General features: G+C 39.5%; 1 protein-coding gene across 1 annotated transcript; it reads right to left on the bottom strand.

Moving 5' to 3' along the window:
* Nucleotides 1–13,347: 13,347 nt before the first annotated feature.
* Nucleotides 13,348–60,730, bottom strand: LOC139726664 (transcription factor SUM-1). Its single transcript, XM_071637649.1, has 3 exons — nt 60,161–60,730; nt 18,884–18,965; nt 13,348–13,475 (listed from the first exon to the last, which is right to left on the bottom strand). The coding sequence occupies exons 1-3, from the start codon at nt 60,728–60,730 to the stop codon at nt 13,348–13,350; spliced, it is 780 nt and encodes a 259-aa protein (XP_071493750.1).
* Between the last annotated feature and the right edge of the window lie 11,359 nt (nt 60,731–72,089).

The following is a 72,089-nucleotide window of genomic DNA, read 5'->3' as shown; positions in this document are numbered from 1 at the left end:
TTGCTTATATCTTTTAAAAGGACAATGAACTTTGTATGTGTGATTAAGATCTGCAGTTAACAAGTTGGACGACCATATTGGTACACCTCCACATCTCTGGCCTTTTCAGCATCTATCCTTCCACATGAGACAGGGCTTAGTGTATGTGAGTCTAATGTCAACAGAATTACATTTTGTTATGATCTATCTGATACATATAAACCTTTGACTTCAAATTAGGAACTTATTCTTTGTTTCGAGTCATTCTTAAAGAGTCTTTCAGTCACATTAAGCGCCTTTACGTGTTGATTAACATAGGTAATCATATATTGCAATATAGGAGGCAGCATTTTCTTGAAAAGAAAAGAAATGAAAAGAGAAATGATAATCTGGACTGACAACCTTCCCCTTGTCATCGAGGACCTTAAAGGAGTAAGTCCAGCCATTTGGACTTGTCCCTGTGGACTCATTTCCGGAAATCAGCCGCGACCTTTGTAACTGGTGACTTTCTTTCTGCAAATATTCCACGGTCACAAACTGTTGATGTTCGTGTAAGACCATTGAGGTAGTAGGGGAGGTTCGCCTGGGGCCAAAGTTTCAAAGTTTCCACTTAAACTGAACTCAAATTCATGCTAAAGTTTACGTTAATAGGAATCAATAAAACAGGCAATCTTATCAAAACTTAAAACAAAAGAATAACATCCGGGTAATGGAATTTCAAAAGTTTCGCATATCTTTATGAAACCGTGTTATCATTTGTAGTCTACTCTTCAAATCGCGAGAAACGATGGTATCACATTCATATTCAAATTTTCCATCAGATTGTTCGTTAATCAGTCTTTGTAGAGAATTATTGATTCATTTATTATTATAAGCATCAATTATCATAATTACCTAAGTGTTATAATATCCTTAACACTCTGAATTAATGATTCGATGCAAAAGATACAAATTCATACCATTGATCATTTCTTTGCATAATTGAACTTTGAATGATTTCTGCTTTTGAAATCATACTTTTTTAAAGAAATTCAGTGAAAATTTGTGTCCAGGCCAATAGATTATGTCAGAAGCAACGGAATTCTAACGTAATATGTAGAGTATATGTTTGTTTTGTGAAAACATAAGATTATGTAAACCTGCAAAAAATTTCTTTCGTTAGTCCGAATATTAATGAAATTCCATGGCATGTTACTATGTTTATTTTGGCAAGGTCAACTCGAATAGAAAAGAAAGTTTGAGCAAGGAAATTATAACTATCTGGTCAGAGCAATGAGCACAGGGGATCTCTTGAAAGAAGAACGAGAGATGTTTTTGTTTCTCTTTGATTGTTAGATTTCAAACATATACATAAGAATTACATTCAAGTCGTAATGAAAAAAAAATAGTTGGCGTTATCCTTTCTGTTTCTCTTATTTCTAATCTAGCAAGAACACAAGAAACTAAGTAACGTATGAATTTAACATAGATATGTATGGTTGCATGAGTTTCATTGCTGCAAACCTGTTGGCTGTTGAGTTCTATATATCAACTTAATAGAACTTAACTGACAATTTGAAATTTCAATAATAAGCACACTTTTTTCATTAACTAAGAAAGCATACGCCTAAAGAACATGATCATCATGATTACAAAAAAAAGGCAACCAAACTCTCGACAAGCAAACCCAGTTAGCATATTTCTGTAGCGCCACGCAGCGAGGCATTTCAATTCGTCCTCACTTCTGGAATCGTTCATAAATTGGAATGCGGAAATATTACTTCCTCTCGTAAGCGAAGTGAGCAGCACAAGATCGATTTGACCCTGCGAAATCGGTTTCGAAAGTTCAGCTCGAAGTGCGCGCCAGGCAGTAAACACACGTCCCTCGGGTGTCGTAACGTCGCCAACCAACGACTCTTTCATGACCAAGTGGAGGTTGAAAGCACTCACGTTAGCGCCAATTTCGCAGGTACACGAGACCCTATTAACATCTATTAGAAACGTTCGGTACATTCAGGGTCGGCGAAAAGTTCTAATTCTGCAGGGAAAAAATACGAAAAATTAAAAGAAAGTTGTTTTATTCGTTATGTCTTCATTTAGATTTGAAGAAGGTATTTGGGTCGAGGAAAAGAGAAACGATTGTAAACGATGTTGAGGCAGTTTGATTATTGGAGGCGACAGACATACGACAAAGAGTATTAATGAAACAAGTTTCAGAGAAGAAAAAACTATTCAGGATTTTGATTCCTCACACTTCATGCAAGGCGTTGTCACTTACATATTCTAGGAAGAGTAATCTGCAATGGATGGGGCAAAATGCGTCTTTGTGTTGTCAGGTCAGTTATGTCTAGAGGACGTTCGTCAAAGTGAAAGAAACATGCAACTATTCAAAGCAAAACATAGAGAAAAAATAGTAAACATAATTGACCAAAATAAAAAAAAAGAAAAAGAAAAATCAGCTCCACTTTCCGATGGATGGATTCAAAAATTTCCAAAGGTAATAGTTTGTTTTTCTCCAGAATTCAATTAAACTTTATAACCGCATAGCTACTTCTCTAATCAAAGTCACCCGGAACTGTGGAAGTAGGAAGTTGTACTTTTATAGTTGCACTGTACACGTGTATCTAGAGACCAATGTACTAGTAAGTGATACAAAAATAAAAATAAAACGACTTAAGATTGACCTAAATGATTAAAAATACACAATTTGTAGATTCACAGATAAAGAGCTTACTTTGTCTTAGGTTACAATTTGCTAGTTCTATTTCGGTTTTGAGCCCAAACGTCCAAAAACAACAGTACACAAATGAAATAAAGCATGAACATGATGAAGAGATAAAAAGGTCTGCATCTGAAGACTACCGATTGTGCAACGTTATTGTATTTTACAAGTTTCGTGGGTTCCACGTCGTCGCATGAATCGTATTGGCACAAATCATTACCAGGCCCTTTCCTCATCTAAAAATTAATTGCATAATCATCTTTCTGTTATGATGCAGATAACCTTATCTGCTTATTGATTTCTATAGTTATGCTGACTTCGTTCTGCATTTCTTCATGAAATGTTTACTTTGAGGCGAATAACATGCATAAAAGGAAAAAAAGACTACGATGTGATACGATGTGAAAAAAATAAGACATTTGATTGTACTTCATGTCATTGAAGAAAGAAAAAAGATATATCCCTGGAGTAACAAAGTATATTAGATGCTACCTTTTTACATAATATACCGACAGAACAATATGAAAAAGCTGTGTTATCACATTGTCAACTCATCAGGTTAGCTTCCCCTTGTGTCTGCCATGCGTGTTTGAGTGAAAATGATGACAATGTGTGCTAAATGAACGACGAATTCAGCCATTTCAATGTCAAGCTTGGCAGATGTAGTGTTTCGAGACCTCAACGATCTTTTACTATCCAAGGTGCGAATACATGTACATTGTACTATGGTGGAAAGAAAAAGAGCGGTCTCAACTTGATATGATATTTCATAACAATGACCATTGACATTCGTCATCAGAGTAGATCATAAATAGATATTACTCTCTTATGACTTCTGTGACATCTTCAAGGCAGTCTCGTCGTTACATCACAGTTCACGTGGTCAAGCTACTGTAAGATGGTGCGAATGTTTGACGCAAAGCATGGTGTAGTATCGCAAGTCATACAGCTATTATCTATAACTTGTCAGGTAGAAACTAAATGGTACGTTGGCACGGTAGTTTTTTAATGAAGGAAATCACAAAGAGACACACACAAACACACTCACACACTCACTCACGCACACACACACACACACACCACCTCAAAGTAGGGTGAAACAACAAGAAAAAAAAAGGAACAACAGCAAAAGTTTCAGAGGCCAGCGTAATTCGGCTTTTATTTCCATTCAGTAATGGAACCGCTCAATAAAGTAAAGAGAAAAAAAAAAAGAATAGTGCAGATGATGATAACAATGCTTTACCTTTCTAAGCAATCGAAGTATTGAATACAAGTGAATAAAGTAATAGAACCAATAAACGTGATTACTACGGTTAAAATAAAAAGGAGTAAAGCATTATGGATACACAGCGGAACGTGAGGTCTGGTGCTACTGGTTTATCATCGTGCTTTTTACGACAGGCCGCAATGGTCGAATGGATGTCTTTCGGAAACACATCTGATTACTTTTCGAATGTAGTTTGCTTAGAGGTGGAAATGGCCGAAGCCTTGGAAGTTGCGCCTGTCCCATTTCTGACTAAATCCCTGAGATGATTGCTTGAGACTTGGCTCTAAAATATACGACTCTGTTTACAAGAGGGCGAGCGCGTTTTCCCGACACTTTACTGCGGCTTGTTAACGGTCTACGACCATGTGCTGCATGGTACTGAAACATAACCCCCTACTTCTTCTTCTTCTTCTTCTTCTTCTTCTTCTTTTAATTCGACATAGATAAAAATTGATCGTTTTCACAATATCATTCTAGGTTTACAGCATTAAAACCTGTGTGTTGATCTAAAAATGACAAAAGTAGAATTGAAAAATGGATATGTTGTCATTTCATTTCATTTCATTTCATTTCATTTCATTTCATTTCATGTCATTTTATTTTATTTCATTTCCGACAAAATATTGTATGATATATACATGTATTGTATGTTGTACACAATACAATATGACATTTGCATGTACAAAAAAAAAGTACAATGTGTCTATTGCATATTCAAGCGAAATTAATGCAGATCACTTTTTTTACAATAAAATAAAACATAGCTTAAGGAAATGCGTAGTCAAACTGTAACTTAATCGTATCAAGGTAAAGATGTCGGAAATGGAGGGAACTACTAAAAAGCCTAGCTTGTAGAATGCAGTCCCATATGTACATGCATAGATATTAAGGACTTACCTAATAATTTGGGATGACCAAGCTGTTATCAACTATTTGGAAGAGGCGAACTTTGAATGATGAATGCCGATCAGAATAAAGATTTACCACGCTAAGTTTGGTATTCATTGTTCTTTCAAGAGACCGCGTAAATAAAATCGTTTTGTAAGATTCGTAATTTGAATACATCAAGGGGGAGACAGAAAACGAATTAGCAGAGGAACAAGGAAGAACACAAACAACAACAACAACAACAACAACAACAACAACAACAACAAGTACACTTATTCGTGTAATCTCATGAGTTTCTCTCAGAGTTCTGACGTGTGGTTTGCCTCCGTCCCTCCCTCCCTTCCCTCTTCCCCCCTCCTTGCCACGAGAGAGAGAGAGAGAGATGTCTCAATCTCCTCGCATGGGGCTGACATCTGAGAGGTTTAGAGAGAGGGGGAGGTGTGTCTCCAGCCCGACTCTCACCCTTCACCATGAAGACGGTGAAAAAAAAAAGAGGACACAGTAAACACCGGATCAGGAGAGCAAGCACCGAACGATGGAACAGGGCATATAGGTTGCGCAAAACTTGGCTAGTCAAGCGACAATGGATATTTTTTCTCTGTGTGTGTCTCTCCCTCTCTTCTTCCTCTTAAAAAAAGAAGAAGAAAGGAAAACCAGAAAAAGATAGTCCTAACAGATTGGTAAGCGACGAAAGAAATGTCCATCTCGATAGAACTCTGTTTTATATGATTAAAATTATGGTTACATCTCGTACTGTATAGCTACGGTTTATAATGAGGAAATACGAGAAATGCGTTTGCTATAAAGGCTCGTTTGTTGTTGCTTTGTTTTGTTTTTGTTTTGTTTTTTGTTTTGGCTTTGGTTTTTCTCTTCCATTTTATACTTCCAGATCACTGTACATTTAAAGTGGTGAGTTTTCACTATTTTCCTTCTTTTGGTATGTACAGTGTATAGGCCTACAAGATAAGTAGTGTCGCTACGTGCAAATTGGTGTAGCTGAACTACATGCGGTTTGCTTTTTATCTTATGTGTGTGTGTGTTTGTGTGTGTTTGTGTAAGTGTATGTATGTGAGTGTGAGTGTATGTGTGTGTGTTTTTTCTATACTGACCTGTTGTGAAGAGAATGCATGCGCTCACACACAATTATTTATCATATTGATATAAAATGCAGATCATATATAATCACATTCACATTGAAGGCCTATATGTATTACAAGTATACATGTTTGTAAATATATGAAATGTAACATATAATTAACATAATATAAATATATATATATATATATATGTGTGTGTGTGTGTGTGTGTGTGTGTGTGTGTGTGTGTGTGTGTGTGTGTGTGTGTGCTCTTTCATCTGTACGTATCACAAAGGTAAAGTACTTTTTATCAGCATGAGAGTGAGCAAGACAGAGACAGAGGGGGAGAAAGAGAAAGAGAGAAAGAGAAAGACTCGTCGGCCGACTGTCGGTCTTTCGGAGATTACATTTTACGAAAACATCGTCATTCGTGGTCTCCAAAAACGAGTATGATATATGACGAGCTTAGTCACCGGGACGTTATGGATTTAGATTTAGAAGTAATCCGAGCTAGCCTTTCGCCGGTACGCCACGGTTATGATGAGCTTACCAGCCGCCCGACAGTAATCAAGCAACATCATATAGATTTCTCGTCATTAAGGCTGCAGTATGAACTTTTCACGTCATACAGCAGAAAGCGGGCACTACAAAAGTTAATATGCACTTTTTTGATCTTCGATTTTCATAGATTAATATTTTTCTTTATTTTTTTGTTTCTTTCTGTCTATCTTTCATATTCGACGAACGGAAATTAGAGAAAAGTGAAAAATATGAGAAACAAAAGAACAAATGAAAATCAAACTATTGCACTTTTCTTTGATTTATTTTGTATATTAAAGATTTGTTTGAAAATCCCATACGACCACTCATTCTGTTACTTCGAGATCCTACGCTAATCAAATTGCTGTAAGTCGTTATCCAGATTACCTGATTATTTGTTGAATGCATTTCATTTTTGTGTTGCTTCGCCACTCCTCTGTTGCTTGAATGTCAAATGCACCCTTTAAGTATTAAATTTCTTCATTCCTTTACAAATTGTTTTTTTTCAGCGGTACCGTAATTACCCTTCAGCAATATCTCTTTTTAATCGATTTTTCGTATTTTTCGAGTAAAGCAGGTATGTAGGCATCTAATCAGTGAATCCCCACACACGCGCGAGCACACACACACACATACACACACACACACACATTATATGTATATATATATATATATATATATATATGCATTATTTAATAAATATGTATGTATATACATATATGTATTATATCAAAATATTACTTATATACATTTACAAACGTCTAAACGTAATGTACATAATCATAATATTGATACAGCCATTACACTTCGCTGCTGACATCTTATGTTTATGTGTGGAAGTACTAACACCTGTACGTATACACGCATGTATCAAATTGATATTTCTTTTGTTTTCCATCTGAATTACCATCCGTTTTCAGCTCTTCTTTTCATTCATTATCATTGTTCTCATCTTTTTCAAGAAATAAGAAAAACCTCTTGCTGAAAATAATGCGCAATTCTGAGACAATTACGTATTCATTTTGAAACGAAACATGTTTTTAATAGTCGTGTTTTAAAGAACAATATACAATGGCATACGAAATAAATACACATTTCCATTCTAGAGAAAGGCATTGTTATCCTTATGTTCTATATACAGTTGGATATGTTAAATGTAGAATATTTACACATACTAATAAAAATCTCTTCTTTTTTCCTGCTCAGTCTCATAGATACATAAACACGAACATTATAATATCTGTACATGTATAGTATTGTACTCGAATCTCAATCACTTCGCATAGACAACAGTATAATTCAAACATAATTCTTAAAAATCATTCCAAGAGACAAATACCACAAAAATACAGTATAAATGACTTATAATCAAGATATGCGAAGGTATATGGACGGTTTTAATCTCTATACAGCGAAGGATTACCTTTATCCTGTGTCCTCGATTTCTCGACGAATAAATTCCACTGTCTGTTACCTATGACCATGCATACGCAGATGCAGGAGTTCATCTATCTGCATGTTTAGTACAGGTGTACTTGTAAATATTTTTTGTTGAGATATATTATAAAGTTCGATTACATCATCAAAATTTTGTCGTTGTTTGAATAAAAATCTTCAGCTAAAGGTGTCTGCATTTGTTAAAATCTTTCAAATTGAATTGGAACTGATACAACTGCCATATGACTTCCTAAACTACAAGAAACTACATCTGCGGGGGAAATAAAAGAGATGTATATTTTACATGTACAATTGTTGAAACACAGGAAATACCCTGAACTCGCTACAACGACTATTACAACAACCAGGGAGGGGGCCACCTCCCTGCAACAACAGATATTGTACAATGACAACATTACACATTCATCCAATACACACTTCACGCAAAATATGTAAAAAGGTAAGCCTTGCCTTCCTACAAGCGATTGACAGTCGTCTACAACTCAGTATTGCATGCATGGGACAAAACATTGGCACTGTATGAAGGCACGCAAATGAAGCAGTTTTTCCCCTTCCTCATCACAATTTCTTCTTTTTTTTTGTGCATAGAAGTAAATAATCTATTAACATTAATGAAGAGATATGCTTTAGTCTTTGAGTAAGTGATATCATTAGCACTGAGGAAGAACTGATGTCATAAAAGAATACAATATAATATCAAACTTTTCACCTGGAACTGAGACGCCGAGGGAAACTGAACGTTATGACGATCGAACAAACCACGTGATGAACGGTAAATCGGAGAGGCCTTTACTTGGTATATTTTTTTGCCGAGTAGTTATGACAATAAACGACAAACATATAATCTACGTCTTCTTCCCGAGCAAAACAAGTAAGGTCTTCCTCAGCCACACCATGTGCATCTGATTCTAAAACAAACAAAAACATTCCCTGAATTCATACCGAGAGATTTTTTTTTTAAAGGATGGAGTCGATGTAGTTCATTTGTTTTCTTTGTTGTTCTTCTGATATGCAATTCTGTCTGTGTGCTTGAATGCAACACGAACCAAAGACGAGTAAAAACCCTTCAGAGATATTAAAACAATTAAAATGTTTACACCAGACTGACATGAGTGTGTTATAGTGTGTCAGTATAGCCTTCTTCTAAAATGGTTCAGAATTCGGCAGTTTTCATTTACTTTTTTTCCCCTTCAGTATGAAGATGTAAAAGGCAAAACATTTTGTTTAGACGACCGCAGAAATGTTACTTGAAAATCTATAAAGATGAAAGCCGCTATTCAAGACAAAAAAGCAAAATAACACGAAGCAAAACCAAAAGGTTAGAAAGTTAATATTACGTGATCTGTTATTAGATTCACAGAGACAATATACAACTGTTCTGTGTATCAAATAAGATTGATCGGAAATATTTTTTTTAGTGTATCAGTTATTCACATCCTGTTTAAATAAAAAAAAAAACACACACATCTGATTTTGACGAGTATAAAGAAGGGTCATCTTGGATACTTATCACATCAACTTAGTATGTAAAAGAACTTTCTGACCAATAAAAAGACAATGAGGAACAGCTTTATATTGCCAATACTTTCAAAACATTTTCAAAATGTGAACCACTATGTTTCTCGATATGTAATCGCCCAAACATGAGACAATTTCATGTGACCAGATGAATAAAGAAGATTCGTATCTGGTTACTGAATGGATAAACCAAATCATAGCGTGTTGTCTGTTCGGGGGGGGGGGGGGGGGAGGAAGAGCATATCTTCGTTGAGAGCAGTTTATCTGTTTATCGTGTTTTGTAATGAGAGATAAGTTACAGATGCCTATGACTAAGATATTTCTCACGAAAAACGATCTGCTAGGGTAAACAGTTAGAGCAACAAAAAACCCAACTTTTTCTTCGTCACGTCGGTGAAGTAGAGATTGCTCCCGTAAAGCTCTGAATATGGGTGTTATATGGTTTGTGTGGGATGCCTGTAGATTACGGGGAGGGATGAAACTTGATGATAGTCGTCACTGCCACGAAAACGGGTCTTAATTCTCATGAATCAGGCAAATTGTGGATTAGGAGATGAACTGGGCTGGAAGGGGAGGGGGGTTACTCTCGTGCAGAACTCTTTTTGTTTGCTGATCACGTGGTAAGTGTAAGAAGGAAAAGGCGCCTCCAAAGGGTTAAGGGCTCTCACTGGTTTTGCTTTGTGCATATCTTTGTTTGTCTGTTGTACGCAAGGCGAAGGTTGATTCTGCAGATTCGTCACACAATTCGATCAAGATCTTGCCTTTGATTAGTTCAATGTGAGAATCAACGAGAGATCAGAATTAACGCGCAGATTAAAAATCTTGTCTTGAGTCCCCTTCATGTTTTATTTTTCCTTTCTTTCCCTTCAGCTTTCCTCTTATTACGTTCCTTCTACTAAAGCCCTTTCTACCCCCTGTGTCCCCACGAGTAATCCAAAGATCCGCATTGGGTAGGCGACAAGGGCTCAAACGAGTTGCGAGATGTAAAGGAGAAATCCCCACCTCCTCCATGTCAATGCTCTCTGGGCCCCTCCAAAAACTTCATACGCTCTATCTGACGCAATGCCCGGCGTATTAATATCTAGTTTATGCCAAAATCACGCATTGATGTAATTTCCACAAAACCCCAAACGACACAGACAAAAACAAACAATCCACAACATGTCTATTATTTCAATCAAAACTATTTTGCTGACAGGTGCAAACATAGTGAACTGATTTTATCTCTTGCTTCAAGAAGACATAAACAGAGCAAGCAATGTTGGATTAGCGGCATACTTTGAGCGACATTGACTGGTCTGGTATCCAAGCTTTTATACTTAGCCTCGTTTCAAGACTGCTGGCAATAATCCACCAAATATCCCGTCCACAGCATACTGCATCTCTAGGATCTAACATCATTTCGGATTTGAGATATATGAAAGGGAGTAGTGGTAATCACTCTCTTTGAAGAAAGTATTTATTTTCGGACAGGGTGGAGGAGCAGGGGTAAGCAGCAGCTTGCAGCCTGGAAATAAGGCTATAATATACACCTACTATGACTCAAGTAGAACGTCAACAGGAGAGAAACGACAGAAAGAGAGGGAGAGAGAAAGAAAGAGACAGTGGGAGAGAAGAAAAAGAGTCTGTCTGATTCAGTATGCGACGACTCGACGTCGGATATAGCACGAAAGCTACTTTCATCCGCTGCGGTGCCGCGCCGACGGGCTGCGCCGAGATCTGGGGGGATCGCCCCTCACTTGACTCACTCGCTATATTCCCCCATTTCTCTATTTTAGCTCTCTTGTTGATAACATTATAGAGAGAGGCTTTCCCGACTTATTTCCCCCTGCCTTTGTGCTGTCAGAAGTGAGGGAGGAAATGCTTATATCCACACAAGGTTTTGACGAGTCAAAATAAAGGAAGGATAAAGGTAAACTGATCAAAATGATAAAAAATAGACGAAACTGATCCTCAAGGAAGGGGAAAGATACGAGACGGGGGATATCATCACGCTCGCTGATTCTCCGGTAATACCGGATTAGGCGGGAGCAACGAAATACGCATCTAAAAGCATCTAGAACGGTGATAAATTAACCTTAGTAGCAGAATCAGACGGTTATCTACAAATTGTCTTAAAGAAGTGCGCGCGCAAGTTCATCGATCCCGGCTTACTGACTGCCTCTTGCATCTTTCGTTAACATTCTGTCATGCGATATCTTAATATATCTCCGTCACACTTCGGCCATGCTGCTAAGGATTAAGAGCGAAGCACATGACCACATTACACATGACCCTCGAAAAGTGTGTTAAGAAAATCTAGCAGAAAGCATACAACAAGGCGATCGAATGTGAGCAATATAACTTACAAACACTGCAAATCATCAAAAGAAGAAGGGGAGGAAATAGAAGAAGGAGAAAGAAGAGGAAGAAAAAGATGATGATGATGAAGATGAAGAAGAAGAAGAAGAAGAAGAAGAAGAAAGATGTGCCTTGCTTTTGCATGAATGCATTTATCGTGTGTGTCCCGAGTCATTGTACTGCGCATGCTTCACTTTCTCTGGCGTGACTTTCAAAAAAAAAAAAAAAACCCTCAATATTTCATGGGAAACGATTTTCCGAATGTGTTTTGGTACCATGTTTAATCATTACACGGTTCTGTCTGAGCTAGACTAGACTAGATTTACAGGATTACATACAAACAGAACAAACAAGTTTGCATCAGAATACAGTATCTCACAAATACACAAATCTTGAAACATCACTTATATTGCTGAGTAGAAAGTCAAGGCATATGTATGTAACATAGAAAATTTACATTCTCAACTTAGGCCTATATGAACCATTTACAATCGTTTCATCATCTATGTTATGGTTTAGAGCACCTTTATCAATATCTTTATCAGTAGTTGATATATATCTATCAAACCATGCATATTCACAGTAATATGCTTATACATTTTTTTTTGCAATATTCTACAGAAAAAAAAATATGCGAAAAGTAATGGTAAGAAGATTTACCCAAACAAAGAAAAATTAACATTGAACACTTTAATAAAGCTCTTACAACTATTTACTGACATTTCATATTGAATACACAGTAGGCGCTATACATATGCGCATACCTACGTTATTTAGTGTATAAGGCAAATTTACAGTTGATCCTTTTATATGCTCTAAAACTTCGACAGCGCTGTACACACGTCTAACGATCGATCGATGCCCTGAATCATAATACAACCTGATGCCTTTTCGGTCTCCGAGAAAGTGGAAGAGGGAAAATTCAAATATTATTATCTTCCCAATTAGTCCAATTAAAATCACTTGGCACTTTGTCAAAGAGGCCGCTTTGCTGATTGCCTGGAAAAGTGTCTTGTACGACTAATCACCGACTTTGTCTTGAGTACAAACTCGCAAAAAACATGGTATACATGCACATTTTATTTTTCTCTGAACCGCATCACAAACCACCCGCATAAACACCCTTCATTCTTCCTTCAGCCGTCACACGTATAATCCCCCCCCCTTAATTCATAACAATTTGAAACTTTAACTGAAAAGGGGGAAGATAAAGAAAACTGTAAGAAGGTCGAACATTTCTACTCTCATTGACCTGCGGTTCAATGATGGAACCAATTGCGCAATTTGGCAAGAATGAGCAATTAATTCCGTCGACTTCAAACTACGTAGGCCCTACGTCATCAGGTTTTACGGAGCTGTAAATTGCGTCAGTTTGTTTCGGCGACAGTATAGCCGTGCGTCGACTACGCTACCGTGAAAATCCAGGTTGCCCAGTGGCCATTACGTAGCACAAGTAGTCAGTCATTTCACAAGTGGTGCGTGTGAGGCAGACGATGAAGCGCGAAAGAGATATATATATATATATGTATATATTATATATTCGTATATCGCGTATAGTCATCCAGCGTTTGTTTCTTCTTTCACACCATGCACAGTCCGTCTGACGTCGCCTTCTTCGGGGACGTGATGGCCTTTCCCTTGTTGGGTGTTATGCTCTCAACGATCAGCGATAAGCAGTCCAGACTGGAGGCGTTCGTGCAGCTGTAACCTACAAGAAACATGCAAAAAACACAGAAACAAACGAAAAAAGGATCATTACATTTCATTTTCCCAAAACATTCAGCGATGACAAGATAATGATAAACTTCTACGTCCTCAAAGCAGAAGCCGTTCTTATCAACGAGATCGTATTGCTCATTTCGTGCGTTGGGCTTTTCTCCGCGATTCTTCCTATTGGGAAGTCAGGTTTGAAGGCTCTTTTCCGTGAATGGGAAGTTGATAGACCGTATCTGAACAAAACACACTCTCTGAATGTTATTTCCTTGACTTGTTCATGTAAAACCACTGCATAACATCAACTTCACCATATTGATGAATTAATGTTCAGATATGTCCAAAATTAACCTGTTTGATGCTTTTCTCTTTTCATGGAAAGACCATGGGTGATGGTTTAGAATTGCTTATATATATGTTTCAGTAACTTGTCAGGAAATTGTTTGCATAAAATGTGAGGACAATACAAACAAAAACAATACCCACACATGCATGACAAGAAAAGAAGCTTTCTGCTTGATGGAGGCATAAGCAGACAGACTTATACCGTGACACTACACGAGCACATAGGGATAGCATTATATCACTTACAACAACGCTGGAAGTAAATCTCAGTATATAGAACTGACAGTGTACTGGCGTGTTATGATGTGCGATTATTTGCTATCGCCGTTTCCTTGTTCATAAGAAAGCGATTCACTCTTTTCATTGTCGCCACAAAGGCACTAGAATAGACCCATTGTGAGCTACATCATTTCATACGGATGTCTTAAAATAACCCTCACGAAGATGGAAATGTTAAGAACCAGCAAGTAAATGTGCTTGTTGTTTTTTTCTTCTATTATTCTCATTTTTTTTTTGGTAGAGGCAGCAAATTCAGAAGATTTATAATTCGTTTACATATCGTGGGAGAAGGTATCTGAATTCTCGAGGGGGAGATTCCACAGCGCGCGGGGACGAAGGTTGATGCACTGTCTGGCGACGGAACCAAATCACTTTCATACACGAGTGTGCCATTAAACTCGTGTTAACCCTGCTGCCGCCGAACACCAGACAAATAGCGGGTCGTGCTCGAGATACAGGCTGTCCTCTGGGATCCGTAGGGTTAAACGAGCGGGTGTCTCACTTGTGTCATAAAAATTGGCGGGAAAGCTATCAACCGCAGACGATCAAACTGTTTTCGTTATAAGGTGGGTAACCAGTGCGTTGTTTTCTAGTAAACATGACCCCTTTACAGATTATTCCTTCACCCTTTCTCTTATCATGAACCCTGCTAAAAATGACCTTCCTACATTTTGCTACCAATCTCTTGCCTCCACGATATCGTTCATATCGATTCGTATACCCCTTTAGAAAATCATTGGAATTCTATTTGTGCCCTATTCCACAGAGTAACATCGAGAGAGAGAGAGAGAGAGAGAGAGGGGGGGGGGGGGATCCCTGCCTGATGATGAGATGAAAAAAAACACCGATTTTAAACTTCTGTTCACGTTTCAAATGAAAGCCCGCTCCATCAGTGTCCATGGCCAAGGCAATCACAGCAAGAGGGCAAAACCTTACAATAAAACCATTAAGAGATTCATCATAATTGGACTATAATGTATTAACGAACTAAGATTAAACATTTATTTTTGCAAAACACTGATTACCCTAAAATTAGACATAACGATGACGTCACTGCCTCACAATTCTCTTTAATTTTGATGAAATATTCGCTGTTTATTTCATGTTGTCCTATAATCAAATTCACCTTGATCACAGAGTAATTCTAACAGGTTGCGTATATCCATCAACAAGTTGCGCACTGACCTACGACAAAACTGTGATCAAACTGATCGAATTATGTCCCTAATTCATCGCAGGCGAAATGTACTACATTCTCATCGTGAATGGTACAAAGAACTGGGACGAACAGACAAAAGTGCATCGACTTTTCTTCTTTGTGGAATAACCATTCTATCAGCGAAACCATATAATTAGTTCGGGCGTTTACCCGTGCTATTGTAATCACAACATTCACAACCCTTTGAGCGTTAGACGTGATGTGTCTTCCAGACATTTCGTGAAGCTGGAGAAATGAATAACAACATGTAGATGCCGGAGACTGGCTCTGAGATTAAAAACAGAGCTTACTAATTGCTGGCTTCGGCTGCTCCCATGATCTTTTTTTTTTCTTAAGCACGTGAAACAAGAGGCGTAGTCACATCATAAAGAGTGGCAAGTTCATGGACTAGAAAAAAAAATCATTTTGTACAGGGCTGATTGCAGAGAGAGAATACGTCGCACGCTCTGACGCTATATTTTTGTTACAGGAACACTAACGATTCATCGCGTTGGTAGTTTGTATGTGTATTTGTTCATTGTTGTTTGTTTCTTTGTCCTTTACCAAACTTATGTGATATTATGGTTTCATACCAAAGTCTTTCAAACAACAACATAATTATTTGAATAGATTATAACGAGAGTGAGAACATACAAAATATTTCGGCACAGGGTTTGAAGTGTTTTAGCTAGGTTTGTATGTCCCGAGATGAAGTCAAGTGATATAATCTCCTTGACATATCCTGAGATAAAGACACTTTGGATATTTCCCGCAGCATCAGTCAGCATTATTCTGTTATAACATGAGGTTGTCAAAGTTCTTTGAATGTAATGAAATTCATTTAACTTTTACAATCAAACTGGCAACCATTTTCCAGCATCACCAACAGCTATGAAAAACACAGCTCCAGTGGTTCTCTTGTGTCCTTGCTTTACACGTTCCCAGCTCTATTAATTCAAGTCAATTCAATTCATTTTGATTCGATTCAAATTACCAGGTGCTTCCCTAAAATCATATCTCTAAATGCTTCTCATTGTCACTTCATCGGATGATAAGTATCTGATACAGGATACGAGATTTTATTCTGTCGATTGTCTGAAAATTGACATCGTTCTATTGTTCGGTACATTTCGTAATTAGTTTTTTCCCAACGGGAGAACATCCTAGGGTGTTCTGCCACTGGCAAAACAATGTAAAGCCATCCACTATCACGTGATCCTAAATACTCAATCGTTCTTGGTCTCTGACTGCCCAAAAATGTATTTTGATAAACTGTGATTAAGTTTTGAGAGCTATAAAGCTAAAGTTTGGAACCATGTCTTGATGTATTAATATACCAGGAGAACATAAGTATAGTCACGTGTTTTACCTTCAGTTGACCCTTGTGACTGCAATCCTGTCTGCCACTTTATTGCCTTGCACAAAGAATAATGTCTTTAACACGATGAGGTTACCAAAGAAATGTGAGGGTATGTTATCGATTCCAAGAATACGCCTCGGGACCTACATTATTTGCCCCTCCCAAACAGTCAAAAAACTTTGTGTTGTCGCTATCTTAATGAAAGCGAAAATTGATAGAGAGATTCACTAATCATTTAGTAACTAAATTTGAATATCAGTTGTACCATTATTGGCTCGACATTAGTGATTTAGAGAATGTATTTTGGATTTGAAAATCAATTTCCGATTTTAAAATGGCCTCTATGTGGATTTGACCAGGTCTGAAAAGTCAGCCCACCTCTCAAGTTGTAGGTTAATAGGCAATGACTGATATCAAGCGCGTCATGCGTTTATAAAGGCTAGAATTATTAATTTAAAAGCCACTTCACTTCTAATTTTTATTTCTATTTTCAAGTGGTTACTTGGTTTGTTTGTTTGTTTGTTTATATGTTCGTTTATTCATTTTTGTTTTTTCAGCACGTATCGGTGTGCCTAAGAACGTGCAATTAAGCTGGCTAAAGTAGTGAGTGTATGTGTGATTGTTAAAAACCTTCTGACTTTTTGAAACAACATTATTAAGGTACTAAAGAAGCAATTGAGCTCTTTGTTTACTTTTCTATGCAATCTGTGTCCCCCAACCTTCACGGATTGACAAATATGAGTTTCTTTTTTCTAAATGAATAGTTGGATATCTAAATTCGTGAATGAAACCACGTTACCGTGAAACAAGGTTGCAAAATATAGGATTAGGAGTGGGGAAATTATACGAGAGAGATGTTCGCGTGAAAGCAACAATATCCAGATGCTATTTCAATAAAGATACGCATGCACTCGTCTATCTTCATCATCTTCTTCGTCTCTCGTTGTTGCTGTTGTTGTTTTTAATTGAGAGTCTTCTATGCGCTATTAAAGAATTAATGTTCGACATCCCGCCTGTTTCCGGGCGTCACCTCCCGCTTTGCCCCTCGCCTGGCCGCCAGTGCCATGGTCCTCAGAGTCCCTTGATGGCACCCGCGAAGATGTGCGGAAAGCATCATCGAATTATTCACTCGATTTGGAGAAGACATTTTCATTACCGGCCGACAGTAAAACGGCGAGCCACTCTCCCTCCTTGCTCCTGCTGCCGATGTTGTTGATTGTTCTGTTGTGTTTACTTTTGCTTTACTAATTGTAATTCTGTTGCAGCTCTATGGTGTGAGAGGTCTCTTGATGTAGTATGTTTGCACGCGACAACGTGTGTGCGATGTGCTGCATCGTATCCCAAGTAAGAACACCACAAATGTGATAATTAGACGTTTGTGCAAGCCTATGTCTGTACACCTCACATTTTGGATTGTTTTTATCGATGCTTTCCAGATCGCGTGTGTTCCTTGGCGTGATTCAATAAGCGCCGGTTTAGGAAAAGAGAAATCATGGAACGCAACCAAGAATATTGTAAAATTGTTAACACCAAGAGCTCCTAAAATAATATTTTACCGTTGTTTCGCATTTCTGAGGAGATAATCAGAGTCAAATTTTGCTATCAAGCTTGTGTATTTTTCGTTTATTTTATCGCGTGATTAATTAAAGAAAAGTTAGTTCGCCATTGTAAGTAGCAGTTCGCCGGATTCACCGTACTCGTCGTTTGAAATATACAGGAGAATGCTATTGTCTTATTAGATAGACAAAGCAAAGAAGTCATGCCTGTGGTCAACTGAGTAGAAAGAGAATACTAGTATGTTTTCATATTACGACGCATTTCGTTATTGAAATTATTACATTACGTCATGTACAAGAAATTGTATCAAATCACATTTTGTTACACATATTACATTATGCAATGTTACGAAATTATCATATTATACTATGTTATATCATATTATGTAATATGATATCATATCGCAAAATTCCACATTCTTTTCAATCTATGGCATCGAATACTATAATAGGAATCATACTGTCCTGTCTGCTCGATGCAAGCAAAAACCCCAAACTTTTGTTTGATTTATTTGTTTGTTTTTGTGAATCTATCTTTCTGTCTTTTATACCTACCATTGCTTCGCATTACATTGATTTCATGAAGGGGCAAATGAATGTACATACATGTAGGCCTATGTGTCCTATCAAAAGATTGAGATAATGAATAATAAAATGAAACTCACCGTAGGGTGATGACACATCGTAACCATCCCCATACTGCTGCACTTTGTCTGATGAGTATGATCCTGGACTGCTGCCGTCCGTCTACATCAAAAACAAAAAGTTTAAAGAGAAAAAACAGACAGATAAGATAACTACGCCATCGAAACATAACTTTCTGCTCGCATCAAGTGATATCTTTTAATCTTTTCATCACACTCTTTTTTACGTCGTTAACCAGGCCATGGAATAAGTCATTCATGATATTACGATATTAGGAACAATTGTCCATCCGATAGTAACTTTTGAACAGCTAGAAACACACGAGGCGAAGCCGAGAGTGTTTTGGACTGTTCAAAAGTTACGGGGGGACGGTAATCTTATCAAAGCCGACCAAATAATGTGCATTATTTGTTTTATAAAAATGGTGACATGTTTCAAATTCGGCGGCAGCCATTTTCTCAAGATTCCCAGGCCAGCACCAGCTCCAAGCTAAGCGAATTGCACACAGAAACAATGGAAAGGCATTTGTAATACACAAGCGATGCAACTGTGGTCGTACTAACGGTCGTTAGTTGCCGGTCATAACAATACCAACGCCCGATGGAAATTAAAGTTGGGCCTTCATAGGCAAAACAAAGGAATGGTCAAGCAAATACATTTCAATAGACACAGCATAAAGGATTCTAAAACAATAGTCGATCGTTGATTCGAACTTTTGACATTGCATCCCAAGTTATCATTGTTCTCGCCTTTCTCTTCTTCTTCTTTGTTGGGGGGGGGGGGGGGGGGTGTGTTTTGTTTTCCAAACTGGCAGGATCATAGTCTGATATAAATAGGATGGCAGTCTTCCGCATGGCGTGACCAAATGTGAAATACATAAAGTAACAGAAGAACACAAAGAGTCTTTCTCATCTTCTTTACTTGGTGGAGAAGAAAATACCAACAACAAAGGGGCGCTCCTACACCCATCCATCCCTCCTCCCGCCATACACACTTAGCGGAGACTCCATTCAAGTTCTCCCGCCTCTCGGGGGAGACATTCATAAAATGGGGTAATTTTTACAGCTTGTTTACGAAACCTTGTGTCGTCAGTGGGCAAATCTCAGATGGGAAGGTCACGCAACACAACCATCGAGTCCATCTCCTAGGCCCAGTTCATCTCCCAGTAAACGGTTGCTGCATAGTTTTGTCTTTTGATGTGTCTTCGGTCTACACTTTTCCCTCCGACTGGAGGACTAGGAAACTCGACGCTTCATCGCATCATTGTTATTACATCCGCCTGCAACAATGAAAGCATTTTCTCGTCACGAAAAAAAAGCGAAATGTTTCAAAAGAGTCGCCTGCCATCACGTTTTTAAAGATCAGACCCAAGACATCATTTAGGAAACACATGTGTTCATTTTCGGGAAAAGAAAAATACATCTTAACATGGATCTACTTACTTATAGTAGCTCCATGATCTAAATCATAAAGATGAAAAATGTGAAATTTCCGTGCTGGAAGCGCTAAATGCCTTCTATCTATTTATACACTTTTTACGTCTCTATTTTTCGAGTGAAAGCCAAACCTACTTGCGATTGTGTCGTCTTCCGAAGAGGAGTACGCACGGAAAATGCCGAAATGTAACTAATAGTAGTCAGCTCAATCTTCGATAATCATTAATAAGGACTCTCGCCAATTAAAAGATAATGTTAACACAATGCAAGGGGCGTGAGGTATCTGATTGCGTCATCTTGGCACGTGCGTACCAGATAGGCCTAAGTGACTGGATTGCTTGGCTTTTCTCGCTACCTCGCTCGCAATTACCGGTCTTATCTAGAAGTGTGTCGGGTCATCTTCTTCATTCAGTTCCTCCTGAGAGGTACGTACGACGTGTCTCGGGCGCCCGCATTTTCTACACAAACCATTGATGAGTTAGTTTGACGTGAAAGAACGCAAGTCCGAGAGTGAAATATGACATGAAAGAAACTACCATGCCACTTTTTAAAAGAGAATCCTGATGGTTTCTTGCTTTTGAAAGTTATGAATTTATCGGGTGTCTAACAGCAGTAGAATGCAGCGTTAGTGAGGATTATGGAATAGTTCTTCCTTTTCATGAGGCGGTTCTTGTCGCCACCTCAACACCTGCAAATAAACATGGCCCAATCTGTGAACTTCAAAGAATCTTTTGCGTTCTCAACACATGCTGGGCATGCAGTTTGTCTTTTTTGTTCTTTTCTTCGAGGGGGTCTCTTCTTCCTTTCCTTTTTTCGTCTACAGATAAAGGGATATCACAGGGGTTGGATGGGCTTGCGAGAGAATACCGCCAATTTTTTAAACGATTCATCGTCAGTATATGAAAACAGTCGGGTGTACCTCTGTCAGGCATAATTCAAACAAAAACTTGTTCATCGACGCTGTTTATCTGTACGCAAGTGCCCCTTCTCCTTCTTAGTGTGTTCGATTTGTCTAGGAGTCTTGTGGATGCAGTCATGGCATTTAAGCGTAGAGTGATGTAATGATTTGCCCTTTTTTCCTCTTCTACTTGGGGACCCTCTCTCTCTCTACCCTTATGCTCGCGCCGGAAACTGAAAACAACAGTGACACCATTACCAGCTTTAAATCTCTAAATCCAAACTACATCTAGTTCCGCTAAGCCCGAGATGCTATCTGAGACGTTGGACAGTGGTGCAAACCCAAGCAGACACGGGGAAAGGTTTGCCAGCCGAAACTGGGGCGAGATATACACAGGGCGTTTTTCGGCTGAAAAGTGGGCTAAAAAATGCGAACGGGATTGGCAAAATTTGAGAGAGAAAAGTTTTGGTGGGAGGTATTGACGGAGAATTGTGGGATGTTTAATTATCCTTCCTCAAGAAGAACAAATACATGACCGAGATGCAAAAATAACAAAGGTTATCTGAAGACACGCTGCTCTCCAATGAAGAGGGCTTTACCACTTGGGTCACATAAATATCACTTGTTCGTAGTAGTATAGGCAGAACTAGTTTGCACTTGACAACTTTGGGAACCCGTCACAGCCCATCATTTAAGATGTTTGTAAGTAGTTTTAAGTTGTGATACTCAAAGTCACCACAGCAATAGCTCAAATGGTATCCGCTGATCTCTTGACAGGACTGCCTCAATGACAGCAAGAATCACAACTTCCCATAAAAGACTGCAAAACTCTGGATGAAACGGGCTGAGAGTATCTTTCATTTATTACATGCCCCGTGAAATGACCAAAATAACCCATTTAATCAACGTTCTATCAATGAATGCATGTATGTATGTATGCATGTTTGTGTGTTTGTGCGTGCGTGCGTGCGTGTGTGTGTGTGTGTGTAAAATAAATATAAATCAAAGATAATGATAATACTTACTGAGTGTCAGACAAGCAGGTAGTTGATGCTGAGGTTATTGAGTATGTTAAAGTCGTTCGACTAATCATAATTTGAAAAAAAAAAAAAACTTCTTGCCCTTGAAAAGCAGTTCACATCTCCACGTCCGACGGTTATCACATCATAAAATCTTATAGTTAGTTGTAATGACACGATTAAGGTCAATTTTCCGCCTAATGGTATTTAATAGGGCAAATAATTAATCTGCCATCAGGGGAAGATGTTGACTTGGAGGAGGGAAGAGAGTATCTCTTGATGTTTGTAAGTATTTTCCCTCTTGGCGGAAGAAATCGACTGGTTCACAATTTCCCGCGTTTCCCCGATGTGTGACCACACATTCTCGAGTACAAATTGAAGCAAACTAACCGAATTTCCGACCGCGCCAAAAGAACTCGTCACCGCTTTTTCCCCCAACTCCAAGCGCTAAGGCGTAGTCTGCAGCAAAGGCGCACGAGCCACGGTTACAGGTCGGTGGCAAATCAGCTGCCAATACTAGTATGTGAATTAATGCAATGCACAAGGATTACCATGCATTGTTTGCTGGCAATACTCCGTCATGTAAGGGTCTTGTAGAGTAGCGTCTGTCTCATCTCCGAGAGCCTGATCGCACTCAAGGTTGAAGAGGGTGTGAATTCGGAGACTATGACGAATTGCGTCCTCACTTTGAGTAAAGTGGGAATTTACTCACCGCGAATTTCCTATTGGAAGACGCCAAGCTGTGACTACATCATGACATAAATGTGATTTTTAGACTATTTTCGAACTATCTTCTTTTTCTTTTTTGTTTGCAACAAAATCGTAGAAAAAAAAGATAATGAAGGAAGAAGATAATGGTATAATTCGTAATCAAGAAGATATCTTTGTTCAATATCATTGATGGTTTGAAATTTTATCTTGTTATTTGAGCAACTGAAAATATTCACGCGTTCTGTTCAAGATGAAATAAAAACAAAATCTTCTTTGAATGATTGTATACCAGCGGTCAAGGGTTTGAGTTGTAGCATGCTCTGGGAATTCGGGTCAAAGTTTAACGAACTTTCAGAAAAAGAACTTCCATCTTAACATCTCGCAGCGTTTAATGTCTGTAAATTATTCGCAACTATAATACGTTAATAGGCGTTATACCACGCGAGGAGAATATCCAATGAAGATACAATAGCGTGAAGATCATAACTTCAAATACCAGCACTTTTACGAAAAGAACAATCAGCGATCTAGTTTTGCTGCGCCCAGACATCGCCAAGGTTTTATTGTTCCTGGAGCTTAAAAAAAAGTACGAAGAAGAGAAGAAGAAAAAAAGTAAAATAGAAAAGAGAAAAGGAGGAGGATGTGGGAATGTGGAAACCGGAAAAGAAGCCTCCCGAAACAATTCTCTTGACCTAGCCTAGCATCATCTTTAGTCACTCTGGAAAATTAGAAACCGAAGTTTTCTTCCAGTCCATTGGGTCAATGGTGGGGTAAATGGGTATGGGTATAAGCAAGGTGGTGGTATCCACCTCCCTGGTATAAGCAAAGTCATGTACCCCAGCGGTAGAACCAACGCACACGTTGCCTGATCTGCGCGGTTCACGTGCACTTTTGTTCGGAGTTCAATCGACTGCAAGTCTTCTGACTCGGTGAAAACATCCAAACTCCAACAACACTGCCTCAGGGCGCTTCAAACTCTATTACGGCCCAGGAGCACTGCACTTTTGTCTCCTACCAGTACACCTCTCAACCGCTCCTCCTCCTCCTTCGCCCCGTTACCACCACTATCATCTTCGAAGATGGAAACCAGTTTTCAAACAAAACTCTTGTGGTATTCTTTCCGTGCGAGACGTCTTTATAACCTTGTTATTGCTCACAAATGAAAGAAAATACTCGTCACGCCTGCCCTATATGTTTGCGTGAAAAACAATTGGTCCTGCATCCCCCATCAGCTGAAGATGTGGACCGGTGTTTCAGCAGGGAGATTAGTTCAAGGACCATGCGAAATGGTAGAAAAACGAAAACTTAAGTCCATCCAAATTGCCATTGTTCTACTCGTTTTGACTTCTATTCTCACCATCTTTTCAAATCGGAGGAAAGGCAAGATCCTTTCTGTCTCAAGTTCTCATGGGGGAAAAAGGGAGTCTGCGGGAGCTAAGATCAAGCATTTCTCTAGAATGTGAAGTATACCAGCAACAAAGTTAATTATACCAAGAAATGCATGTGTTCAAACGAGGCACAGTGAGTTATTATAGTTTATATTTAATGATAACCACTATGAGGTGTATTTTCAATCAAGCAACAAAGATTATGCGTCTTTAAAAAAGCCGATGTCTGAAAAATGTAGTAATAAAACAATCTTTAAAAAGTTTGATAAAGAGATAAAATGTTTAAACTTATACGGAGTTCTTGGACGCTCTAATCATCTACAATAAGAATGGCAGGATGGGAATGATCACACCGATATTTATTACTTTAACTCGCCCTATAAAACACTGTCTCTTTCGATTAGTTTTCAAGGTGTACGTAATGTTGTTAAAGTTACTTGTATTAAACTATGGCACAGCGATCATCAAAGGTGTTTGTACAATATAATTATGTCATAACGTGCGCACATTATTGAGTGTACAATCGCTGAACTAGTCTGTTTCTTGTAAAATCTATTTTGAACAACATACTATCAGCTTTGAGTGTGTTTGTGTGTGGGGGTGGGTGTGTGCTTTGTTGTGTTGTTGGGCATATTTTAGTACAGGTAATTAATTTTGGAGAATAATTCACAACGAACAACACTGCTAAACGACACTACCAAAGGTATTCCCGTAAATGAGCTATATTTGCCATGACATCTTTAAACTCAATTAAAAGGTGACACCAAACACACCCAATCTATAATGAGCCACTTCCATCTAACCTGTTCAGTCGGACTTGAGACCAGATATCAGATGGTGGTACATGAACTCTAGGGCTGGTCCACCAGGTTAGAAGGGGGTAGTGCACCCCTTAATCCGCGATGGTGATCCAGGAATGCCCATCTAACACTGACCTGCCGGAGAGGGATTACTCGAAGTGGACTCGACGAGTGGTGGCGACAAACAGCGCCATGACAATCCCTCACGCGACCCTGCGCGCGGAGCGGAAAAGCAGCGGCCCCTCTACGCCCAATTTCAACTCCCCTCTCCTACCCCCCCCCCCGTCTTCATTCTCTTATCCCTTTAGCTGTTCTTTTCCCTACTCTTTATCATTCTTTCTCTCTCTTTCTGTCTGTCTGCCTCTCTCTCTCTGCTCCCCCCCCCCCGCCCGATCATATACACACTCACACTGTCTAACTCGCTAACACCCAACTAAAGCTCCCCCAGAATAATACGACACATAAACGAATTAATTGTGCACAGGATATTGCTGAATACATATCAATTTCCGATCGGCGAGATCTCCAACAATCCCTCACACCAGGGTACAGACTAACGCTAGTAGAGAGAAAGTGAACATGCGTAGCTGACGTGTCGCCGCACTTGCACATCCACAAGCGCGCATCTCGGCAGGCGCTTCGTCAACTTTTGACGTACGACGCTCTTCGATTAGCACCGGCGACTCCCACTCTCTCTAACACCTTTTCACTCCGTGCTCCAATAGATCTCGCAATTCCTAACCTAATTTCCACCAGTTAATTAAGTTTTCCGACTAATTAACGCGGCTCCACCTTCGAAATCCCCCCAACGTGACACTATGTTTATAGATGACTCTCCTTATAAAACCTGATCTCTGATTGCTAATCCAAGTGCGCGCCACACATGGAGAGAAGATGAGAGCGGGAAGAGCATTTTCTTCGTTTACTCTCGAGAAATGGAAGGAGTGTTGTTATTCGCATACACCCCTGGTCGTACAATCTCCCTCTCTCTCATCAGGAGTTTCACTAGGCTCTGAAGCCATCGCCAAATTGGAATGATCCGACGAGGCGGGGTAGACGGTGCTGCAAGATCCAATGAATAACCTTAATTTTGGTAACTGTTTATGGATGAATTAGCTGTCTCGAAAGAAAGGGGAAAAAGAAGTCCTGTGATAACTTCGAGGGGATTAATGATCCGCGTGATCTTTTTAGAAGGGGGACTTATTTCTTTCCCCCACTGGATCCTCAGGTTTTCTCCTCTTTGCTTACTGGATTAGATGTTTACAGCCAATATTTCTATAATACAAAAACCCACTGCTGCTATGAAGCTGCAGTGCTAATCTGCCAAAAATTGTAAGGCTTGTACCTTTAGTCGCGTGATTAATAATCATTGCTTTTATTTCTAACAATGAGAATATTTTGTAGTGTTAAATAAGTGTAGTGGTGGTGTTGGTTACAGAGAAGCAGTAAGGATAGGGGGAGCAGTAGGGGTGGCATTCGGTGGTGTCAAGAAGGTTGGTGGTGATTGGTGGTCGCCGTGGTGGTATAGTGGTAGGCCCCTTTGGTAGAAGCGGTAAACCATTGATTTTGCGCGTCAGCACCACTGCTCATCACCATCGAAATATTGGAAACATCCAGCGCATTTGCAAAATGTGGATCGATTTTGACGTGAATTGATAGTTTGGAATGGCTTTACTTCTCTCTCTTTTTCGCCATCATGCGATCCTAATTGGATATTTATCCGGAAGAAAGACAACGAGCATGCGCATACATCATGTCACTCTCACACACTCTACTCGCGATGACGCAACACATTTATAATCGATGACAAATATCACAGATGACACGCAAATACACGCACAGATATCCGACTGGGGGGAAATATATATTGCGGCCTATCAAACTGACGGGAAACGCAGAATTATATCCTTCTGGTACAAATTCTGCAATGAAACAAACTTAATTTGGTTGATTTGATTTCGAGGCATGTAGCATTAATAAGCACCCCTCGACTCGGGCCAAACCGTCGGTACTTTTTTGCGCTTTTATTAAACGTAGAGTGACTCTTGCTATCCTCAGCACGCAACGGACCCTCGCCCAGAAAGAAAACAGATGAGAGAGAGAGGGGGGGGGGGGGGGGGTGGGGGAGGGGGAGGGATAGACGGGAGAAAGAGAGGGAGATATGGAGATATATGGAGAGAGGATAGTTGGAGAGAAATGGGACATATGAATGAAATGCAATAATAGGAGCACTTGGAAAGGTCGGAAATAGGTAATTTGCCACACTCTGTGAGAGGGGAATGGTTGGGACCAGTACCAGCTATGAGAGAAACAACGACTACTAGAGTACTACAACCCAACTACCTCTAAAAAGTAAACTTTTTTGATCTCTGTTTCTTCATAGTATATACTTTTCCTTGTCTTATCTGTTGTTTCATTTCTCTTCTGTTTGAATCTTTTTTTCCAGCTAAACAGGATTGACCAATACAGGAAACTTGAAGTGACTCTTTTGTTTGTTTATTTGTTTGTTTGTTTGTTTGTTTGTCTGCTTGTTTGTTTGTTTGTTTGTTTGTTTGTTTGCACTACCTTGCTATATTTGCTTCGTCTTTCAGATGACGACACAATTTATTACAAAGCTTCACTCTTCTTTGGTATTTTGCTTAAGTTTTCTAGAAATGCGCGAGAAAAAAAAATAACAAAAACGACCATCGCTCTTCCAACGACGGACTATAGTACGGACAGACATTGTGCTGAGGAGACAAACTTATTTTTGAAGGACAAGTTAACTTTCCTATACGTGTGGTTTAAGGGAATATAGCAATATTAGTGGAATACATGAGTGATTTTTTTTTGGAAAAAGTACACATTCCCTCCAGTTGTTACTGGTGTATGTTAAGGGTAATTATTATCATCCCCTGCCTTTTGAAAGAGGCAAATCAATTCAATTTCTTTTATTATGCGAGAAGAGTGAAAACATGTTGAATTTTCTTTGTATTTTTTGTACATCGTTCTACACATAACATTAACACATAACATTACAAGCCGTAGCAGTCTTCTCATCCAACGATGGCGCCATTAAAACTTCAAATAAAATTCATAACCTTTGAACGGATTGTCCAATTTCCTAAAACTTTCACTCATGTGTTCTATTGATATTGCTGCATTCTCTCAATCCACATGTATAATATGAAGGTGAACTTGACCTTTAAAGCACCAACCGTCACATTCAGACGCTCTAACAAACATAGGCCTACACATATGCATGACTAGAAAACGATAAATTACCAGATACCTACGAATATAATTTCCTAAAGTGATAAAGCGTTTGTTAATAGTGACTCTGTCGTGGAAGCGATCAGCTTCCGTGGGACAAAATCGCTTGGTATATTACAATACAAGCCTAGACGGAGCTGATTTCTTGTATGTATATTCAGAAGGTACGTTCTCCTCGACTTTAATCATAATGTCCAATTTCATTGTGTTAAGCGTGCATCGGCAATAAACGTGTCATCTCCACTGTTTCCGTTGATGAAACTTTCTACTAGCTATAGTTACCAGTGAAACAAAATTACGAGTATCAATTTCGCCAACCACGTACACACAATGGAATATCATTATCATTTTAATTTAGCAAGGGATGGAAAAGGCTCCCTCGAAAAGAGAGATTGTATCTTCCTTCATTGTATCATTAAACGAAGCAAAACTTTCTATTGTGCCAACTGAAATGTGGCATTTGTTCTCACTCAAAATATTCAGCCTACATCAAGTAGGATCGAACACTTTGAATTATTGCTTTGGACTTTCACCCTGCATGTAGGACTCTAGGAGGCACATCACTTTGTGTAGAAACTTCAAGGGAATAATTAACTCGTTGCGTTGCGGCTATCGGCCACCAGATGCCTCCAGTACTAATCAACATCAATACGAGTCGTGTTATAAGGAATAGCGGGTGGAAACAATGGAGCATTCACGGGGAGAAATTTAAATCGGCGAAATCGGCAGACGTCAGGGCGAAACATTTTAATGTTCGTGGTAGGCGCCAACCCAATACGGAAGGGCTAAAGCGTGTCCCTAAACGTCCGCGTTTCTGAGTCGGTGATTTATGCTCCTCTATCGGAGTTTGAGACAGTGGCGTCGCAGCCGCGCCCCGGGGAAATCTTGGAGGTTACCGCTCTAATCGAGCGACCACTGTATCACAATATTTCGTCATTCGCTGGACGAGGCTGGAAAAAAACACTCATTTCAATGCGGAAAATATTGATGAAAAGTTATCCGGCAAAAGAAAGGCATCCTTCACGAACGAAAAGGGAGAATATGACAGAGAAGAAAAAAAATGAAAGACCGCCTTCTTCTCCACCCATAAAATTCAGTGAAAATCTCGCGTTTTGTTGTAATATTATGTCGCCCTTTTCAAGGAAAGAGGAACGACTGGGTAAGATCTGTATCACAGAAAAAGAAATTACCGGAAACTGATATCACATCATTGTGCCAAGAGAGTCAAATCGAGAAGACATTATTGACTCTCCATCGTGAACAGTGTACATATAACACGTAATCAGAAAAAAAAGTCTTCTATAGCATCTCCTTCACGTCCGAGGCTGTATGAACTTCAAAGCAGTGTCCAGCCCAGCGGCAGGGGGTTAAGAGAGAGATGTCTTGGCGATTTAGTTGGATCGTGGTATCGTGGTATCGTGGTATTATCGTGACATCGCAAACATTGCTGCAAACATGACATGGAAAACAGGGATTAGGAAATAAAGAATATAATTTATATGGCACTTCGTAGTAAAAATTATATCTCATGGTACTTCCTATATACGGCATTTCGTATAAAGAATGTATTTTATATGGTACTTCGTAATAAAGGATGTATTCTATATGGTACTTTGTATTATCGTGTCAGCATTACCTGACTCATTGGTTCATGAAAATTTGGACTAGAATGAAATGACGATGGTTGTGGTTATACTAGTATGTTATATGTTCTTCCGAGTATACATGATTAGTTTCCATATAGGCCCTACACCTATGAAAACACGCAAAGTCAAAACAAAGTAGAGTCAAATAATTAAATCCACGCCCGGATTTGAACTAATATCAATTTATATCGCATGATGCAGAGCCATATCACAGCCTTGAAAAAAAAGTATCGTACCCTTAAACAAACATCAAATTACATCGGAACACATAAACATGCTTCTGTCCCCTCTCCACTGGATCAGGGCTTTCGATAATCCCACGGCGGTTTTCGAGATACACGTTTTTGCCATATCACACCCACCAAGATCCATAGTATCCACTTAATTGCACGATCGATCGCAAACAAGAAGACTTGACAACACCCATCACCTAGAAAAAGGAGTAATTACCTGTGTCATTTTATGTCGCTTCAGAAGACTCAGTTACTTGTCATGGTTTAACAACACCAAGGTCGACCCCACCCCTCTCGAGCCCATCCCCTTCTCGCCACCGACCACATCTCGCTTCTTCGACCATACAACCAGGCCAACGCATCAGACAGCAAATTGAGCCCTTTAAAGTAGGTGTGTTGTTGTTGCTGTTGTTCGACATTAAGGGAGGTTGATGAAAGTAAAGTACTTAGAGATTCTCCTTTCCCTGGCTAACCACATCCCCTCTTGCTGTCTATCACTTTGCTTTACAAGATGCGTCTTCAACTTTCAACACACATCAGCCACTGTAATCCTCACCCTGCAAGTAACCTCAACGGTTTCATAACAAACGGAAGTCTAATAATTACACACATTTCTACATTATCATTATCAACCTAGAGTGCTATATAATTGCAAAGTACTCCCCATTTCAGTTGGTATTTATTTAACATCGCCGCACTACAAGAAGACGACAATTTAACGCTCACTCTTGTCACAAGACATCTCTTCCTTTTCATGTGACCATTTCTACCAAATGGATGTGAGACTGCAGGGATCTTTGCGGGTCTCCAGGTATCTTATCATCGTCCCAATTTTCTGACCAAGTTGGAGTCTCCAAAATTCTTGGCTGACACCTATCTGGCCTTCTCTTTTCACATAAGGGAAACACATGATAACTACCACCTCGCGCTCATTCTAGTTCTCTGTCAGCCAGTTGGTTGGTTCTCTAGGGGAATCCTAAACATGTGTTCCATCAAGTAACCAAGATCAATGCGAACTTTCTCTCTCTCCTTCTTACTCTCCCTCCCCCCCCCCCCCGTAGCAACCTTTTCTTGCTTCGCTACGTTTTCTTTTTTGACCAAAAAGTAGCGAAAGTGGGGCTGTAAATTGAATTTCCTCCCAGCCGCGGCATCTGCACGAGGCAGAGTCGAGCAGCGAGAGTCACTCCGCTTGAGGAGGGCGAGGAAAAAAGGTGAGCTGTCCATGACTCGCTAGAATTAAAACAAAACAAAATAGAACCAAAAAAAAGTCCTCCCTCTGCTCCGTTTTCACAAGAACCTCCTATGATGAAGATGATGGCTCACATGAGATTCCGATAAAGTATCAACAAGCGCGATATATTATTGTAAGGTTGGAGTACTGTATGAGGTACAATATTATGCTTTAAGGGTTTTACACGCTGACTAAAACGTAGGACAAGTGAGATGGTTAGCCACTACGGGCAATGGCGCAACCAAATTATTTTGTTTGATCGTTTGATGTCTCAGTTCTGAATACCATGTTCTTCTATTGGAAAATGAATTAAACATTACATCTCTTTGAAATGCGATGACAACTAGTATGCCTAATCGTCAACCTTTCACTGGTTAATAATGATCTTTCGCGGTGATAGGTTGTTTTAATTATGCCTATCTCCGAGATGTTATGAATTTTCCCATCTCTCTCGAAACGGTGGTGCAAATAAATTATGACTTCGAGTGTTTAGCGAAGGACGTCATTTTCTTCATACATCTTCATTAGATTTGCCTCCCTTGTTTGTGTTTGGTTTTCTTTTGGACGGAGCGTTATATTGTGGTATATAGGCCTACTCAAAAGACGGATATGCAAACACATTATCATTTTGCTTGCTTGTTTGTTTTTGTACAAGACTTAGCATCATACAAATCACTCGTATACACATGTAGCTTTAGAAGCTGTCGCTCCGTCAAGTCAAACTCAAATCTTCAATAACTTTAATTCGTAACAAACGAGTCTCGCATTCCAAATAAAGGTTTTATCAACTGATCTGAGAAATAACGGCTAAAGAATTAATCTGATAATGCGCAAATGAAGCCGAGCTTGGCCACAGCGTAGCGAGAGAGCCGCGCAAGCGAGGAGCACTGTGGCCTTGGCTTGGTCTCGGGGAGGGTAGGGGGCGACACATCTGCACTGACGAGGTTGTCACCGCGCTAAACTCAGCGGACAGCCGCATTCAAGAACATCGGAAACGCAGCTGTTTCTAGGGTCGCCGACAAGAGTCCACCCCGTTCCCTCAGAAGACAAAAGATTGATAAGGAGAGGGGGAAAATGGACGCATCCCACAAAGTGTGAAGCACTTACCTAGTCTAACGTTTAACTATAAGGTGGGATAATTAGCGCTGAAGGGACATTTTGAATTAGGAGAGATTAGTTGAAGCGCCAAGCAGTTACGCAATTTAGTGCTCTGACCCTACATTCATGGCATCACTTTTCTTACTCCACATCTCTAGTTCTCCGATTCCGCCGTCACTTCTCCCCCCTTTTTAAGGTGATGACAGATCCCTTATTCGGAAAGAACAAGGGAATTAATGGCATCAAAGTATCAGGACTTTGCAGCCATCAAACGCAGGGCACAGGGATCGATATCAGCGGTAGATTGAGGAAGGATTACTCGCCCAGAACATACAAGGTTCTCAAAGCTGCCCTCTCCACTTCTTGTTGCATTTTTGGAACGCCATCACTGGAAATGTGACGAATTAAATGACTAATGTAAGTGATATGTTTTCAATAAAGCGATGTTATCGGGTGACCCCCTTTTCTTTACTGAGCTTAACATTTAAGCACACTTCATTGAAATCGGGATATCTGCAGAAAGAAACATTCAAGATGTCTGGCTTGTAAAAAAAAAAAATGGGCAAAATACTGTAGGCATTAATCCACGTAAATTTTATGAACGGAAAATATCCATGAGCTGATAAAAAAAAAAATTAATGAAGACTACGTGAATATGTAAGGGTTGGTGTGACGATGCATGTCGCAATAAGATAGTATTGACAGGTTGTCGTGCTATACAAGAAACATATCAACAAAACAGATATATAAATACCAGTACAACATTCCAGTGTACATATGTATATGGGCTGTTTATGTGTATGTATGTGCGTGTTCACGCTTTACTAAAGTCCTATATACATTAAAACAGCAGCAGAAACACAAACCTCCTAACTGTGAACGACAAGGAATAAACGATGACCGCAGACTTCAACATACTAATTATCTATCTATTCATCTATAGATAGGTAGGCCTAATATGATATATTTAACGTGTGTGTGTGTGTGTGTGTGTGTGTGTGTGTGTGTGTGTGCCAGATACCTCAGGTATCATGAGGTTGGCAATCACCTATAAAAATGTCAGGACCAATGCCCTATTGGTTCATATTTTCATAGAGCTTAATCCAGAGACAGATGTATACTACATCAGACCCTCTATGTATCTCTTTCGACTCTGTGAGTATTGAGTCTATTATGTGGGAAAATTCATTCGATGCGTTGGATTTGTATATTCTTAATAATTATTTTTTTATGTATGTATGTATGTATGTATGTATGTATGTATGTATGTATGTATGTATGTATCTATCTATCTATCTATCTGTCTATCTATCTATCTATCTACCTATATATCTATCTATCAATATATCTATCAATCTATCTATATATCAAACTGTCTATCTATCTATCTATCCATCCATTTATCTTTCTATCTATCCATCTATCTATATATCTATCTACCTATCTATCTATCTATCTATTCATCTATCTATCTATCTATCTATCTATCTATCTATCTATCTATCTATCTATCTCCCTATCTATTCTATTTATATATCTATACATGATATGTCTATTCAATTATCCATCTATCTAGTTGGGCCTATATTTCGTTGTCGACAGATATTGGGGCGAGCTGTAATGTCGAGAAAAGTGGAACAATTTGAATGATCCAGTTGCTGTATGACTATGCTATCAAACCCAGACGAAGAAGAACAACAAACAACAACAAATTACATAGAGCTTTCATTGACGCTCCTTATCACGTGATTCAAAGTCCTGCCAAAGCATGCACTGTTGATAAAACGGTGGAAATAAACTGTGCACATATTGTTTTGTTCTGTTTTGCTTTGCTTTGTTTTTATTTCTATTTTGTTTAGTCGTGGCTGGGTGGCGCCACATACCGGCGCCATCCAGCCGGGACTAAGTGTGTCTGATAGACAGCATCATATTTTGGGGCATTTTTTTTTTTCAGCGACTGTGTCAAGTTTTAGAGGCAGTTCTTCAAAGATTATGACAGACAGGTCTATCTTATCGTCATTTACAGATACTTGCACTTCTTCATAGAGTCTGTCCTAAAGACCTTAAAGACTTCTGGTACTTCCTCATTAATTTGTCAACGTCTTAAATATGCCCATAACGCATGGGATAACAATGTGCTGTATTCTTCCTTGAATGTCGCCTTTAGAAGACGACTTGGGACGTATTTGCACGATAGATTTTGATTCTACTTTCCGTCTAACGATTTCCTAATCATATGTTTAACGCCCTATCGCACGCACACACCACACACACACACACACTCACACACACACACACACACACACACACACACACACACACACACACACACACATATATATATATATATACACACACAGTATGATGGGGATGAGCGTTCCTAGTTCTACGGGGTTATACCATGCGCACACGGAATAAATTTGCTCTGAATGACAATACAAAAGCAACAAGAAATGTCTCTGTCATATGATGATGACGTCACTATGGATGCAAAAAGTCATCGATATGTCATCGTGACACTTATTTTGAGTTGAGCATAATTATGATGATAGAGTCAACCATGTTTGTTTTTTTTTAATATGTGAAATTTGAAAAATGTGAAAACTTTTTGTTTAGTCTTTAGTATACTACAGATTTCTGTCAGTAGCTCCTTTAAAGACCATTTTTTTTATATGTGTAGTATTTTCTCCCCAATTGAGACTAGATATTATTTGTTGAGCGAGAAAGACGAGCAAGACGTGTAGCAATGCGGAGTAAGGGCGATGTATGCAGTGTTTCTTCTGCCTCCTGTCAACTACTATCGACGGAGGTACATTTTGTGCATGTTTTGTATCAATTCGCATGACAAATAAGTGCGGGGATATCTTATTGGGGGATGGTATTTAAGTAATTTGTTTAACTTCGACAACATCAGACACTGTCTCTTTCATCCACGTCTCAAACCCAATGTGCTGTCATCAAACCAACAGTTCATAACGTATCAACTAATGACGGTTAGCGTTAGGACTTTCGTGTTAATGTTTGGATCTTGACCAAAACTTTAATCGATAGTCACCTGTTCCGAACGCGACAGCTGATGAAAAGTGCTCGTTTAAAAAAGAGTCAGATCGACTTTTAACTACTCAGACTGTTGGAGGACAGGTTTGAGCGACGAAACCGAACAATGTTGAACACTCATACAGCTCGACCTATGGACCGATAATGTGCCTAGTATAACACTACAGGGTTTACAATTTTATTCTGCTCTATGAACCTTGTTCAAACTCTTTTTTCCCCCTCGATTGACTGTTGCTCATTATTCTCTGAACGAACAGTGTACCGATATGTTGTCATATAATTCCAATAACGGCAATATGCTTTTGGACAACTTATCATGCTTTATGATTATGAACCCCTCCTCCTCCCCCCCCCCCTCAAAAAAAAAAGGAGTAAACATGGTAAAAGTATGTCTATTTTTAAGGGGATCATGTATTTTGTCCTTGTTGATGACGACACAATGATAACCGAAAATGGGTCGTTGCAGTTTTTGCCTCGTTCTCATTACGTCGCTCATCTTTCGGATGCAAGGTCGTCGTGGTCTAAAGGCATACAATTCCATCAAACTTTACTGTACCTGCCTCATGATCCGTGTTCGGTCGACAGGTAACAAATGAGAAAAAGTGAGCTCTTGACATTAACCCATCGGGCCCCAGAAACCACATTTCTGTCATTTGGTGCGTCACATTTCTACAAACTACTTTGAGTGTTATTATTCATTGTTAATGTTCCATAATTGCTCTTTGTTATTTGAATCCTCAATCAGTTTATGATCGTTTGTTTTGCTTGAAGAACTTTCAAAAAGCCCCTTAATTGCTTCATTATTGCCAACACACACTAGAAGATTGAAGTTCCTGTTTATTTTCCAAATTGGCGTTCTTTTGATTAATTTTTTCTTAGTTCAGGTATATTTAATAAATTCATCCAATTCCATCAATCTCTTTCCAATATAAGATGTGCGTTGATAATCAGGGATGACAATTTCATGACGTGATGACAAGTTTCTGCGGTAAAATCCCCTTGGGACGCGATGCGCTCAATTATCAAACAACCGATCTGTCTTTAAACACTGGTCTCTGTCTTGCTTTATTCCAAGCTATTGTTCTCATCACTTGCGACAACAACACAAGGTAGAAAAATCATCTGATATGCTCCCCTTGTTTTTGTCTTCTTTTCGCGAAATACTTCTTGCTTACTAAGTCGGGTTTGTTGTTGGGCTCTCCTTGAATCTGTCACATCTAATTTGTACCTCACTCGGGCCACAGAACATGACTTTGCAAATTTTGAGCCGTGGTAGGGGACCCAGTCTCACTAAACTGAAAGAGAGAAAAAAAAAAACAGGAGACGGCGAATGAGAGACAGAATGAAGAAATGGACAGACGAAATGAGGAAAGGAAAGGGGAAACCCGCAAAAGTACATCTGAACCTCTGAACGCGTATAGTCACCACCTCCCAGGTACGATCCTGCATATAGGGGGGTTTACGATGGGTTAGCGCGGGTGTTCCACGACAAAAGAAATTAGGCAAGGATTAACCTCAAAACGACAAGCAGACAACTCGCAAGATTTGTTCCATTGCAGGCCACGGCTCTGATGTATCATACTTTATTATCATCATTTTTCTAACAGAGCTATTGAATGGTGCAATATAACAATTACATCATGTAAGTTAATTCGTCAAAATTTATCTCTACAGAAAGCTATAGTGAATTGTATGTATTAGGTCCATGGACAGACAAAGCTAACGCTCACTAACTCATGAGTATCCTCTCCCGCTTTTCTTCTACCCCCAGATAATGACTAGAAAATATACAAAGTCTAATGAACGAGCAAATCAGTCTTTCGGAGCTCTGGTTTTTTGTCCCCCTTTTTAAACTGTGTTTATTATTATCTTACTTGTTTCTGTGCTTGCTTTTTTTCGGTTATGTTGTGCTTTAGGTGTTTTTTGTTTTTCTTTTAGTGTGTGAGCACGTGTAATCGAAGTGTCTGATATTCATTCCTTATCCACTTCATCGAACCACATGTCTCCTCTCATCCTGCACGTCATAAACAAAATAAGACGGACAAGGGACTTTGTTCACACATTGCGTTATTTGTCGAGTGCCGTAATTACAACATTGATGTCCCTGGTAGATCCTTAATTGTATATCCTCGCGCGCTCGTTTGTAAATCATACGAGAAGTTGGCTCGCCTAAAATCACTGAATCGACAATGGGCACATTTTCCCCCCTTCGCCATGTAACCACCTGTTGAACTGGTCGGGACTGTTGCCAGGTGCAAAAGAAGGATTGACCAATCAGGTATCAGGGATTTGCGCGAGACGCTCCTCGAAGCATGCGTCATCGTGTGGCGGATTTTGGAGCCAAATCGGGGGAAGCTATCGGACGACCCTATAAATTGATATCGGGAAATTGTAGGCACGAACCTCGAGTCTTCGATAGTCGATGAGCATTTCACTTTCTCAAACCCGTCAGACCTTGTTGCAGCTCAAGTCAAAATAGAAATGAGTGGTACAAATTACCCCCCCCCCCGTTTGATTGGGGTAATCATCTCACACATTTGCTACACACAAAAAAAACAACACAGCTTTCTTGCAAAGTGACGAAGGATAAAGTTGGCATTCGGTTAAATCAATCAAATGAAAATTATATTCTGCAATGTTATGAACGACGTACTTTCAACTAACCTCTGGTTGTTGTTTTTTTTTTTTCTTTCTTTCTGATGGGGGATATGTGTTGGTTATTATCATCTCCCTTATCTTTTGATATGTATTTCTTCAGCTATATATCGTCCCTGGTGATCGATTTCATACCCTGGTAAGCGAAGGCTAACCACGAGCTAATCCACCCCACGCTCGATACAGTCATCGAATGGCCTATCCCATCACGGTGGTTCGGCATCTTATTGGTTTTGGCTCCCGTGTAATGTACACGGAACGGAGAACTGTTGAGCCGCTTTCTCGTGAAGTAATACCAAGCCGCGTCTGTAATCCCGAACTGCTGTTTTAGACACAGGTGTACATCTTCTCTTCGCTTAAGCACGTGGGGGTTTTCGCTATTGAGTTGACTAGTCTAATTATCATCACAATTAGGCAGATCATTAATGACACTTCGACTCACGCACGCTTCATGTTCCTGTGTCAAGAAGAGTGTTTCGGAGATGAAGGGCATTCATTCTGTCACACCTTCTTCACGCGTCGATGAAATGCTTTAAAATAAAATGGTCACCATTTTTGTCATCCTTGCATGTCATTATTCGCATCTCAACTTGTCAGACTATTCAAATACGCATCATATTTTACTGACATGACGATTTTTGTCGGCAGAAAAGCTACATGACAATTCAATGACTCCGGAACGCGACCATTGTTTTACTGCTGCTGTAATTTGATTTCTAATTGCATCTCTATACATCCTACTGCCAATACACTGCCAAAGTCCTCTAATTCATTGAATTGGGAAGTTGAATCGTAAACAAGTTTGTTATTGAAATGGTGTTATGGGGTCAAGGGTAAATATTCATGAGATTAGGAGGGGGAAAACAGATCAAGGAGTTGCAAATCCCAAAAGGACGTCCTATCCAATAAAAAAAAAAAAAACCCAGTTACTGTTCCTTTCACCACTTATAATCGGTGGAAGCTGGCCAGTAATTGTGACAGCATGAATTGGATCGGCTTAAGTCAACTATGTCAATCCAAATTCTTCTCTAATGATTACCTAGTAACATGGTCACATGTTTGGGTTTTGGGATTGCACATACCAGTCTGTCATGACCATTCTATGAAAGGTAAGTGACGGCCCACTTACCTCTAATAATTAGGATATTTACTGCAAGACTAAAATTTGGCCTACGCTGCTTTCAGAATTAGTGTGGCATTGACAAGAAGTCAGATAATTTCACGACTCAATTGTTTTGCGCGTACCATTATTCTATGATCGCCATATTCAATGGAAATTAAAAAAGGCTTGAGATATTAACCTATGCTGCAACTTTTCAATATGATATTTTGCGATGATGTCCCTATGGGAGATGTTGGCGACGTAAGAGGGCGCTTTCGAAAATATATTCAACATGACAAGAAACACATCTTTAAACCATATGTTGTGGAAACACGAAAATCCAGCGATGGTGATGACGGCATATGCGTATTACATCATGTCGTAAATCTCTTCTAACAAATGCAGAGGTGATCCCCTATCCGTTTTCATTGGCAAACTAGCAATCGAAGGAGTTATTTTGCAAACAGATAGATATTCTTCTTTTCATTGGACTGATAGTATATGTGTCGTACATATAGCGAAACACATGATTAGTGCTCAAAAAGGTGCAGCATCGTTAGAAATCAAATAGCTAGAGCAACCTGTCGAAGCCTTGGGCATTCCAATGGGGGAAACAGTCATTTTTTAATTTGCTTTCCCTCTTTGTTTGCAGAGCAGCTTGTCAGATTGATCAGAATTAGGGGAAATGTTGTCCTAACGTCAATTACCATCTTCCAATTACATTAACACGAGAAGAGGTGTGAGGCTTGTCAAGGAGAGTTTGGCACCGGAAAATAACTGCATACCGAGAAATGAAAGTTTCTGTATAGTTGCTCTGCATTCTCTACTGAACCCGCCACAGCTCATTTTTCTTCTACATCATGTTTTAAACCTCGTTTTGCCAGGCAGCCTGGTGGCGAGATACCCTGTGGCGTTCGCACTGAGCTCTTCACGGGGGCGGGTCTTCTGTTTCAGGTCAAACAAAATGCAACGTTTCTGGTGTGATGAATTACATTTACTGACGAGTTAAATACTTCCACTGATTCCGCGACGAACTTCCAGTGTCGTAAATTGCCAAATCGAATTGGTTCCTACTTTATTTCTTTCCTTCACCGAGAGAAGGACAACTCACAAACAACTTTAGGACCATTTATGGCGAGAGTTGAACATACTTTAGTGCCCGCTGAACGTCTCAGAGATTGAATTATTCATGCGGCTTTTGTTTTCTACACCCGCATCGTGGGAAAAAATCAGTTCCACTTTGAACTCTCCCCGTGACATGGATGATGAGGAGGAACAGGAAAGTGAGTTTCTCCTTCTTTGGCGGTGCTGAGTGCAACACCCCAACATTCTAGAGTGTCTGAAAGTCACTTCTTTTGCCTCAATTGAACACGTTTATCGTCTGCTTATCATTGGTGACACAAAAAATCATTCGTTGTATTCGATTTTACTGTCTTTTGGACTCTTTACGAGTTCTAACATTGGCTGCTTATATCAGGTTGTGCTGGTGCATGATCATTAAGAACTGAATGCTGCGATATGTCTGATGTGAACTGCAAGTTTTTATACCCACAAACTGCAAGTTTCTATACAAAGACAACAATAAACCCCCTCCCTCTCTCTTACGCACAAATGCGCTCGAAAACGCAAAGACACATGCACGTCCCCACACTCATATGATATTTGATGAATAGTCACTGATATCGATCTTAGACATGAGTTACCTGATTAAACGCAAGCAATAATAATTCTGCCACGAGAATCTCGTCATGTAGGTTTACAATGTCCGGTTACTGGCTTACCGAAATAGTCTGACATAAAATACCCTTGTGCATGATTGTTTTTTATACATTTGTCACAATATTTGACATCTACACCATTTCATATGGTATGAGTAACAAATGTACAGTGGATCTAATTGACCTCGTTAATTCGTTTGCTTGCCTACCTTCTTACACGAGAGTCTTCTTGTCTTCCATTTGTCTAACTTTTAAGCTCTCCTTCAACGACAACGGTTAAAATCGATAGCATACTCAGCCACGTTACAGTTTATTTCAGTTTCAGTTTCAGTTTCTGTTTGGTTTGATATGAGAGTAAAACAGTCATCGTGATTCTTTTTGTCTGTGATTTAGGCGTTCTTTCAAGGCCATAATCATTTTGTTTGTTGGCCTGCTTGATTACATTATTTTTTTTTGCTGCAGCAGTTAAATATTGGATATTTAGCATCCATTAGTGTCTGTAATAGTGTTTATTACTATAACTCATCATAGATCAGAAAATCCATGTTGCAATAGTCTCTTACAGTAACAGCGCTGCTCCGACTTAGACCCAGAGGGCATTTCACATTGATACATCATTAATTTAGACCGATATCATGACATGGAATATCAGCATGCATGCCAAGCCTGTTAAATCAGTGTGTACGGGAACCGCTTTTGGCATATGCACAAACCCTATATGGAATTACAGTATCCGAAGGCATTGGGTTAAGGCATAGAGATATCTCCTTGGTTACCTAGGCAACGAGGGAAGATTAAAGTCACATGAAAATATCAACAGTATGATCCGATGCACTCCCATTGATCTGCGAGGGAAAAACAATCACGCGAAAACTACATTTTGAAAAAGGATGGCGAGCAAATTCTATCACGCTTCTCTTTCTTGGCGCTATATTTGAAAACTGAAATTAACGAGACCTCTCAACTGGGATCAAATATTGGACTAAATTGAATTTACTTGCGACCAGCTATCTTCATCTGCGGAGCGCATGGCAAATCAATCTTATGTTATGAATGTTAGTGGGCGCGGAGTACAAATCGTTGAACATGCGCCGAAAGAATGCGGCACTTGAAAACTCGCTTGGCCTCATCTCCCGCCATAAATTTACAGGTGCACAGACGGTATCGTCGACAGCAGAGACACACTAAATACCCCTATGACCAGCATTGGGGAGTGCTAACTAGCGTAGGCAAGGAATCCTCGTCAGTCCCATGCACTCGAGTCTGCGTTTGTAATAAAGCTTAATCGCACTGATAGACCAGGAGCTGGCTGCTGGTCAATTTACCCCATCAAGCCCAAAAGGTTTGACCCCTCAAAGTTACTGGGGCCACCCCCCTAATTACAAAACTGGGCGTCAGCCTGATACCTGAGGGCGGGGTCGTCCCCCAGGGACCCCCCCAAAATGGCCCCCGGCGGGTGTAATTTACCCCATGGAGCCCATGGACCAAACCTGGTCTAAAAGAATGGCCTAGGGGTGTACATAATAAAAATATAAAAACTGACAAAATATCTGGTCGGGAAAGGGGTTGCCAGACCGTCCCCCCCTGGGCCCCCCCTGGCGGGTGTAATTTACCCCACGCAGCCCATGCACCAAACTTGGTCTAATGAAAGTACTATGGGTGTACATAATGAAAATATAAAAACTGACACGATATCTGGTTGGGAAAGGGGTTGCCAGATCCCCTCACCCCCCCCCCCCCCCCCACCACCGCCCATTACGCCCCTTCGTGGGTTTAATTTAGCCAACAGCACCCATGGATCAAATTTGGCTGGGGGAAAGTAGGCCCCACTATGGGTGTGCAAAAAATAAAGATAAAAGCTGACAAAATATCTCACTTACAAAGAGTAATCAAACATATCCCCTACCTTTGCTACCCCCCCCCCCCCATTTTTTAATGTGAAGGGCCTATACGGTTTGGAGAGGTATGAATGAGCGTGTCATAAAAAGTAATAAATGGAACTTCTTGAATTAAGATGAAGTTATGACAACAGAAGCATTGTGTGTGTACATATATCCACATGCCCCATCCCACTCCCTCCCCCAAAAGAATGGAGTTATCAATATCTACACTAGAAACATACTCAGACAGTGCAGACCTTTGCCAAGCAGCTCATTTCCACCCATCCACACATGCTAAAAACTGCCAAATTTCCCATATAAAAGCCTTTTGCTTTTAAATGCCATCAACTTCCAGCTGTGTGGTAGTGCATTATACCTTGAGCACATGCCTTTACCTTTAGTGCGCATGTATGCAAACCTCAAATTAATGCAGCTTGAACTCCCAATTCCATTGATCTCATCTAGCTGCCATAAGATAAAAATCATCAAAATTTCATAAAGATTCCCGGATCACTACCAAAATTTATATTTATCATCTGTTTTTAAAATGTAATTGTGTTATTATCATCTTTTCATACAAGTCTCATCCAAATGTGTTCTCAACCTTTCAAGTTGTTTTGCATACAAACAATAATGCAGACAATACTATATATAAGTAACATAAAACCTCAGGTGGCAGAAATAATTACAACTGTATCCAACATCCTACAGTTCAACTGTGTTACCATGCATGTGGAGCGAGCTCATGTACAACAGTACAAGAAACTGTATACCTGTGATACAAAATTGTACATGCAGTGGGTGCATAGGCCATAGTGTGGTTAATTGCAAATAATCTGAAACTCTCTTTAAATATAGCAAGAGAGTTTCAGATTATTTGCCTAATCTTCATACCCAATTCTGCAAGTATTCATTCACTGGAACATCTGCATCTTCAACACTTATGATACATATAGCTATTAATAAGGCTATTTCTAATCCTAAAGTCAAAGTTGTCTATTAGATAGAGAAATTGAAATGTAGTATAATTCTGCCTTTTTGACTCTAGCTATGAATGATAGGAAGTGCAGTGACTTTAACAAATTCAGGGTTTAAGTGTTCTATGCAAATTTAAAGCAATGCACACCTTTGACACTTAAACCTATATAGGCTGAGAACATTGATGTTCTATTTATTGGTTTTTCAGTTATGACTCATGATACACTACATCTCACTGATAATCCATCCCCTGTTCCAGTTCATTTGGTTTCGCCAAATAGTACTAGGTACTCTACAAGCTATAGCATGTATAGGAAATATAGGTCTAACGTTAGATATCTAGCCATATCATAGCATATTTGAGACTTAGATCTAGTCCAAGATCTAGACTCTTGACCTTTCTTTGTTTGCTCTGTTACTGACACCAATTGTCATCCAGTGATGAAATACATGTACTACTGTCATAGGGGCCTACCAGTATAGTACCTACAATAGGAAAGCCCAGTTCACTTACCAAGGTCAGGAAAACACCGCCTTTTTATTGTTTGCAGACTGATGATACACGTGTTGCCGATCTTCGAAATGTATAATTGCATGCAACAAGTAAAATGTATACAACATATAAATATATGCATGCAATTAACCACACTATGGCCTATGCACCCACTGCATGTACAATTTTGTATCACAGGTATACAGTTTCTTGTACTGTTGTACATGAGCTTGCTCCACATGCATGGTAACACAGTTGAACTGTAGGATGTTGGATACAGTTGTAATTATTTCTGCCACTTGAGGTTTTATGCTACTTATATATAGTATTGTCTGCATTATTGTTTGTATGCAGAACAACTTGAAAGGTTGAGAACACATTTGGATGAAACTTGTATGAAAAGATGATAATAACACAATTACATTTTAAAAACAGATGATAAATATAAATTTTGGTAGTGATCCGGGAATCTTTATGAAATTTTGATGATTTTCATCTTATGGCAGCTAGATGAGATCAATGGAATTGGGAGTTCAAGCTGCATTAATTTGAGGTTGGCATACATGCGCACTAAAGGTAAAGGCATGTGCTCAAGGTATAATGCACTACCACACAGCTGGAAGTTGATGGCATTTAAAAGCAAAAGGCTTTTATATAGGAAATTTGGCAGTTTTTAGCATGTGTGGATGGATGGAAATGAGCTGCTTGGCAAAAGTCTGCACTGTCTGAGTATGTTTCTAGTGTAGATATTGATAACTCCATTCTTTTGGGGGAGGGAGTGGGATGGGGCATGTGGATATATGTACACACACAATGCTTCTGTTGTCATAACTTCATCTTAATTCAAGAAGTTCCATTTATTACTTTTTATGACACGCTCATTCATACCTCTCCAGACCGTATAGGCCCTTCACACTAAAAAATGGGGGGGGGGGGGGTAGCAAAGGTAGGGGATATGTTTGATTACTCTTTGTAAGTGAGATATTTTGTCAGCTTTTATCTTTATTTTTTGCACACCCATAGTGGGGCCTACTTTCCCCCAGCCAAATTTGATCCATGGGTGCTGTTGGCTAAATTAAACCCACGAAGGGGCGTAATGGGCGGTGGTGGGGGGGGGGGGGGGTGAGGGGATCTGGCAACCCCTTTCCCAACCAGATATTGTGTCAGTTTTTATATTTTCATTATGTACACCCATAGTACTTTCATTGGACCAAGTTTGGTGCATGGGCTGCGTGGGGTAAATTACACCCGCCAGGGGGGGCCCAGGGGGGGACGGTCTGGCAACCCCTTTCCCGACCAGATATTTTGTCAGTTTTTATATTTTTATTATGTACACCCCTAGGCCATTCTTTTAGACCAGGTTTGGTCCATGGGCTCCATGGGGTAAATTACACCCGCCGGGGGCCATTTTGGGGGGGTCCCTGGGGGACGACCCCGCCCTCAGGTATCAGGCTGACGCCCAGTTTTGTAATTAGGGGGGTGGCCCCAGTAACTTTGAGGGGTCAAACCTTTTGGGCTTGATGGGGTAAATTGACCAGCAGCCAGCTCCTGGTCTATGAGCTGATTCACTTAGCCCATGAATGGCTGCTTTAAACACAGCCTACCTACCTGCCGTAAAAGGGGGCAAGGCGCGTGTTATGCCTGATGACTTTACCACGCACTGCCCTTTAAACCCAGTCGTAGCCGAGAGGGTTTAACGGTATTTGTGGCAGGTCTTTAACAAGTCAACTCCAGTTTGTCTGAAAAACTAAACAGTGCTAAGCGGGCGTGCGCCAGCAGGGATTCCGAGTAAAGTCCGCATCCCAGACCGGTGTCTTGGTAACGGGCGGAGCACAAATAGCATCGCTCAGAAAGGAGTCCCCAGCGCTTTTCTTACTTTCCGTCAAATAGAACCTCTTCACAAACGTGTCAGGAAATATATTTTCAGTTCCGGTCGCTATATAGATAAGCTGGGTTCCACACTGGTTTTCTGGCGATCACTGAAATTATTGTTGCAACATATTTTCTTCTTTTCATTAAACACTATTTCCAAACTAGGAACATGAAACAATTACAGGCATGACCTTGACTTGTGTAGGTTTGAGGTAATAATCATTCAATTTTATTTGACTATAAGATCTCTAAATCCAATCCATTGTCACCCTAGTTCATATTGATTGTTATGTTAAGTTCAGTTTTGTAGACGCTGAGATGGTTCATTGGCTACATTCACCATACCAGTTGAACATTATTTACTTTTGTAAGTCGAATATCTAGTTAGAACGACTGGCGTGAAGACTAAGACTTTATGTAGTCTTTACTTCTCGAGCAAATCAAAAAAACACTCGTACACAGTTTAGTACATAGACAACGCCTGAAGCGAGTTAGTGTTTGCGCAGTAAGCATGATACGTGTACTATACTAACTTTCATGAACTTGTATATACACAGAAATTATGATTATAGACGTTTTGAAATGTCTTGCGTCGTTTAACAAACTAAACCTTTGCCTTACGGAACGTGTTGGTAACTTCATAGCTTTTAAAGGGATCGTATAGTTCTGGTTAAGACCTAATTTCAGGTTTCTAATATTTTTTGGTGAGATAATGAGAAACCTCCTATGAAATATGAAAGAGCATGTCGTTCTATGAGGAATTCAACTTTTATTTGATGGAAATTGGTTTTGAAATGGCTGAGATATCCAAAACAGAGCGATTCTAATAAAGTGTGGGACCCACATTTTATTACGGTTGCTTTGTTTTACTTTGTTTTTAGATGTTTCGGTCATTTCAAACCCGATTTTCTTCAAATAAACTTTGAATTCCTCTTAAAATGGTATGCTCTGTACTATTTCATAAAGGTTTTCTTGGTATCTCACAAAAAGTTGTAAGCCCAATTTTCATCTCCACCAATACTGTACTATCCCTTTAATAGTTAGAGGCAGTCAGGGAAAGGGGCTAACACAAAACCATGTTTGACTTCTTTGAAAAAAAGTAGGCCCTACACTGAAATTAATATGAGAGTAGTTTAGACTATCTCTTTCGAGACTGATTTGATCTATTTGGTGTACGGTATAATGATACTGGCTAAACTGACAAGCTCAGAGAAATAGCCGCGAGAAAATATTATCGCTTAATCGGTTTTTAAAGATCATTTCAAAAGTGCTCTGACATCGATGCAGACCCCGTTCGTTTTTAGTTGTCTGACCACAGATGGCCTAAGTAGGCAAAAATGAAACCAGGGGGAAAAAAATCCGAAACGGAGGAATTTACAACCCACTTTCACTCAGCCAGTGGAAAAAAATCGCGGAATTATGTGGCTCTCCGCTATTACATCCGGCGATTTTAGCCACTGGAATTGCTTCCGTTGGAAAGTATAAAGCTTATCTGTTGATAAAACATCGAAATGTTAACTTGCGTAATACTTCAGTTGATTCAACATGGAAATCGAATTGGTCACCATTGGAAAGGCTATATGACAAACGAACCGCGCCCTTGGCTGTTGAGGAAAGATGATACGCCGTTGTGGTCAAAAGAAATGTGGGTCAATTAAAATAGGCAACCAAAATATGACCCAATTTCATCGACTGGAAACGCGTTCTGCCTAATATGGAAAACCTTCCATATTATCATTGTGTATGGAACACAAGAATAAACGAGAAAATACGACATAGTTGCGTTCACAGACACGGTCACATCGTGCATTTAACTAGCTCTTTCGTAAAAGTGTCTAGTGTTATTTCCAAATTCAACTCATTCTGTATGAAAGTCTGAACTCCCTAAAAACTTTACACGGAACCCATCATGCTCCTACAGGCAATGTCCTCAGCTTTTTGGTTCTTTTCTTTTCTGTTGATAGGCGAATCCATCCTGAAAACACGGTTTCCCCCCAAGAGTAATCATAAACTGTTTTGCCATGTGAAATGCGTCTGTGAATTCATGGCTCAGACGTAGCGGTAGAGGAGTATTTCTGACGGAAAACCAGCAAGAATATCAATAGTTTCCTCGGAAATTGTTTTCGGAAATATCTCTCTTCCCCGCAAAGGACCTCTGGGTATTCCATGGATTACAGCAATCATTCAGTAGAGGAGCAGAAGAGAGAGAAAGAGAGAAAGAGAGGGAGAGAGGGAGAGAGAGAAAAAAAATACCCGATTTGTCTGCCGACTGTGGAAGTGTGTGCATCGTTTGTTCAGTTCAGTTCAGTTCAGTTTTTATTTCTGCATTTCAAAATCAATACAAATCAACAAATCAACAAAATACTTACATAGTCATTTACACAGCTAATATTCGTAACGTTTGGATCTTACATACATTTTCTTTTTTTTTTCCAAGAACGAATATCATATATGAAAGGAAGCAATAGGAAATGATAAAAATGAAATGCAGGGGACCATCATCATAAGCTAAGCTTGACGAGGATGATGGCCCCAGGTAAAGAGATACATAAAGAAAATCTTGCCACTCACTGAGTGGGGGGTAATTGTGCAATGGGCTCAACGAAGAGATACATAAAGAAAATCTTGCCACTCACTGAGTGGGAAGTAATTGTGCTTGTGCCCAGTGTGTTTGAAGCTCCTTGCCAGTGTCAACTTTACAAACAAGCGAACGCCCTGTCTGCACTCTCGTCGGACTTGCTTTACACATCTCATGTTGTTTGTTTCTTATCAGGTCATTGTCGAATTAATTGCTAGAATTGTTATTGTCTTACTTATGACCACAGTTAATCTCCATCATTGTTTCACAGTTTATCAAACATAGAAACGATTAAAGGTTGTGGCAATTGCAGTCGCTACATTATGCCAATTATTATATAGGCCCTACTATTCAATTCAATTCAATTCAATTCATGCTTTATTTCATTTTTCGAAAAGAACATAAACATTTCACTTTCTTTGGTAACTAGTCTGTGAAGGGAAAATAATTTCATAAATTTTTAATGACATACTTTAACGCACATTTATCGTACACTCTTCCATGAAGCTACATTTACTAATACAAGGCACTACAGTGTATTTGAGTTTTACAGGAGAGCATGATTATTATACCATTTGCCAAGTCTCGTCGGGCACATCAATGAGGTAGGCCTATACCTCCTTGGGCATATCAAAGACAAGAGGTATCGGCATATCATGGATATATCTTTCTTGGCCGATAAAAACTATATTAAACATCACAAATTGTTATACCTTATCATACATTGGTTATGCGTGTGTAGCCACAGCGACTATGGACAGCGATAGAACAAACTTGGAGGGAGACTATATAGTACTAGTATAAGGAGATGGCGTACGAGAGGGAATAAAGTACATAGGCCTTTCACTGGATCTCCGCGACCTAAAATTGAGTGGAGTGTAGTGTTTGGCGGAATGCGTGGGGAGACAGTGATTGAGGTCGTTTTCCAGCGGGGACCGCCCGGGGAGCGCGATGTCAAGTACGCCGTGGCCGACGGGTGTTTCTGGATGTGGGGCAGAATTGATGCACAGGATGGTAGAGTGTGTAGAGAAAGTGAATGGCTTTGATCTGTATGTTTTCCCCTCTCTCTGTTCGCTTTCAAACTACGTAAATTATTCTCTCCTTCCCCATCCCCAACTCTCTGCCTTCTCGCTCTCTTATATGCATTTCATATAATTATGAATTGAAAGTGGACTATTCTTTTACGTATCTATTTTGTTTCATTTTTTCCCGTTTGTTTTACCTTCTCATGTTTTCCTTTAGGTCATATTACTTCAAATGAGAAATGTGAAAATGTTGAAGTGTACCGAATATCTATCCCATTTCTATCTAGTATATTACAACTTCTATTATATAACCCTTACTTCCATGACCTTCACTTCCTACAATACTGTATCATGACAACTCACATATCATTGATGAACTCTCCATTAACCCTTTGAAAACCACTACATCTTTATATCATTGACACTGTGTACAAACAGATTGTCCACCGTAATGAGAGGGTTAATGGAATCACAAGGAACAAACGAAACATTATGTCCCCTTAATAATATAATCCTTCTAAATGTTTTTGTAACGTTAGATAGAATGAGAACTCCCAAGATGACGTGAGAAATATTTGAAAGAGCATTTGCAGTTCTGTGGCAACCTTTTCGGTTACAACGCCATCCTTCATCGCTGACCCAAACTTGAATACCATGTCAGGCCCGTCTGGGACAAAGATACACTGTAAAAACATCGGTGTTAGATTTAACACCATGGGTGTTAAATCTAACACCGATCAAGTGTTAATAGAGGACCACACCCACAGGTGTAGAAAATGCACTGTGATGTGTTGAAAAGTGTTCACCTGACACTTCGTGGTGTTAATTTGACACTGTACCTGGTGATATTTTGACACTGTACTGGTGTTAATTCTAAAATGACACCACATGGTGTTGATTTGATATTTGTTGGTGTTAATATCAATGGTTTAACACCCGTCCAGCTTCAATAAGAGACCACACCAGCTGGTGTTACTGTGGTGTAAATTTATTTTCACATTTTTTTCAAAAATGTAGTATTTTAATGTAAAATTCTTGATCGTCTTGTTTAAATTAAAAATTAACAAGAAGTGCAGTTACTAAGAAACTCTTCAAAAAAACAGTTTTATATTTGGAAATGACACCCAGAGGTGTTAATTCAACACCATAAATGAGCACCGAATATTGAACACCAGCTCGGTGTTCACTATTTAACACCGGACTTTTTGCAGTGTAGTAAAGGTCACGCTTTCAGCAAAGATTTGGGACCAAAGAAATCATGAGTGAGAAAAAAAAAATACACACAAATTGAGACTCATCATACTCAAAATATACCATGGTGAAAGTCAGGCTCGCGCGGACCGAAAATGGGGTATTAAATTGTCATTCGACACGTTACTCCCTTAGCACAGTTAAGACGAATGTGGACAGATTTTGAAATAAAAAAGAAATAAAGAAGGGAGAAAAAAGTTTGCATTGTATGTCTAGCAACTAAGGAGCGCTGTACCCTAATTGATGTCGGGTCCAATTTTAAGCGGTCAACAAGACACTGTTTGCTTATTGGAAAGCCATATGCCGTTTCTTTCCACGTTGTTGGCGCGGTTATATTGTAGTTTCAGCAAGGGGGTTGTTTTTAGGAAACCTTGTCGAAATGTGTAGGGAAATTTTCCTTTTCACTGTGGTACATTTGTACTATCAAAGATATCATTTTATCGTCCTGAAAAGGTGAAATGATGCCCTAACTATCAACTAAAAATGTGTTTGGGAAATAGATCGAATAGATTATTTTGAAGGAAAAGAGAAAACTATTGACAATCAAGACACAACGTCCAACCAACTGACCACGGTCTTAATCCGTGACTCTCGGGGTCCATAATCATTGTTCACAGCAAGTTTTCATAACTGTCATTACATCTGCGTTGTCCATCATAATAGCATGCTAACAGCGAAATATTCATCTCATTGCATCACCAATCACAACAGTCTCTTTGGTACGGAAGCTGCATTTCCACTGATACAGTCGAGCTTTGGAACAGAACGCGTCCGAAGAACTGAATGTATCTATATAGGACCTAATGTTATTGACATGGTGAGTGCAGCGAAACAAAAGAAAGAATCAGTAACAGTTCAAGCGTTACCCAAATGATGTTAGGAAAGTTATCATATAGCTTGACATCTGTGGCATACAGTGAGTGGCCACATCCAGATACTCATCTAAGGCATGACAACATGACGTCACAATAGCAATGCTCCTCATTAGTTTTTCACGTGAAATGTGACTAATGCAACATTATCTTTAAAAAAAAGAGTTCCTTGAAAAGGTTAACAATTGTTGCCTATTTCAGTTACTCTTCATGCGTGAGTGTGGGGTTGTTCTTTTTTGTGTATTACTATGATGCCTCCACTCACTAGGAAGATATCGAAATTGAAAACACTCAAGATTTAAAACGTTTATACAGGTATGTGTTTTTTTAATGTATTTATAGAATAGGTGAATCATGTTGCGCCAAGGACTGAAAGAAGTGTCACTGCTTCGTGTATAGGGTGCGCCCTTGAATCGAATATGATAATGAATTAAAGATTGAGAAGATCAAGATAATTGATCTACTATGAAAACATCCCGTCATAAATGCACTAAGCCTATTTTTGGTTATTACCACATGAGTGGAACCCACGACATCCTGAAATTGTTTTCCACCATCAGGACTCATTTTGTGATCATTAATGACGTTGTCGCTTCATGTTGATTTAGAGAACTGGGATATTATGATTATGATGATGATGATAATGAATATAATGATGGTTATTATTATTATCATTATTATTACTATTATCATTACTATTACTATCATCAATAGTAGTAATGGTAGTAGTAGGTGTAGTAGTTGTAGTAATGTAAATAATCAATAACAGCATCACAATCATTGTAAATCAGTATTTCCCAAAACCCATCTATACACAGTCACAAAAACGCGTCATGTACAATGATGTATGTATGTATGTATGTATGTATGTATGTATGTATGTATGTATGTATACCACCGACGATGTTCTCCGTCGTTTCACGACATCACGTTGTAATGTTTTGATATTGATCCCCATGTCCCGGCTGTGATCTTGACACACTCTTAGCGGGAGAGCTCTCCCCGTCTTACAAGAAGCAAGGCACCTCTAGGTTAGATAGAGTGTAGTGACATGAAATTCTATCCCTATACACAGCTAAGCGCTTAAATTGTACGTGTGTTAGCATCATCGCCAAAGAAATAAAAGAAAAAAAAAAAGAAATTGATAAATGTATAGAACTAGCAGATTGAAGTTCAATTCACTATATGATAACATGATAAAAATATTTGCTTTTCCTGACAATAACCAAGGCCGTCGATCAATATGACCCAGTAAGCAATGTTTTGCTGTTTACAAAGTATGATTGTCTGATTAAGTCTTCAAACATATCATTTGATGAAATGATATGAATCATATTTTTCCCGAAATATTACAAATTGTAACCAATAGTATGAGGACACTTTTGATGATGAGTATATGCAGATAAATTTTCAGCAGTAACTATTTATACGTTTACCAAATTAGGAATGAAAAATAACCTCTGATGATGGGGTTCGCGCTGCCACAATATCCCTGCAGTAAAAATGAATAAATGAATAAATAAAAAACCGAGGTCGACAACAGACGACTCGTTAAGCGCTTTTAGTCAATAATGCTCAGAGTTGCTCTGTAAGTGCAACTTTTTTTTTGCAAGATTTTGCCACAGATTTTCAGTAGATTAGATGCAAAAACAAAACAAACAATACAAAAACTAAAGAGAGAAAAAAATAACGAAAATGAGGTTTGCTTCGTCTTATCTGGTATTAACAAGAATGTATGTTATCAATTACCCTTCCGAAAAGAAAAAAAAAACTTCCAAACTTTTCTAAACATCATCATATCATATCTGATAAACCATTGAAACCCGCGATTACAATAAACATGATACAATTGTACTCCAGTGTTGGAATGGGGAGGTTACAGTTCGTGTCGTTTGTTTGTTTGTTGTTATTGTTGTTTTTCCCCCTTGTAAACTGAGCGAAACAGCTCGGCACACTTCCAATCACGTGGTTGGTCGGGAGTAAACGGGCGACAGGGAAAATAAAGTCAGCCACTCTCTGGGAAACGCATTTACCATTCGCGATCGCATCTCTGGTTGACACCATTTCGGCAGCTCCGGGCGCGAAGATGTTTTTGCTATGCTGGTTCCATTGTGACGAAAATAGTAGCGTCATACGAGATATGTAAGGGCCTTAGCGAGGGTCTTAAGAGGTTCCCCCTACATCAGTACTGTTCCAGACATCGTATAAACCCGGCCAATGCTTTGCCCCTTCTTACTACCATTTCTCGTCAAATTTTGATAGCTAAGAGCAAAGTTACTGAGCGCAAAAGACATTTTGAATTTGAATAAAGACATTTTGCTTCTCAACTTTTAGCACACAGCCAGACGTTACATTAAGAAAAAATTTATTCCAACGTTGGCAACATTTAGCTATCACCATACTGACAATAATCACGAAAAAAAATATCAAACAAAATACTCTAGGTTGGACATTCTCTCCTTTGGCCATCACGTGGCAAAAGAATTTTCAACTATTTCCAGTGGTCCTACAAATACTTCTAACTTGCTACCTGGCTTCCACAACTCGAACGGGCCATTGCCTCAGCTGATGAAGATGTCTCAACTGTGAGTCGGAATCTCAAGATGCTACATTATCAGTGTAAATGCTTTTGCGTTTTCTCGTCAGCAAACTCGCACATACCTCCAGCCTGCCCGGGGCTATCTGATTCCTGGCTTTTAATTAGGTGCCAATGAATGCGAAGGTTGCCCTAGCCAAGGTCATGGCGCGCGTGGAAGTAGGCGGTTTGACGCACGATAACTGGCGCTCCATTTATCCCGAAATCATTTTCCAAGCTGTCAATAATTACACCAGGCCTCTTCCCGCCCGAGCAAAATGTCATCCCGCTCAACCCATCATCAATAAGGTTGAATTCGTCGAATGTTATGTTGTCCCCCTAGTGAACGCGTTCCCACTCGAGAGTTCAAACAAGCCAGTCATCACGATCAACGAGCTTGTGCCCGAGTCACAATCAACGAACAAGCAGAGGGGAAAAGCAAATTTATCGTAGATGATAAAAGGTCTAAACAACATGGTCTGTAAGGAATTTCATTTCTTTTTGTTGAATCGGAAAAGACCGATAAAAGCTGGCTAACTAAAAATGACATGAACAGGATGTTTTTGTTTGCTTTGGGCTTGTTTGTTTGTTTGTTTTTAAAGAGCTTCAGGGTAAAGTATACTCGTGCGACGAGCATTATTACGAACATACTGTCTCTGACCGGAGGCATAATTTCACTGTATCGTTAGATTTTCCTTTTCTTCCCTGACTCCAACATTAGTGCAACATCTTTTGGGTGTAAAGTGCGCCGCAAAGGCAGGGAGCATGCTGGCGTGGTCGCGATGTGAACGCAAACCCTGGCCGTCGCCAAGAGCGAGAATGTCTAGGCGATTTCAGATGCACAAAGCAAAGCTATGTACCAGGGTGTGTGTTCTCTTTTGAAGCGCGCAAATTGAGTTAGGGGCAGACGTCCCAGTGGATTCCGCTTGTAATGCATGACACCCATTATATTGGGCCAGATAGGGGAGATTGGACCAAGCTGAGAATCACGGTAAACCAAGCAAAAATACATTTACAACTCCTTCACAATACATTTATTTTTGCTTTTGTTTTGATTTTAGACATTTCACATCAACGCCATCTCATTCTCAATCTTTATCATCCTCTACTGTTGGAAGAACATCAACAAGTTGGGATATTACCACTTTCAGAAATTACCTTCCACATGAAGTATGTTTTGTGACACGAACCATAATGCTTGCACTATACGCACTCCCGCTCCCCCCCCCCCCCCCCCCCCCGATTCGATTGAAACAGTATTCAGTAGGATGTTACTGATATGGGTTGGCTTGCCTTTATGGCTACGAGGCGTTTGCTTCAGACAAAAATATCGATATAAGATTGAGTTATATAAACGTGAGAAAAAACTCAAAAGAATGCAAATAATGTCTTTTTCACTTTTGTCTAATGCCTATGAACAGTTCACATTATTTTTCGGGGATGTCCAGTGTAATCATGGAACTACTATAGGCCTACATACATATAGTAACTCTATGGTGTAACTTTGATCAGTTGCACTAGTAGTATATATCGCAGTGGTATAGTGGATACCGCTCTGAATTTCAAAGGGAATTTGCTGGGTTTGAGTCCGGTGCGTTCATCAACGGACAAGAGCTTTGCCCACAATCGTCACTTTGACCCAGGTGAACGGGTCTGGTAGATAAGTACGCAGGTAACTGGCGGTGCTGGGTAACGATAGTTTCACGACCCACTGGTAAACTGCGTCAACACTGAAGAAACTGTGCACTGTCTTTGTAAATATGTTACTTATCATTCTTCTTGTATCACTCTATGTTATACACTGTATATACGTTAATAAAAACAAAAAGATTAAAAAAAAAGAATACGCTACCTCGGTTAAATCACTTAATAGTATTAGTACTAGAATTAATGTAAGGCAATGTTTACTCCTTATTGCCAGAGTTTCACCAAAGGAGATACCTCACCTCCTTGGTTTCTCTTATGGAGAACAAATTTAGATTGTATTTCTTTTAAGTCAGGTAAGTTTTACGTGATCCGATACGGACTGAACATAGGGGTAGCTGTGGAAATTTGGATACGCAGTGTTTTGAGGATTCAATTGAGACCAATGGTGCAACCAAAGAGAGTGTACACACCCACCCACACATACACAGATGCACGCACATACTTTAGGCACAGCGGAGATGGGGACGTGTTTATGCTCATCCTAATCGCGTCCGATTCGGCTTGACTGTCGATCCCGTGGGGGCGAGCCCTCAAGAGGTGATGTTGTACAGCAAGAGGGGGGAAACCTGTTTCGTAAGGCGCTCTGGACTCCGTCACGTTGGTGTCATCTGCATCGTGGTTCTAACCCCCATCCCAACCCTCATCCCCATTTCCTTCTACATAAATACCAGCGTGGTAAATTTGTAATCATGACAAGTCAATTCTGCAATGTAGGTACGTGTAATGAGGTACGAATGTTGTTGAGGTGCCAGATATGAATGAGGGCACATCACCATACATGGATGTGACTGGGATTTTCTGCAGCATTCGATAATTATTGATAATATTACTCAATAGCCTTCTTTGGATGACGAGTGAACATAATGTTGCAGAAACGAACATAATGTATAAACATGATAGAGTTTAGACAAATAATCAACACCCACGTCATTGCCAAAAGGCCACTTGTGATCAGAGAGCAGACGTTATGTGTTGTAAAAGAACAAACGCATCAAAAATTACTTTGTCATGGTGTTGCCTTTGTGGGTCTTTTGTTTTTTAATATCGCCACTAAATGCCGTTACCGTATGGTCTGTTTGGTTGCTTTCGTCAGCTTTGATGAGCCCTGTCAGTCTTCTCACAGTCGTCTTCTTCAGCTGTTGAGGTTGCCATGGGAACCATTCTCTCGCCGTTGTCTCTCTAACCCATCATCTTATTACTCACCGTGTGTCAGAGAGGGCTTCACAGAGTGTGGGGTTTCGGACGCTCGTATTTTGGAGCGAGGACGGGGAAAAAAGGAATAATAAAACCATATCCGCCTTGGCGCGGTTTCTGGTCTCATCCCCCCCCCCCCCCTCTCTCTCTCTCTCTCTTCCTCTCTTTATCTATCTCTGAAGCAAAACTTTTAAAAAGTTTTGCCCTAGTTAAATCTATCGTCCAGTGGATGGTATTTTGTAGAAGCGATTTCAGCTTTAATGTATTCTACAATTATGCGTTCAGTTCAACCAAGGAGGTACTACTGCTAGGTACTTTCTGACATTGCTCTACGATGATAACAGGTTCACCGCTTACGAACATCACATCTAAAAAGATAATGAAATTTATAGGACGATTACCCCGTAAAGCATAGGGGCATCTCAATAAGTGGGTTTTTTTCTCCCAAATACGAATGCCCGTTTCTTCGATGATAACAGAGAGATGAGGAGAAGGAGAAGGAAGAGGATTAATTCTAGTAATACTTGGATAATTCATTTCATTTCCCTTCTACACATTGACCGCAAGTTTCAAGTAATCCTGGAGGGGAGCCTTAATACATTCGCTTAACGCAGTCTTAAATGACTATTGCTGAATTAATTTTGGTAAATAAGTAATATTCAATCCATTGAAACCTCATAAATTAATTGCTTATGGCCAAATGCACCACGCAAGTCGCCCGTAGCCACTGAAGGAAAGATGGAATGGAATTACAGAAAGCATTTTGGAACTTTTGTCGCATTTTATCCTTATGTTAATTTACTTCTAAGTTGTCGAGGAGCATCTCCTCATTAGCTTTGCCCGAGGAACTTCGAAGTTCCTTGCTTTGCCGAAGTCTGCAAAGGTTGCAAGAGGTGAGCACCTCCTTGAATGATGACTGGAATGATCAAAACAAAACAGGCTCCTTCGCCTGCGTTGCAGTCGGCGTACCTCGGGGCTGCCCCGACGCGATGCCATGCTACTGGCGCCGAACATCTGTGACGCACTTGATGTTGCTAGGGAAGGAGCGGGCTGTATAGGTGAGCTTCAAAGCAAACCGCAAAAGTTAGATTGACGGTTTGCGAAAGGTTCGACAGCCTTCCGTTTGCGTCTCAGCAAAACAAGTTTGGTGGCCTCAATCATACACGGCGCGTGAAAGCATTAGGTATCGGCTAGACACTGGACAAAGCAACCATCGATATACCTGCGCATTCTGACAACACATCTGACCTGTAACACAAAAATTTGCAAATCGATTACAAAATCAATTCGATAGTACAAAATGCAGTCTTAAACTCTTAGTTAAATAGTGTAAAACCGAGGCTTCTGATTGGCCAATGATTTCATTTACATAATCTTTTATTGCCCATTCGAGTTTCCGTATTAATACTATTATCCAGTGAGATTGTGGGGAAAAACAGCAGTTGGAGTCATGATTATTCCTAGGCTATATGTTGACGTTGTTTATAGAATCAAATGTGTCACCCCTCTTCATCTCATTAACGCATTGTCTTTTCAGACGCATGTGCTTACGCTAGAGTTATATGCATGCAACTACATGTCCTCGTCCATCACTTTCAGTTATCTATGACCGCTCTGGAAAGGTATGGACCACGTTGTACCACTACACCTGTACCCGTACCTGTACGTACCGTACTACCTGAACGTTCCCATAGCAACTATGTAATGGAATCATTCCTCCCTGATATGCTGTTCAACACGTTGTTGTCCTTACTATGTCTTTACTTCCGGTAGCATAGAGGACTGAGGATAAACGGCCAGGGATATATTTTTGGTCCCTGTGAATTTTCGTCCTTGATGCGCTGACATTTATTGCTAGTAAATCGCGGTTTTCTACCGAAATAACTCAACACGAGGTTACAGGTGTCAAGATAAACTGCCAGCCCCAACGACCCTGCGAGTGCGACACCTCGATACCTTGGAATAGCACCTCGTATTTCTGGCCATCATTTTGGGTCTGCAGCTCCGTGTTACGGAATGAAATGTTTTGAAAAATAATCATACCTTTAACTTGGTCTACAGTCGGTATATCATAACATGGGACGATTTCAAAAAACAAAAGCACACTCTGATATAACCTGCAGCAATGTCAAAAGGTTTGTGGAATTTCCTGACGCTTAGAAGCGAGCCGAGAACAATGTTGTCCGTTTTATTCATGAAAGATTGACTTAGCTTCAATATTTCATTCGGTGTTTATTTTTGTTCGCAACTCCTATCTGAGAAATTTTAGTTACATTTTTCCAAAGTTTACGTTTGTTCATATAACATAAGTGATGCGATGAAGTATGATATAAACAGGAAGGGGAGATGAGACTTTCTCCTTTACCATGATATACACCTGCTGGTAAGCGCGCAGAAGACGAAGCAATATAAATAAAATTTTATATCATACTTGCAATACAAATCAAGTACACACATAACTGCTGTACACCGGCCGGCTGAAGACGTACAATGCACGTATGACGTTCTCGTCAGCTATGTAAGGAGTGAAACATACAAAACGCAGAGCTGATTGACAAAACGATACTGAAGTGATAGGAAAAGAAGACGTAGATAAACATTAGGTTTACTTTTATCTCTCCTTCTTACCATAGCATCTGATGTGTTTGAGCTGGTCTCCGCCGAATCCATTTCGCTGTCACCGTTTGCCTTCTCAACCTGCAGTAACCTTTCCAACTTTTCAATGTATTCGATGGCATTCCGCAAAATCTCGACTTTGGGCAACCTCTGGTTGGGGTTCGCGCACGTGTGCCTTTTCAGAGCCTCGAACGCCTCATTCACCTTGCGAAGTCGCCGTCGCTCTCGGAGAGTGGCGGCCTTTCGCTTGTCGACTGCCACGTTCTTTCGCTTGCACGCCTTGCAAGCCCACATCAGACACCGCCGCTCACCCTGCCCTGGGTAGCCGGGCGCGAGCACGTGCTCTAAGTCCTCCTCACGGCAGCTCTCGCCGGGGCTGGAGTTGGCTGAATCGCTGCCGTAGCAGTGGCTGCCGTTCCGTGCTTGGTTTGGATGGACGTCGTGTGGGTACGAGTTTGCGTACATGGAGTTGATGGCTGTATTTGCGTTGTAGGCATTCATCTCGCCGTTTGTCGGGTAACCGTCGTAGTATGAAACCGGCTGCATCTCTGTGTAGCGACAACTGCTTCTTATGGGCTCCATAACGTCTATGATTTCAAAGGCACACCGACAACCTTTAGAGATGGTGCAAATTTGTAGACGGGTGATAAAATATTAAAGAGAAAATATCCAGAATAGAGCGAAGATGTGTCAAATTCCGAGGGGATTTAAAAAAAACCTTGAAATTGTCAAAATGTCAAGGGAATAGCTTTAGGGTATCCGCTGTGTGTCGAGAGGTGTAACCTGACTGAAGCTTCCACCTCGAGCGCCAAACTTTAAAAAGTGGCTACGTGGGAAGCTAGTAGTAGTCAAGTGGGATCGCCGAAACACACCGCCACGCGCGTGGATTTGTTGGTTATCCTGCTCGCAGAGATGACAACTACGAGACTGGCTGTACTTCCCAACCCGATACAGACACACACAGAGGGAGAGGGGAACAGAGAGAGCTAGGGTGGAAAAGTGCACGTGTACCTCTCTCGCAATACGGAAGTCCGCTAGGGTTCGCTTCGCTACAACAACACTGACATCCAATGGAATTCAGCTCTACAAGCGAAGCCGTGCGGTGTCCGTGGCCATTGCTTGGCGAGCTCAGCTGGCTTATATACGCGGCCAAGAAAGTCGCGTCATACTTCTATGCCAACCGCGCCTGTCCTCGCTAGCAAGAGCGCCACTCGGGCGAGGATGCGACCGGATAATAGGCTATCCAACCACCATTTCAACTTTTGGCACGTGGAACACTTTTTGTACTTTTAGTCTAGAACACGGGATTCTTTCTGACTTCGAAAGTAGTAGCTACTTTGAAAGGACTTGGAGACTTTGTTTGTGGAGGGCATTCCTCAAAAAACAGATATGCACTGTGATGATATCAGGAATACTTTGGCATCTCAGGAACCGAAGATGACAAACGGTGTCTTCCACTCTAAAGTGGTCTGAACTGAAGACTAACGACGTCTTGATGACTAGATCACCTCCTTGTTCATCGGCTGTCTCTACATAGCTCTTTCAAAGTGGATAATATTTTCGCACAGGAAATTTCCTCACCACACTCTATTACAGCTCACGCTCATTCACAGGGGCGGGTTAACGGTAATGAAAATTCAGACCCGATAATTAGTTAGCAATCTCCGCTCAAAATCTCAGCAGGCCTTATACTTCCCATTCTACCCCCCTCCCTTCTCTCTCACTCCCTCTCCCCTTCGAGACAGAGAAAACTCAATGACCACGCCCCCTTTTTCATGGCAACAGGGCCTGATTGACAGGAGCGCGCGAGTGTTCCTCGAACGCGCGTGTACCGACCAATTGAACATTTCCTTTCAGATTACAGTGGCGTTGATGTGGGACTTGTAAGATGAGATCAAATATATGAAATAGCTTCAATTACGAATTCATCTTGCGTATCAGAACTACAAGTTATCCCACTTAAAACAAAGAAACAAATACCAAAAAAAAAACTTTGTTGTCAATAGCAGGGATTACGAGGGAATTGCATGCTTGTGAAGATCTACATTATAAACCTCCAAGAATGTGTAAAATTGTACTGTTAAATGCCGAAACTGTTCAATGCACTCTATATTTTGGCATCAGGCAAGTTGAAGAACAGCTTGCTTGTCTTCGGTATAGCGTAGTCCATTGGGTCATTATTTACTGTTTAAGCGCTTTGTTATTCAGTAGAAAATAGCATGCAGAAAATAATCGATTTGATACAGAATCTTCCTAGAGGAATAATTAGGATTTGCTCTTCCAGTGTATGTTGTGACATACTATAAACTCAAAAAGAGCTGACGCCATGGACATTAAAAAAAAAAGAAACATGCAATGTAACTTAAGTCTTAAATTACGTGCAACCCACCGCAGGAACATCATCGAACGTTTCTGTGGAAAGGGTATAATGAAATATATCTAAAGCTTTCCCCCATTTTAGCATTCGAAGCCCCTTGAATAGTGATGTAACGAGCAAATTGGCACTCTTCAGCGTGGCGTATCGCGGCTCAATCAAGAAAAACAGGTGCGCGTTTAAAAATTCTATTGTGAAAGGGCACAAAATAAACGCCCCCACGGGTCGGCGAAAAACTAAGGAAAGGATAGGAGAGGGGGAGAATAAGAGAGAATAACTCATGGGTCAGCCTCACGCCATTAGGACGGGAAGATCACAATCCAGTTCTCTGATTCATGATCTCTGGCCTTCTGTGTGGATTAACTCTTCATTTCACTGATATCGCCTAGAGGTGATGCACTATTGGGTGCGAACTCAAAGCCGGAGCTGAGCCCGGATTAGCGGCCCAGATCAAGAGTTTAATGCCGCACTTGCGTCTTGGGCCATCTTGGCCCAATTCGACCTAAATTATGATGCCCAACTACCATTTATTAAATGTAGTCATCCACACTTTACTAAGTATTTGATTATTTTCAAGCTCTGAGACTGATAGAAGCCCAAAAGATTAATCACTATCTATGAGAAAATACAGCCATAAGAATAGAAATACGCACACGTAAAAATTTAGCCATAATTATACATCCGTGCACACGCACAGACATACATACACACATATATATGCATGTATATATATAATATATATAACATATAACAGATATAACTATATACACATAATCTACCTATATATTTACATATATAACTATATAGCTATATGACTAATATATTTCATCTATTTTGTTCTATTTATTTTATACTGCATTTTATTCTACATGAAAACACAAATACACAGCAGTTAGGAGGTATCATTATAACGTATAAACACGGAGAGTGGATTAATGGTAAGTACACGTTATAGATGCATGGATATAGAGATCTATTATAAATCAATTTAATCAAAATATAAAGCTTTGCATCGTTTTTAAATCTATAAAGGGATGTACATGTTTAAACATTTATATATAATCATAAAACATATTTTCATACATCTACATTCATAACATTTATAACTTTTGCTTAATATATAGACATACATGTCATATATACATAACATATATAACTATATAAATAGATATGACTAATATGTTTTATTCATTTTGTTTTATGTATCTTATACTGCAGGGTTCGCCTGTTCGGTTTTGTAAAACTGCTTTCCAAAGGTGCCCTAAAGTCATCACAAAAATCATTCTACATGAAAATAAAAAATACATAACAGTTGGGAGGTTACATTGTAATCTATTAATATGGAGAGTGGATTAATGGTAAATAAGTATACGTTATAGATACATGGATATGTAGAATTATCATTAATCAATTGAAAATGCAAAATACATTACAGTTATAGGTAACATTGTAAACTATAAACATGGAGAATGGATTTACAGTAAATAAGTACACGTTAAAGATACATGGATATATATAGAACTTTTTACGAATAAATTTCATTAAATTATAAAACTTTACATCATTTCTTAAATCTATAAAGGGATGTACGTGTTTGAACATTTGTACATTATTATGTAATATATTCCTACACTTTGACATTTATAACAGTTATAACTATATAGGCCTACACATATTTATATATATATATATATATATATATATATATATATATGTGTGTGTGTGTGTGTGTGTGTTTACGTATAACTGTATAACTGTATGACTAAAATATTTTATTTTTGCTTTGTTTTATTTATATCTTACTGCACGGTTCACCTATTCGGTTTTGTAAAACTGCTTTCCAAATGTGCCCTAAAGTCATCACAAACACTATTCTACATGAAAATACAAAATACATTACAGTTATAGGTAACATTGTAAACTATAAACATGGAGAGTGGATTAATGGTAAATAAGTACGCGTTACAGACACAAAGATATGTAGAACTATCATAAATTGATTGAATCAATATATATAGCTTTGCATCGTTTCTTTTATCTATAAAGGGATGTACATGTTTGAACATTTATACATAATTATGTAACATATTCATGTATATTCATATTTATAACAGTTATAACTAGATACACATGTATATACATATGTAAATAACATTTATAACATATACAATTATATACATTTGCATATATCTAAATAACTATATGTCTAAAACATTTTATTCATTTTGTTTCATTTATTTCTTACAGCAGGGTTCGCCAGTTCGGTTTCCACTGGTTTTGTAAACTGCTTTCCAAAGATGTCCTGCAGTCATCACAATCATCATTCTACATGAAAATATTAAATACATAACAGTTATAGGTGACATTGTAAACTATAAACTTGGAAAATAGATTAATGTTAAATAAGTACACGTATTATATATATATATATATATATATATATACATATATATATAGCTATTATAAATCAATTGAATCAATATATAAAGCATTGCATCGGGGTTTTTTTAAATCTATATATAGGGGTGTACATGTTTGAGCATTTATATATAATTATGTAACGTACATTTATATACATTTATATTTACAATGTATAGCATCTATAACTATATAGGGCCTGCACATATTATATAGCATATGTGGCAATATATATATATATATATATATATATATATATATATATATATATATATACGTGTGGGGGGGTGGGTGTGAAGAGCGTGATCTCAAATCGGTTAAGCGCCATCTATTAACATTTCGAATAAGTCCATCATCAGATAGTGCAAAATAACATCTTTCCAGTGATGCGTCCCTTGTTGCTTAACAAAAAATATTCTTGAAGTTACCAGCGAATCATCCCAAATTTTCATATTACTTTTGTTTTTGTTTTTAGCAAGTTTATATATTACTAGCAAACATCTCAATTTGGTAAGAAGGGAGTAAACTCGGTTTGCGATCAAGCTTTCACATATATGTGAATTATATTTATACCCACATAATAAAAAATATACTACAAAATACACTCTTAAATCTATGATAATGTCATACTGAATTAAATGCGTGGTAACAAAGACAGGAGCTTTGAAAATATTAAAGATTTGTGCAAAAAAATACATATCATAAAAAGCGATGTGTGGTGTTGAGTACGTGAATGTTTTAAGATACACAAGCTCGATATCTTTTGAACTGTTCGACAATTTAAAGAATGAAACTACTTTGCAAAACAATGATTAGGCAATAATTATGTACACACTTTTTTAAAGAATACTCATTGGAATGTTCCTTTCGAAACATCTTTTGAGAAAATTTGAGGGAGAGAAATAATAACACTCGTTGCCTACCACTTTTGTTCATAATGAACTACAAAAGTTTCCCTCAAACTAAGGGAGCTTTTAAAGCCCCCATAACAAAGTAATAAGTGCCTGATGGCTACAATCTAGATCAGTCGTAAGTATTGGCTATAATCAATTTTTGTCTTCTTGTTTTCTTATCAAAAGTGAAATTTAGTAACGTTTGTGCTAACGTGAGTGGAAATCTTACAAGTTTTTCTTTGCATGTGCCTATTACGTCATCATCAGTCACTTTCTTTTTTTGTAGATTTCTTCTTGGGGTCGGTAGAGTTGGGGTTCATGGGTGGTCATGGTACATTCGAAAACCACGAAAAGCACCGTCAGGGAATGTGGACATCGAAGCATATGCCTACGATCATCGGCGACGGTCGACTCCAGTCGAGATTCTTCGGCTGTGTGTGTACTTACATAGAGATCAGTGATAAAGCTATACACAATTCGTTACGAGGATTCTCGAATATATCCGAACCGGGCCAGCCTTCTCACTCCATGGTATCTCCACACTACAGGGTCTTTAAAAAGAGAGATAATCATTCGTTGTTGACAGTTTACTCATCAACAATTCCACAACAAGCAACCAAAAAAAAAAAAATGGAATGGCAATACCAAACTAATAGAAGAGGTACGTCATATCAAATTTGATTCGATCTTTTATTGCTTCCATTTCTAACGTTGGCGATGTCTGAGAAAAGTCGTATAGACAAATTAATGTAACAGCCTTCACGTGGGGATCAGCTAGACCAGGGAGGTGAGACTCTCAACTCCCTGGCTAGATTCGGTCATATGAAGGCTCATTGTACCTTGAAATGAAGACTCAGTCACAAACCACATATAGATAAATAAATAAAGGGCAATTTTCTAATGATGATACCTGGTATTATCAACGGGTCTTTATGGATATTAAGTCAGAAGGTCATGATGCATGTTATTATGTGCAGTCTTTATTTAATTGAACGACCGCAAGTCGCCCTACGCATTATCAGATATAAATGATTATGTAGAAATGTTAATTAGTGCAATGTAACATGAAGGTCTGAAAATTGAATTTCATTTGATTGCCTGTAATCGTCATATTGTGAAATCAATCAAAGCAGTACCCCATGCTAGCAGTTATGTTAATCTGGTGTACTTTTGATACAATTTGTTACGAACGTCCTATTCGTATAGAGTTGAATACACGCTTCAGAGTAGTGTATAATTCAAAGTCAGCACTGCATGAAAAAACAAATAATGAAACAAAAAGCTCAAAAACATTTCATGATAGTTATGAGCTCATGGCTTATTGTAGAGTTCCTCGACACGATTGTCAAAGCTGATGCATTATAGGGCCTATACGCCAATGACGAGAGTTCTGCGAGAAAATATGGACGCCACAGACCTGGGTAACATTTTGGAAAATGCGTAATCATTGCATTTATTTCCCTCGTCGAGATTCGTCCGCGAGACTTCGAGTCGCTGAAGTTTTGATAGTGAGGAAGCGAAACAATAAAGTTGTGTAAAAGTATACCGCTAATCATGTTATAAAGTCTTTACTGTTTGGATTTAAATGTATGGATACGGATATAACCATGGCTGTTTATGAGAGCGTCGGAAATGTTAACATGTTTTCAACAAAACAACTTGCACTCACTTGACTTTATGAGAGTAATGATCGAACCTTCGTCGGAAGGGTTATTTTCGCTCTCTTCACGTGGTTAGGAATTCGTGGTAAACTTCCTCAGGCACGCCAAGGGTAGCACCTTCACCGCAAATGCCAAAACCCGGCTTACGTCACCGTCACTCCGTACTCATTCTCCTTTATACGCAATGATGTTACTGTTGCTGTTGTTGTTATATTTCTTTGTTATCCTTGCACTTGCCGCACTATTTTTTGCAATATATATAGTTTGATTCCCTCATTCCAGTGTCCAAATATCGCATACGATAGCGTGCGAGCCAGCTTAGTGCGGTATGTGATTACCAAATCCCGCCAAATCCGGGTCGTAGACTGATCGGCGGTGAACGGCTGGGCTCAGGTACGTCCATTGGCCCCCGGAGTTCACTGTTTTGGAGAGGTTAAACTATTTCGCTCCACGGGGTTTTTCCCCTGCTACGTAACGTTTATCGATACTTTTACTGATGAAGCCACATAAAAAAGATCGAGGCAGTATACGGTGTATATGCTAACTGGATATGCAGTCTTCGTTTAATCACAAGAGACACGTTTTTAACTTTTTACAATATCAATCTGTAAAAAACTTACTTTGCAAATGATGTACTGGAAGACGACAATGCAAGATGCAGTTTATTTGTGAGACTGGGTCACAAATGAATGTGGTCAACGGCAACTTCACCATTACAGTTACCACGTAGGCTCCCTGATTATTTTTTTGTTAGCCATCATTGTCTCTAGAAAAACAAGCAAACAAACAAACAAACTTATTCTTCTCAGAATACCTAGAAATGCTATTCATTAAACACACTAACACCTAGATTGCAGCTGGAATGATTATCTATTCCTACACGCTCTCTGCAAAATTAATTAATCTCACATGAGATGTCAATATTTTGGTTTTATTGACTCAGAAAGGAGTAACGATATGGATGATTCTGAACATTACAACCTGTACAGTGGAGTTCTGGCCCATTATTCGCAATGTATTTAAGGAATGACTTCACGGCTTACCATAAACGCAAACGACTGTCTAGACTCTCTCAGAAATCACTTTGGATGGGGTTATAAAGTTCTGCTAACACTGCTGTTTCTCCCCATGTAGCATTGGGAACGCGGATTGAATCGGATGCTCTCTAGCTCTCTCAGTTCTCCAGAACACGCCCTCATGCGATCGTCGCTAAAAAAAAAAAATGGTTCGGCGCTTCCTCCCTCGCCACAGAGGATGTACTGATACACATTCAATTTATTTCTTCCAGACGGATATCAGAATAGCGTGGACAGTTAGATGGCTTGAGTGTTTGATAATGTATTTCCATTGGGATAATTATTCATCCATTCATTTTTCTTACTATTCTGTCGAAAATTCGAACGGATGACAGCTGCATAAAATCACACATTCAGATCAGGAATTCTCGAGCATCACGCTCAGGGCATCTATTGTCCTCACGCATCACTCATTAGTAAATACTTCTACAATCGTCATCTCCAGTAGAGATAGCTCTTACGTGAAGTTGAGCTCAATCACAATAATGAGGAATGTTTGATTTGTGGCATGACAGGCACTGTGCACACTACTTCTATCTGATAATCATAATTTAATATGCCGCATTCTCGCCTCCCTGATGCGATATAATACCGAACTGCCAATTGACTGTACGGCAATGAATCACATGGTATTTCATCTTCCTATTTTCTTCTTCTTCTCAAGTTACTAATCTCCATCTACCTATTACTCCACTACACAGGTTTTGGCCTGGCTGTTGAGGGGAAGTATGTAATATCATAATATCACATTGTAGTCTTGTGTGGATGTTATGATAAAAAACAAAAACAAAAAAACCGAATGTAACATCACAACCAAGAAATACTACGACTCTTTCATCAGTTTCGCTTGTTGATACACGTGCATTGCTTGCATGTATCAGGAAAATGTTTCGACGAAAGTGATTTTAGTGTGAGAAATGATTTGTCAAACGCCTCGGTTGGCTACTTTGGTTTATTTCTACATTCTGCGAGCTAATTCACACTCTATATAAAACCGTAGCGCAGACAGGGTATAAGTGATAAATGACAACAAGGCGCAAAAATGATGATTCATGATTCCAGGTTTACTCCTTCGTACATACATTCAGCACCTTTTTTCCTCCTCAGATATGGAGGAAAAGGTTCGCCGGGAAGACTTTGTTCACGACATCTCACTTTTGATTTTTGTTAATGTTTGTGCCGTATTTTCACCAGTTTATTCTCTTGATGTTAGCACTTATTTCCCTCATCAAGTCTCAGAATATACATGTGTTATATAATTTTAAGTGATGGTCTGAAATAATTCGTGTTTTTTTTCACATATTTTTCTACCTGATCACCAGTTATCATGTCGCTTAAATTATGGGACAATTTGCAATGTAAATGAGGTTCGTCACCTCCTCCCCCCCCCCTCCTTCCCCTTCTACTTCGTCCCAATTCCCTCTCTTTCCCTTGCTGGAAAAGACAAACGACAAGGGACATAGGTGCACAGACGTAACTACAGCTTTCCATTAATTCTTATGTCATGCCATCAGCATTTTGTTGAGCTATTAATCACATATCAATTACGTCATCGTTTATATGCTCGCGCTGATCTTTCTCACATCACATAACATATTTCTTTTCTATTTGTTCCCATCTCATATGGAATTACGATGATATTATCCTTCATTTTTGTCATTTCTTCCATACCCGTTCTTCTTTCACTCCCTCTTTCTTTCTACCTTACTATTCATCAATCTATTCGTCCTTCTTTTCTTATTCCTCTTCCTAAATAATCTCACTTCTTGATCCATCTCTTCTCCAGCTTCCTCCATCGACTTCGGATGAAGTCTTGCCCTGCCCTATCCATGCATTCCACAAAGTACGCATCCAGCCCCGCGCCTAATTCACGCGGAATCTTAGCAGAAAAACAAATCGAGCCCACGCCGCTGGAGTCCCGGCGAATCGCAGTGAGAGACGGGTCTCCCCGGCCGAGCCCACCGCGCGGTGAGGCGTAATTCAATTTGCACTCGATCACCGAGATTCAATATGCACGATATCCGCTCCTATTAAGCAATCAAGGCTCAATCTATCCCTCTCCTCATCTCTTCCCTTTCATCTCTTGTGGTTCTCTCGTGCAGAGATGCCTTTATCCGATGCATCTCCGATAATTTCCATCCTTTCGTGACATAAGAAGAAACTGAAAGGGACGGGAAAACAGTTTAATTCTCGTCGTATAATGCCAAAGAGCGTCCAAGCTGCGGGCATCTAAAGGAAATAAACAAGATCAAACATGTTTGTGGGTTTCTGAACACACACACAGTAAAGCGACCTCAGGTGTGATATAAATCCTTCAGGTTTTTCTCCTCCCCGCTCGGAACATTGTCTTTTCTTTCTTTGTGTACAGCACGCTGCTATCGGACATTTGAACAGTATTGCGATTATAACAACAGTGCTCAGCGACATTAAGCACAACCAGCAGCGTGACTGATATTACCAATAGCGAAGGTCTGAATATTTCGAACAAATGCAGCAACGGTATTTGCAATATCTTTAGAGGTAGTAGTTAAGTTAGTAATAGAAGTAATGTTCTCTAAAGTAGAAGTAGTATAGTAGCAGCAGCAGCAATAGTAAACCAATCATTGAGCACATTGAGAGAGTGGTTCGAATGATTAAGAACTTGACTGAAGTTTCAGATGGAAGTGATAAGCTTATTAATGGATAACGGACAGCATGAGAAAGGCTCAAAAGGGATCGCAACCTAACGAAATGTGGCGAGCTGCTGAAAAACGGCGACATATCAAACATAGCCTACTATAACACGACGTGTGAAAATGATTTCACTCCTCTCTGCACATACTAGTAATCGATTGTCATGGGTAATGACCGCCATCATCGATTTGTTGTCGCTGTTGTCTGGTTTCTTTTTTTCAGTTTATTTCCTCTTGTCTTTGTCACGATTTAAACGTTTGAATATACAATCAGTAATCCAGACATTACTATTACAACTAAAGTGATGAGGAAGCTGAATGAGAAAAGGAACCATCATTGTGCAGGTTTCTGTTGCAGCCGATGGACAGACACGTGCAGCATTCGGAAATGGCTGTACATTTCATATCTATACGACGACGAAGTCGTGATGAAATGATGTTGGATGGCAAAAGTTGTTTGAAGACACAAGACAGAGGAGAGGACAAAAATAAGACTATAGCAATAAAACAGGCAAACATTAATTCGTCCGTATTGATATGGGCGTGTAGTTCTAGTTACACTATTGCGTACTAGTATTGCGTGATTGGCTTACGAGTGTAGTTTTCATCAAAACTAGATGTAGTTATCATGGGAACTTCCGTCAACTACACGTGTTTTTTTCCTACAGCACTTCATGCTAATTCTGATGATTTGCGATGTATATTTTGACAGAGAGAGCTCGAAACAGCAACCTAGGAAAAAAAAAAACAGACAAAACTATTGTACTGAACATCTGAAATTATTTGTTACCTATCATCATGATCATCACGTATACCGTGCGAGCTGGAATAGGCACTGATTGTTCAG

Source organism: Diadema antillarum, unplaced genomic scaffold, assembly GCF_040938485.1.
Source record: "Diadema antillarum isolate AM-2024a unplaced genomic scaffold, OU_Dant_1.0 seq00000095_RagTag, whole genome shotgun sequence".
Classification (NCBI taxonomy): Eukaryota; Metazoa; Echinodermata; class Echinoidea; order Diadematoida; family Diadematidae; genus Diadema; species Diadema antillarum.
Note: the sequence above shows the minus strand (reverse complement) of the source record. Positions and strands in the feature narration are given on the sequence as shown.

Coding starts and splice junctions, on each gene's coding strand:
- LOC139726664 (XM_071637649.1), bottom strand. CDS start 60,730: ATGGAGCCCATAAGAAGCAGTTGTCGCTACACAGAGATGCAGCCGGTT. Junction 18,966..60,160: donor CAAACACATCAGATGCTATG/GTAAGAAGGAGA, acceptor TTTTTGATGTAG/ACGGACGGCAGCAGTCCAGG. Junction 13,476..18,883: donor CGATGTGTCATCACCCTACG/GTGAGTTTCATT, acceptor TGTTTCTTGTAG/GTTACAGCTGCACGAACGCC.